The 60,948-nt window shown below is 56.5% G+C and overlaps 1 protein-coding gene and 1 long non-coding RNA gene across 6 annotated transcripts; one reads left to right on the top strand and one right to left on the bottom strand.

Moving 5' to 3' along the window:
* The first annotated feature begins 14,155 nt into the window (after positions 1 to 14,155).
* On the top strand, positions 14,156 to 50,265 carry CXXC5 (CXXC finger protein 5). 5 transcript variants are annotated; one of them, XM_082725473.1, is made up of 3 exons: positions 14,156 to 14,205; positions 46,543 to 47,617; positions 49,206 to 50,265. In XM_082725473.1, the coding sequence occupies exons 2-3, from the start codon at positions 46,712 to 46,714 to the stop codon at positions 49,248 to 49,250; spliced, it is 951 nt and encodes a 316-aa protein (XP_082581599.1). In that variant the 5' UTR covers positions 14,156 to 14,205; positions 46,543 to 46,711; the 3' UTR covers positions 49,251 to 50,265. The 5 variants fall into 5 exon arrangements, with proteins under 5 accessions (XP_082581599.1, XP_082581595.1, XP_082581597.1 ...); XM_082725469.1 differs by lacking the exon at positions 14,156 to 14,205 and adding an exon at positions 14,514 to 15,072; XM_082725471.1 differs by lacking the exon at positions 14,156 to 14,205 and adding an exon at positions 14,529 to 14,805.
* Positions 15,254 to 20,973, bottom strand: LOC309862082. Its single transcript, XR_014310304.1, has 2 exons — positions 15,559 to 20,973; positions 15,254 to 15,410 (listed from the first exon to the last, which is right to left on the bottom strand). It is a non-coding gene; the product is annotated as an uncharacterized lncRNA (long non-coding RNA).
* Positions 50,266 to 60,948: the final 10,683 nt, after the last annotated feature.

Here is a 60,948-nt window from a genome sequence, read left to right as displayed (position 1 = left end):
CAGAATTGCTGAACCTCCAAGTGGCTGTACCCCAGGCAGAGTTGGGAGAATTAACCACCACTATCCCCAGATGGGGAAACTGCCTAGGGGTTGTTGGTCCCTGGAACCCAGGTTTTCACCTACTGAGAGACCCATTGTAAGAGTGGGGGAAGAGAGAGGAGTCTTTATGGCTCCTCAGGTCCTGTTCTAGTTCCTAACTATGTAAGGAATTTTGCATTCAGAGGAGGAATTAGGAGACCCCCGAGGGCCCTTTCTGGAGAGAGAGGCTCTGGGCCTAAGAAAATCCCCAGAATAAGGACAGAAGCCTTGGGTCTATCCTGGCCAGGGGGGGGGCGGGGCGGGGGGGGGGTACCTGCACGGAAAGCTGATTTCCTGCCAGGCCAGACCTAGGCAATAGAGTTGGACTTAGGCAACCCAGAGTAGGGCCTGGCCCCCAGAATGCCTTGCTCTCCCCCCAGGCCTCCCCCTGGGGCTGGTTATCTGGCTGCAGCAGGAGGAATGTGTGCTCTGAGTGGGGAAGGCGGGGGCTCAGGGTCAGGGTGGAAACCTGGGAATGTGGACTCCCAGCCTGCCCCTGTCCCTGTTAGAAGGGAGGGAGTCATGGAGAATGTGGCTGACAGGCCCTAGGCGTGGGAGAGTGTAGGTCTGCTTGTGTGTGTGTGAATATGTGCAGGAGGAGGCTGCCCATGTGTGTATGAACTTGTGAGAGAATTGTGAGCATGGACATTCCTTAGTGTTTATGCATATGGGTGTGAGCCTAAGCTGTGTAGCCTTTGAGAAATGGGAGTCAAACCTGTGTTTGAACCATAGGCTGTGACTTTTCAGTTGTATCTTCTTGGGCAACTAATTTTTCTCTCCTTATCTTCATTTTCTCATCTAGAAAATGGGCAGTTGGCTTCCAGCCTGGCCCTTAGGCAATGCTTGGTGGAAAATGGCCTTATCAAGTTGAAGGGGTCCTTATGGGTTCTCAAGGAGGGGTATGGATGGACAATGGGACATCTTTCCTAGATTCCTGTACAAGCCAGAGGTTTTTCCCTCTATACCCAGGGACTTGGGGTGGACTGTATGGGCCCTTTTAGGGCCCACAACTCACACACCACATAGCAGGGCCTTCAAAAGTATACTAGTAAGCAGAATGGGTAAATGTTTGGATGGATATTCCTGGCCAGCCTGTGTGTCCCTACCCAGGATTTGTCTGTTTCTCTATTTCTCTTGGGGGTCAAAAAGGGAGTCCAGCTACCCCTTCTGGTGAATAAAAGCCTAGAGAGGTGGTGGGAGGTGTTCCCTCCAGCCACCTGGGAGTGGGAAGTCCTGTGGAAGGAGGCCAGATCTCTGCTAGCTGTTTCATAGCCCTACCTGAAGGATGAGGGTGAGGGGTGATTGTAGCATTGCACATATCCCAGGATCTGTGCTTTCCCACCTCCTAGGTCAGGCTACCTAGTAGTCCTAAACTGTCTTCCTAAAGAGTATGTGCACACAAACACACAAGAGCATATATGCATGTATATGTGCTTGTACACACATGGGATTTGGGGGTCACAGGGTTATTGAAGTCTGCAGACAGAACTTGGGATCCTAGCACAGAGAGGTTGGGGAATTAGCCAAGGTCACACAGCTAGGAAAAACTCCGGAGGGAATGTTGGGAGTCTTTCTGGGTAGAACCTTTAGGGGGAGCTCCCTGGCTGCAAGGGATTCTTGAAAGCCCCTGGGAGGGCCCAGGCTTTCACTGGAGGAAGTGAGGGCTACAGCCCAGCTGGCCCTGTACTGGAACCACAGGAGTGGCCTATAAGGGTGTGTTGAAGGAATGACAGATCTTGGCCCTGCTCCCACACACATGCACTGCTGGGAATGGGGGTTGAAATTGCTGAGATCAGTGGCCAGCCCTGTTTCCTGCTTTGGATTTGGAATAGAGAGGGCTTTTCTGAGGGCTCTGGAACTGATGTCTCAGTTTCTGTATGGGGAAATGGAGGAATGGAGAAAGGGATTGATTAAGGATGGTCCTTAAGGAGCTTATGTAAGAGGTCTGGGACCCTGTGTAACTGAGTGGATCACTGCTTGGTGGAGGGCAGGGGAGTTCTTTGTGTTCTAAAATTTGTGAGAGTGACAGGAAATGGGGCAAGTAGCTATATACTGGTTGAGTTGCACCTGGTAAGAGATTGGTGGTGGTTTCCCTGCCAAAGCCCCAGAGTATGTAGCAGGCATACCTCTATAGTAGGGAAATGATAATGTGTGGCCACTGTTGACTGAATGTAACAGTGGTAGTTGTGTTTGTGACACTTGAGTGGTGTTTCCCAGGTACGTGTAATGGCAGAAAAAGTTTGGTTATTGGAATGAATCACGTTCCTGGAGAGGAATGGAGCTATCCGGAGAGAGATACTATTAAGTAGTTACAGGCATTTTATGTTCCCTGGGTATAGGACAGACTAGTGGCTATTAATGATCCCAAGACCCTCTTTGTTTTGAGCACTCACAGGATGCCTGGCCCTGTGCTATGTGCTCACCTGGCAGTAGCTCCCTTAATTCTGTCAGAATCCTGTAAGTGAATGCTATTTTGCCTGCCACGCAGTATTTGCTTATTGTGATACATTATATTCACCTATGGGGATGTGCTGGACCTGCAGCTGTGTCTTACTTGCTGAGTTGCCACTTGTGGTGCTATGTGGCCTTGTTATATGCTTGGGCTCTTGATTCTGTTGTGTTGCCAGGATGGGTTGTTGCATAGTATGACACCCAGTTTGACAACGTTCTTTGAGGTGGTGGTGAAGACATACAATTTGGCTGTGACTTTTTTTGTTGTGTGACTTTGTTGTACAGCCAGAATATTTAACTCCCTCCTGTTGCCTGGTTTGAGACCAGCAAGTGGAATGTATGACTCATTTTGTGTCCTAGTGATACTGTGGGTGTCTAGTGTAGGGTTGTAGGTTGTGGTGGTGTGAGGGCCTGTTGTGGCAGGGTGAACTGGTGGTAAGATGGTGTGACTGACTCTGTGATTATGTGTATCTGTGACACTATTGTGTGTGTCCATACGAACCATTTGTTTGACCCCGTTGTGTCGAGACTTGTGGCACAAACTGTTGTGTGGTGTAACTCCCGTGTAGCGAGTGTGCCTCTGTGGTGGCAGTGGCCCTTAGCGATATTTCCCTGTACAAATTGTGTGTCTGTGTGACCCCCCTCTGTGCCGCTGTTCCCCTTAGAAGGTCTGTGTGTTGTTTGACCTCGGTGCAGATGCCCCCACCTCCGCCGGCCACGCCGCACCTCCCCCACACCGTCCGCCAGCGCCGCTTGGCGATCGATCGCCATTGATTGTCCCTGACGAGCTGCTCCACTTTCCAGCCAATGTCAGGAGGGGGGATCTCCGCCGCCCTGGCGGTGTCATTTCCACACACTCCCTGGGCTGCCGCCAGCACGGGCGCCACCAAGAGCCGGCCTGGATTGCCTGGAGCGCGGACTGGACCGCCCACACCTTGCCAGGATGCCCCCGACGGGGCGGTCCAAGCCCCCCAGCTGCCGAGCCTGTGGCCCAACACCCAGGCCCCCCACTTCCCGGGTGGGTGGATGTTGTCACCACCAGAATGAGCTGAGCCCGAGGGAAAGGAGGAGGGGGACCCAGTCGGTGCTCCCGGGTGGGGGCTCTGCCGTTTCCTGCGGGGCGGAGGCGCCAGTGGGCCAACTTTGCAGGGGCCCAAACAGATGCTAATGATTTTCCGGGAGGCGCCGGTTATCTCTGGCCCCAGCCAGCCCGCCAGCGTGCCTGGGCACAGACACCTCCCCACCCTCCCTTTCACCACCCCCCAGAGACCTGCTAAATGACCGCAGGCTCCGAGGGGACACTGGGGGGGTTGTAGACTCCTTAGTAGACCCCAGAACTCGGGCTGTGGGGTAATGGTTGCTCCCTGTCCATCCAGGACATTACTGTATCTTTTTATGAATCCTTTCCCAAAGCTGCTTTTCAAGCAGGAGAAAGTAAGGGTCAGAGAAACCCTGCCCAAGGTCACATGGACCTAGCAGTTGCTCGGCTGAGTGGGTTACCCTCTCTTAGAGCTACCCTGTTGGGGACTCAACAGTCCCTCATCGCCCAGGGGCTGAGCCAGTTTCCAGGCTCCCCGGTGGAAGTGCTGACGTGGCTCTGGGCAGCTGTCTGGGGCCGGGAAGCAGGGCAGATGTCACAGAGCCCAGGGGAGGAGGCAGCTCCGCAGGGAGGGCTGGGAGGGGGAGGGCAGGCAGGGCCTCTGGCCTGGCCAGACACGCCTCCTCCCCCTAGGCCTGGCTGTCTGTCTGGGGCTGGGGCACAGCCACAGGCCTGGCTGACCCGCCTCCAAGTCTAGCTCCAGGTCCTCTGTGTGGCTGTTGACAAGTGCTTCAACCTCTCTGGGCCTCGTCCTCTCCTGTCAGAGCATAACAGCACCTGCTTTGGACGGCTGTGAACCTGATATGAAAGCAAAGGTGTGCAGTGCCTCCAATCCAGTGCTGGCACACTGTTCCTGCTCAATAAAAGTCAGCTATTATTATTGTTGTTGTCTTTGCAAGTGGGAATTCAGTGTGTCCAAAGGCAAAACTGAGTTTTGAGGGTGCCAGCTGGCTTCAGAGGTCATTCCAGCCAGCCTCCTGCCTTGCTGCCCCTGGCCCTCTGCATTTCACATGCTTGTCTAGCTTTGTTCCTTCTTACTGAAGTGTCAGCCCCCCTCAGCTCTGCCTGCTGCCAAGCTGCCCCCACTCCCTCTTGTTGGTGTGGTTCCCTCCTATCTGGCCGCCACATTGGGTCCCTCAAACAGCGCAGCCCCCTGGGAACAGCAATCGATGGGGCGGAACAGCCTCCCTGACAGATGGACCCACGGAGGCTGGGCTGCTTCAGCAGAGCTCCCTAGGAAACCAGAGATAGGAGCTGAGCCACCATGGCTGCCTCCTAAATAGAAATGGGAGGGAGCAGGGAGATGAGGAGGAGGCCGGAGATTCCAACCAGCTCCAAACTGGGCCAGACCCCTGGGAACAGGCCTGGAGGGACAGGGCAGTCCCGAGCTTTGTCACAGTCGCAGAATCCTCTTGGGAAGAAGGTCCTATGGAGCTTACCTGGTAGGTGGGATATGTCTGAGTCCCCCTTCATGGGCAAGTGAAGAGTTTTTCCAGGCCCCCTATCATGGGCACTTTTTCTAACAAACCCAGAGCAAGGGTGGTGGGTACATAGGTGGACAGGCAGGAGGCTTACCACTGTTTCTTAGGCTGCAAGGGACATTTAAAGCCAGAATGGCAAAAGTACCTTCTCTCCCTGTGGGGGTGGGAGGTGATAAGCCTTGGCCTCAGAGAGAGAGAAAGAGGTCCTGTGTGTGTGTGTGTGTGTGTGTGTGTAAAATGACTCCTGCCTCCTACCAGATTCCCAGATTAGTTGGGGAAAGTCTTTCCGGGGCTTTCTCAACCTCAGCACTATGGACATTTTGGGCCATTTAATTCTTTGTCCTGTACATTTAGGATGTTTAGCAGCATCCCTGGTCTCTACCCCATTAATGCTAGTAGCAATGGTTGTGACAACCAACAATGTCTCCAGACACTGTCCATTGTCCCTTGGGAGGCAGAATCAGCCCTAGTTGAGAACCACTGGTCTGACCTCAGGACCAGCCCCCTAGATTGGGAGGGGTGGCCAAGACCCACAGGGATGCCAGAGATCCTCTGCAATAGTGGAAGGGGAGGCTTCCAAATGGCTTTGTCCCCAGCTGTCTCAGGCCCAGGAGGGTGGGACACAAACCCCCATCCCCACCCCCCACCATGGCCCTAACTGCCAGGTTGGAGGGAGCCATGCTTGCCTGAGATGGCAGGGCTGTTGGCGTCACTGCTCAGCTGCGCCAGGCTTCATGCCAATACCTCACTGCTGAGACTACACAGCATGGGGGCGGGGGAGCAAAGGCGGTCATGGGGGGTCCTCGGGCTGCCTGGGCAGCCTTCTGTCCAGCCAGTTTGAGATGGAGGGAGCCAGTATGGATGATCAGCCTCCTCCCTTCCCTTGGTATCCTGGCAATGTCTTTGCTGTCTCGTAGGCTGATGTTGGGCTGGGGGTGGGGCTGACAGACCTCAGAGCCAGTGGGGGCCACTGCCTGGAGTAGGAGGATTGTGTGCAGAAGTCCAGTGGGCCCAGCCAGCTGACAGCTGGTCCACCTGAATGCCGAGCTGGCCCCTCCAGGAAAGGGAGGGAGGAAGGCTCTGTGGGCTGGATAAATGGTGCTTGAGTCTCCCAACGCACAGGCCCTAGAGCCAGTTAACTGGGGAAGGGACTCCCTCTGGAGTCATCTTCCTACACAAGCAGGCAGGCAGGCGTTGAGGTGAGGGAAAGTTCTCTGGTGCACAGTCTCACTGCTGGGAAGTCCCTACTTATGTCTAACCTACTTCCTTTCCTCATATAGCTTCTGCCCTATCTTGGACTGTGTGCTCTGGGCCCAGCAGAATAAGAGCCCAGCATTTTGGGCTCTCTGGCCAGCATGTGCCTGTATTTTCTGGGAAGAGAACCCTTGTCTGTGAGGAAATTTTCATTCAGAATACAAGTCAGTGGGTTCTTGTGTGGGTAAAAAGAGGGTGCCTAAGTGGGCAGGGCAGAGGGGATGAAGAGAGGCATTGGTGCCAGTTGACAATCCAAAGCCCCCAGAGAGCAAGGTTCCCCAAGGTGCACTGAGCTCAACACCAGCCTAGGGGGGCTCCCAGAGTGGGGAGGAGGAAGTGACTGGGAGGAGGGCAGTGCCTTTGTAACCAGAGATGAGCCAGGCAGGCTGAGGTGGCAGCTTGGGGCTGGGGTTTAAAATAGCGCCTCGGCCTGGCCAGGATCGGATTCGGGTCACCCACGAGGCAGTGTGGCTACCACCATCCAGCTCGGGTTTCTTGCCTTTCTTGATGGTTTGATGGAGGACGGGCCTACACAGGTAGATGGGCCTAAGAAGGGTCCACTTGAACCCACTTATGTCCTGACCAGTCTGTTGCCTGTCTCCTTTCTTCCTCACACCCAACCCCTTGGGACAGATTGTCCCAGCTGAATTGTGATGCCCTCCCTCCTCTTCAAAAAACACTTATCACCAGCTAGGGACCAGGCCCTTGACAGAGCATGAAGATGAGTAAAGCCTAACCCTGTCTCAAGCCCCAGGAGTCCTGGCCCTTTAGGAATGCACAGAAGGGTAAGGGTGACCAGTGTTCAGCAGAGACCATTTTTCACTGATGTCCTAGCGTCACCCTGGAAGTCCCAGGACTAGGAAAGCAAGGGGCAAGGGGCACAAAGCTCCCCACAGGCTATAAGAGAGGAGGGTTAGACTTCAGATAAGCCTTCCACTGGAGAAATGGAGGTGGATACAATGGGGAAGGGAAAATGTCCTCTCAAAAGCTAATGATTATCCTTGAAAACTCCCAGGGCGGTTTACTCCCCCAGTGTTCCGTGGAGTGAGGGACCAAACAGAATGACTTGTCCCCTTCCTCAAGGCAGAGAGCCCTAGGACACAAGTCTGAGAGGGCATTCTGCTCTAAGCAGCGTGTCTGCTTCCTCAGGCTGACCCAGGGAATAGAAAAGCACTCAGGAGATAGAAAGGGGGAGTCCCCTTTTTAGTTTTTCAAAAGAAGTAGGTAGTTCTAGCCCTACCATACCCTATAATGCTAACAAAAAGTTCTAGCTAACCAGAATCCTTTCTGCTCTATTCTCCCTTGCTAGAGTTTCTGAGCCCCTGGGGGTACTGGTAACCTCTGGCAGTGGCCCCTGGGGCCTGGCAGGTGGGATTTCTCCCCACTTTCCCTTCCTTCCCCATCCATGGGTTCAAGTGGGAGGAAATGACACAGGAGGCCAAGTTAGCTCAGGGCCCAATACACTCTAACTGGAGCAATGGCCAGCCCTCCTAATGGAGCTCATATATGTCTTTAAAAAGTCTTGTATATCTTAATGATTTCTCAACAGCCCCTGATTGAAGCATGCCCAATTTAGCCGTGCCGTAAGTAACTTTTTATATTTCCTTGGGGAATCATTTCACTTATGAATCTTTTCTGAATCTGCAATCTCGATTAAAAGTTGATTTTTTTTTTTCTTTTTTTTTGGTCTCCATCTCCTAGGCTTCAGAGATGCCTCCCTAGCAAAAAGGGTGGTAGCCTCCCTCATTAGTCTGTCTGAGGCAGGAGAATTCTTGCAGGGGGTGGGCTATATAACAAACAGCTAAGTCTCCCCTGTGGAAGCACCTGGTGGCGGGGGCAGGGGGGGTATTGTGGCCTGAAGGACAGCTGCAGGAGGGGCTCACGGAAAGGTGATAGGGTGCATCGTGCACTCACACGCGTGTGCGTGCACACACACACACACACACACACACACACACACCATTGTTTCTCTGGGGAGGATTGTCCTGCCCATTCTGCCTTAAGGTTGTCTCTTCTCCTGTAGCTTAGGAATTTGAGGAGACAGAACCCTTCAAGGGTTCAGCCTGAGAGCACAAAGCTGGTTCAAACCTGGCCCTGTTTCTGTACAGTCGCCACAGTTTGGGTAAGTCCCCTCTCACAGCCTCAGTTTCCTTATTTGCAAAATGGCAATGTGAAGAGATGTCCAAGCACAACGCCTCCAGAAAGACAGCATTTATTTCCCTTGGGGGGCACCAGCACCAGGAAGCAGGATTGGAACAGTGCTAAGGGTCCTATCCCAGTTTTGAACAATATTTAGTTTTTTTCCTCAGCCTATTCATTATCTAGTCCTGGGGACACTCCTTGAGGTGGAATGGGTGGGACTAGCATAATTACCTCCCAGAGGAGAATAAGGGTCTGGTGAGGTTGGGATTTGCCCAGGGGCTGCCCCAGGAGGCCCACCCAGAGCTCCTGACTCTCTTCCCTAAGAGGCAAAGGTCAGGGCTGCCCAGGAAGGCTGGAGGGCAAACAATGTTGAGCAGCGCTGAACTTTGAGAGAAGGGCCTCCCCTTAGACACCCTCCTTGACACCCCCCACACCTCCCTCCTATAGCTGAGGGATAGTCTTGCCCAGGTGCTGGGACCTCTGGCTCTGACCTCTCACCTCTGACTTCTGGCCGTGCGTAGGTACTCTGAGAACCAGAGTCACGACTGAGGGGACCGGGCAGCAGTGGCTGTGGCTCTGGGAGTTAACGATTTACAAGGGGCCCCTTCCTGAGGCCTCCCTCCTCCTAGGCATGGCAGGCAACCCGTGACTGCCCAGGCGGCTAGACACAGAACCAGTCCCGCCAGTTCAAAGAGGAGTTCATCCCAGGCCCACCCCCAGGCACTACCTGAGCACCCCATTCTCTGGAGTCTGAAGGCAAGGCAGAGTAGAAGCTGATGGGTGGGGTCCTCTGGTTTTAGACTAGGTCCTGTTTTCAAAAGTCCCAGTGTAAGGGGCATTTCTGACCCTGCTTTGCTTTCAGGGCCAGGTCTGTGAACCCCACCCCTCCACCTCTGCTGGGCTTCCCCAGACCACCCCACCTTCGCCTGCAAGGGGTGGGTAGAGCATTTTCAGGGCAGGCTAGCTCTGGATGCTGAGGGTACCCCTTCATTGGGCTCCATGTAGGGCCTCCAAGTTTAGGACTCTCTGCCCTCCCCCTCCAACAAGGCCCCATTCAGTTACCCTCTGGTCCCTCCCTCTTCCTGATGGGGTGGGGAGGGTGCCTGGAGCCATAGCTTTGGCCTCCAGGAGCTCACAGTCACACTCCCATAGTACAGACAGTTGAACCACGAATGTGCCTAGAGAAGTCAAGGACTACTCTCAGAGGCCTGGTGTTCCCCCACACTGTCTCTACTCTTTTTCTTCCCTTCACACACAGGCTGACTTCCCTGTGGCTGGCAGAGAATGGGCCTATGTCTCGTTGTCTGGCATGTGCGTAGCATGTCTGCAAGTCTGTGGCAAGGGAAAGTACAGAGTGTGAGTATGTGTGTTGGCCTGGTCTCTGCTCCCTATCAACTTAACCCCAGAGTTATTTTGTTCTGTGACTGGAGTTCCTGCCACCCCCCACAATGCCCTCCTCCCTTCTTGCATTTTTACAGCTGAGATCCCAGCTGGGGTCACCAAACTGGCTTCTCAGAGATGAGTGGGCCTTGGCTTCCTTAAGAGATAGACTGGCTTTTCTCAAATTTCTTTTTAGTTGCACGCCTTTCTTGTTCCTTCAATGGTCATTGTGGCAGGACCTAAGGGCCAATAATCAGTACATGATGGCTGAGACCCCAAAACCCTGGGCCTATGTCTGAGCAGTTAAACCTCTTTCTTTCCCTGCCCATATCTGCACCCCCAGTCCTGCCTGGAATTTTGGTTGAGGTCACAATGCAGTGTGACCCCACTGAAGATCATCCTGTACCCTGCCCTGAGATAGGGCTCCAGATGCCCTTGCTCCCATCTTCTTTGATACAACTGAGGGAAGTAGAGCCCAAAGAGGGATAGACATTAGACCAGGCTCTGGATTGGCCATCTTTATTGGAGACCCTATCTCCTATACCCCCTCCCTGTGCACCCACTTCCCAGTCATTGGATGTTTAATCAATGGCCATCATTAGTTGATAAATGACAGTCCTGGAAAAGGCAGATCCCACAGACAGGCATGGTTTTAAATCCAACTTTTGCTACTTTGTAACCTTAAGTGGGTGTCTGAGCCTGAGGATTGAATAAGCATATGCCCAGAAAGCAATTAGTGCGGTGCCACACATCAGAGGTGCTTGGAAAGATGTGGGTGACCATGGTTACTACTGGTACCAACTTAGTGCCCAGGCTTTAGGTGCAGGGCAGATAGGAGATCCTCCCTTTCACTCAGAGTTTTCATGGGTGGTGGTAGTGAGGTGACAAGGAGACAAAGGAGCAAATAAAAACTACATCTGCCTTAACCTCACAAAACAAACTCAGGGTTGCTAGGGGTAGCGGCTAGGGAGAGGGTGGTTGGGTTATGGACATTGGCGAGGGTATGTGCTATGGTGAGTGCTGTGAAGTGTGTAAACCTGGTGATTCACAGACCTGTACGCCTGGGGCTAATGATACATTATATGTTAATAAAAAATTAAAAAAAAAAAAAAAACCTACATCTGTGCACTTGTGGCCACAAGAAGGGACAGATGAGGGCCCCCAAAACCAGGCCACAGAGTACAGTTGTTCTGCGCTTCCACTGCAAGAAGGCACCTGGTAAAGAGAGTAGGGGCACTGAGAGACAGTCTGTGATCTACTATCCAAAGGGTGTACCTCTATGGGACAGCTAGGGGCTCAGTGGAAAGAGCATGTGACTCTGGATTGCCCGGTTGCAAGTTCAAGCCCCAAGTTGGGTGTAGAGATTATAAAAAAATGAATTTTAAAAAGGGTGTATCTACCTTTATCCAAAGAGGTTACTTTTTTTTTTTTTTTTACTTTGTATAAAGGCCAGTGGTAGCCCTGTCAATATGGGCCAAACTGAAGTTGGAAATGGAAGTCAAAGAAGTGGGAGGTGACACATGCCCTTGGTCTTCCATGAGGAGTTCCTGAGACAAGCTATAAGACCCTCCTGGCCGGAGGGAACAGTATACACAGCCCCAGAAACTTGAACGGTAGTTTTAGGGAACCTAAGGGGAACCCCCAGTGTTTGGTGATGGTGGTCAGCAGGGCCCAGGGTTTGCAGAGGGGTATGGCTGATTAGAGAAGCCAGGCTGTGCTGAGGAAGGGGCTTGGGCAGAGCCTTATGGGTTCTGAGGATTCACTAGAGGAAGCTATGCCAGTGAATCCCAGGGTAGATTTGTATTTACGAAGCTTCTCTAGGAAGAACAACTTTGGTGCCCGTCTCATATAAGTTTCCTCATCTGACAAGTAGGGATGACACAACTGCTGACACTGAGGCCAGGATTAAATGAGCTAATGTACCTTAGCTGTTTAGCCTGATGCCCTGCTCAGGGTAGGGCTTCGTAAACATCGGGTAGACATATCCTAACCAGAATCCAGGGGAGCAGTATCCAGGGTCCCAGACTGATTGGTAAGGAGGGTGCAGGTCTTCTCTCTTCCCTCAAGGTGCTAGAGCCTTAAGAAATTTGATAGCTGAGGCAAAACTAATTGGTTGAGTAACACTGAGAAACCTAAATATTCTTCATTGGAGGCAACGAGAGAGGAGAGAGAAGAAAATAGTGAACCAGGGTGGTTTCAAATCTTGTGGAAAGGGTCTGGGTGGGGATGATCTTCCCCAGGGCCAGAGACCTCCCAGCAGTCCTCCCTGGATGCCCTCACTTGTCTTGTTTGTGAGGGGCAGAGTTCTGTGTGGATGGCTTGTGATGTTTCCTGTTCATTTTATATTCTCCAGATGGACAGTTCTGCCCCTCTCTTTTCTGGTTCCTACCTGGGTCGAACTGGTGAGAGTCTGAGTCTTCCTGTAGGTTTTTAATTTCCAGGAGAAGGAGAAGGTTCCAGATCCAACCTCTCAACTGGGCCTGGTGTATGCCAATACTGCTTGCCTGAGAAAGTCACCATTGGGATGATTTGGCCATCTTCATTGCAGCCTGCAGCCCCTTGGCCTTTGTCCTCCTCACTTGGGAGGTGGGAACAGGGTGGAGGGGGGGTGTTGTTGTAGAGGTCTTAAAAAACAAAAGCAGATAATTAATAGTAATTCCCTTACGTGGAATTATGACCCACTCTCTCCCATGAATCCCAACATGAAGCTTTTTTGGGGTGTGCAGAATCTGATTCTGCCCTGAGCCTAGATTGCAAGAGCCTGCAGGATTGAGTTTCGTTTCTTTGCTCTTACTTCTCTGAGACCTGCTGCCGACTCCTGGGGAATAGGTCTCCCCTCACAGTCAGAAACGTAGGTAGAGGTGGGCTAAGTACTTGGAGATCCCCAAGCATCTAGACCTGGGACCCTGCCTCCTTTTTCCTTATGTGGTGGGTGCCCAGTACAGTACCTGACACTCATGGTGGGGCCCAGAATATTTATCTTAAAGCAGTTTAGGGGTGATAATCTGGAGGTGTTCAGTTGTCTTAAAGCTGGGTTCCCATAGCAAGTACCTTGCTTTTACTCACATGGTATGTTAGTTTGGGATGGCTTTGAGGAGGGGTGCTGGAGAGAAGAGGGGAGAGAGGAGAGGAGGGGTTAAACACCTCCCTTTGGAGCCATTCTTGGCACTTAGTTAAGGGAGGACACTTTTTAGCATTTGTGGAGGGGAGGTAGTGTCCATGATGCCTGGAGAGGGGTCACTGCCTGTGGCTTGGGAGGCCAGGATGACTAGAGAAGCAACACATTTCAGATGAACTCTGCCCTTTGACACCTCCCTTACTCCCCTGTCCCTGCTGGGTCAAGGTCCCAAGGCCAAATTTAGAATGCTTGGAGAATGGGCACCAATGCCTCCCAACACACACACCCAAGACCCAGGCCCCAAGGCCCTCTCCAGCTTTGGAGACAGACTGGCCACATCAGGAGGAGAAGAAGAAGTGAGGTGGGAGCTGGTTTCAGTTCTCTCACCAAGGCTGTCTGTGCCTGTGGCTGGAGGCACCAGGTCGAGGCAGTTAACTCCCTGTTATCTGGGCTGCAATCTACTTGGGGCTGTACATTTAACCCTTGGCAGACTTCCCCAACTGCCCTCCTCCTCCCCCATTAGGGTCTCCTGTCTTTTTTTTCTTTCTGCCTGGAGGAAACACAAACCCATCCTTACGAATTCCACAGATTCAGAGAAACTTCCCACTTTGGGATTATCTGCACTTTGGGATTATATGAGCCTGGGGCTTGCTCTGTGGGTCCCTGAGGTGAAGAGAAGACATCTGCAGCTTGAGGATTAGCCCAGGCTGGGCAGATGGAGGGGGCATTGAGTGAGGGCAAGGATGTTTGGGCACAAATCTGTACCCACTGGGCTTTTGTTCTCTTTCAGCCAGTTTCTATTGAGTGCTGCTTTGTGCCAGGCACTGTTTCAGGCTCCGAGTTTGTAGGCCACGGTCTCAAGGAACCACAATGTAGTTGCCTTAGCCCCAAGAATCAGGGCTGGGGTTGATGCTGGCATAGGAGATAAACTGTCCTTTCTCCGATTGGTTTTCTCATCTGTAAAATGGGGACAGAAATCTCTGTCCCTTTTCTCCCGGGGAGCTAGAGCCCACTGAGTCCCGGAAAGCGCTGTGGGAAGGGTGGGGTTTTTGAACCCAGAGTCGCTCCAAGTGCCCTAGGCTAGGAGTTCCAGGCCCTTCGCGCACCTGAGCTGAGGGGCGCGGCCAAACCCTCCCTACTGGTCCCCGTCGCTTCCGGCCCGCCGAAGAGAGGGGCCAGAGGGACGGCGGTTTCCCCGTAAGGTAGGCTGCCAAGCCCATGCATCCCTCACAAAATAGGGAAGGTCCTCTTATTTTTTGTAAAGTTGCGGAGAAAAGAGATGAAGACGGGGCACGCTGGGGGAGCTGAGCCTGGGCCGACCTCGTCAGAGCGAGGGGAGCTCCAGGCGCAGTGGCTGCGGCTCCGGCCTCAGAGCCTGCGGCGTCCAAGTGGCCAGAGCAGCTCTGGGAGGGAGGCGGAGGGAGGAGGGAGGGGAGCTGAGGTGGAGTGAGGAGGGGGGGGGGGAGGGAGCGTCGAGTCCGGTCCGGGTTTTGCCGGCAGCCCCCGGGCAGCGTTCAGAGCTCCTGCCCGGGCGGGCGCGCGGCGGCGGCGGCGGCGGCGGCGGCAGAGGCGGCGGAGCCTGAGCGGGGATGTAGAGGCGGCGGCACTGGCGGCAGCAGAGGCGGCGGCGGCGGCGAGAGCAGGCGCCCGAGCCGAGCAAGTAGATCGCCCGAACCTTGTCTCCCGAAGCCTGGCCCCGCGTCCCAGCCCAGCCCAGCCCGCGCCCAGCCATGCGCGCCGCCTGCTAAGTCCGGACGCCTCACGCTGCGCCCTCCGCCCGCCGCGCCGCGCTTCGCTCGGGGGTGATTAGTTGCTTTTTGTTGTTTTTTAATTTGGGCCGCGGGGAGGGGGAGGAGGGGCAGGTGCTGCAGGCTCCCCCCCCCTCCCCGCCTCGGGCCAGCCGCGGCGGCGTGACTCCGGCTCCGGACCCGGGCGCGGCGGGCGGCGCGGCTGGAGCGGAGCGCACCGCGGCGGTGGTGCCCAGAGCGGAGCGCAGCTCCCCGCCCCACCCCTCCCCCTCAGCCTCGCGGCGGCGGCGGCCGTGGCGGCTTGGACGACTCTGAGAGCCGGTAGGTGTCGGGCCACGGCCCTCCCCCGACCCCCCCCCCCGAGGCCGGCCCCCTCCCCTTCCCCGCCTACCTCCCTCTCCTCCCCCGGGGCCCGGTGCGCGGCCGGGGCCGGAGTTCGCTGCAAGTCGGCGGAAAGTTTGGCGGCGCGGGCTCCCCCGAAGTTCAGGTGCGGAGAGCCAGGGACGGGGAAGGAGGGGTCCGTGTTTGGGAGGGGCTGGGGGCGCCGGCAGCTTGAGCCACGGAGCCCTGGAGCCTGGGAGCCCTAGCGCCGATGATCGCTCGGTGTCCGCTGCTATAACCAAGCCTCCCCAAGCCGCAGTCGGCTCCGTCGCAGATCACTGAGTACAGACAAAAAGAGGGGTTTTAGGGTCGGGGACTGCGGGTTGGGCGCCGTGCGTTGGGGTGAGGCTCTCCCTGCGGGGTACCGTCCCCTCCCCAAGTACTCGAGCTTGAGGGCGCTGGGGCGGCGGGAGCCCTGGTCCTCACCTCTCGATGTTGGGCGGGCGCTCCGCCTGCGGGGGCGGCTGATTGGAGATCTGCGGCGCACACTCCCCCCGTCAGACCCCTCGCAGCCCTGTGTTTTGGGGGCTACGGTAACTGCTGCCCTGGACCACGCGTGGCTGAGTCTCTCCCCTCTCCACTTGGAGGGGGCGGCGGCCACTTCTACATTTTCCCTCCGGTTCCTCGCCCCCGCTGCCCGCGGGGTGCCTGGCGGGCTGATCAAGTTTGACCTTTTTTTTTTTTTTTTTTCCGTCAAAGTATCACCCCCCACCACCACCTCCGCGCCCCGCGGCCTCTCTTTCCCGTCCTCCCCAGCCTTGGGGAGTCTTTCAGCCTGTCTCCCGAACCCCGCGTGGCCAAGCGGCGTGCAAAGCCAGGGAGGCAGAATGGGGGTGTTCCTCTGGCTGCGGAGTGTGGGAGGCGGGTGTCCCAGGCGCCAGCCTCGCTGCTCTGGCCCCAAATGTACCCATGAAGTTCGGCCCGCAAGCCCCCCTCCCCTTTGCTTCCCTAGAGCGAGGGGCTGAACCGCTGCGAGAAGAATGTGTTAATTTTCTTGCTGGGGGAAGTTGTCCTCTCCCGGAATGGGCTGCTTTCCGGCGGGGAGTGCGGGGTGCGCCTGGCTTTGTTTATTTGTAGGATCGACCGAAAGTGAGTGACCCCAGTTTTTAAATGGGGGGCTGCCTCCGGGACCTGTCAGAAGAGCTGAAGCTCCCAATGAGGGAGCAAGATAGCCTTTTTTTTTTTTTTTTCTTTCTTTCTTTTTTTTTTTTTTTTTCCCGCTCGGAAGGGGTGCGCGGAGTTGGGCCGGTGCCACGGGCTGCAAGGAGGCAGCAGCAGATTTGGGGGGTTCTGTAGGGACTCATCTGGAAAGACCAACACCTTCCTCCTTCAACTGAGACGGGGGTCTGAAGGGCTGGCAGCCGCGCCCTACTTTGCCCCCTGGATCCTGGGTGGTCTTTGAGTCGCATCTTCGTGTTGGGGGGTAGCCGAACCCGGATCCGGGGAGCCAGCCTCTTGACCTCCGCCTTTCCGTGAGCGGAGAAGGCTGTTCGGAGTCCTCGGTTTTGTGGTGGGCCCAGCCCTCCCCCCCCCCCCCACCGCCCTGCGTTTGTTCAGGAAGCGCTGGGGAGGGGGGCTTGTGTGATCGTTCGGCCCTCGCCCCCGCCGGAGCCGCCCCGGGCGGCTGGCAAACAGAGTCCCTTTCAAGTTTTCCGCTGGGGCCGCCTGGCGGGGGCTGCGTGCGCGGTCGCTGCGGACTTGTTTGGAGCGCTATTTGAACGCCCGGCGCCACCTCAGCTGCCCCGGCCCGCGGGGGCGGGGGTGTCCTTCCGTGCAACTGAGAGCATTTAAATTAGACGTTTTTACGGGTCGTACTGGTCTAAGCTTGGCGTGAGCCGCCCCCCCCCCCCAAAGACCCCGTCTCCTGGGTCCCAACTGCCGCCGGAAACCTAGGAACGGTACCCGAAGTCTTTTCCCAAAGCCCTTTTTGAGAACGATGAGGGGAGACTTGAGGTCGGTGCTACCTACTACTGCGTAGTGTTGATGTAGCAGTTTCCCTGGATGAGACTCAAGCAAGAGCTGGGGGGGTGGGGGGAGTGGCCCGCTCTGCAGCTGTCACCCCCCTCCCAGAACGGAAATCGTTCTCTCCTTGGGGAGGAGGGAGAGGGGGTGATTTTTGTCCTGGGAAGGAGTGGGAACAGCTGAGGAAAGGTTGGCCTCTGAGTTCCCAGTCAGCCCTGGGGAGCTTGGTAGAAGCACCCCAACCTCTTCTTGGCATGAGCTAGGATTCTCCCAGGGAAGCCCCTAGCCAGCCTTGTGGCTCCCTTTCCCAAGCCACCTCCCTTTCCAAGGTGGGGGCAGAGGTTCCTTGGCTGACTGGCTGTTGGCGCCTTATTTATGTGTGTATTTGGACCCGGCTGTTTTCCCGGCTCAGCAGGTGACCCTGGCCTGGGCCTCCTATCTCTCCCCCGACAGAGCCTGTTGACTTACCCGTGGGCCAGCGGCCTCGTCTTTATCACGTGAGGCCTGGAATGTCCACCCGGCTGGGCTGGGCTGGGTGGGGGAAGGGAGAAGGAGGGGAGGATTCTGCATCCAGGGCCCAGGCCAGCCCAGGCCTCTGTTCCATGGGCTCCCACTGTGAGTCCCCACTCTTGATGCCTCTCTCAGCTTTTTGACTGCCTTCTACCCATTTGGGGAATATGAAACTGAGGCATATAGGAGTGTGGCAAGCAGGGTTGTATCTGGATAAAGAACCAAGTCTCTGGGAATTAAATACCCCACCTTCTTTAGGGCCCCACCTAGTTATTTGGAGAGTGGAATGGAAATGGGGGTCTCTCTGGGGGGTAGGGGTGTGGGCTGGGCTGAGATCAGCTGACTTTTTAGGATGCGAATATGGTGGAGAAATGAGGGGATGTATGGATGAGCCAGACCCAGACCCGGGCCTGCTTTCCTAGAGCCCACTGTCTGGTGGGATGACCATTAAGGCAGAACTAACAACTCCCCAGCTAACTCCTGGAGCCTGGCCTTATTGGCTGAGAGTGGGGCAGGGCTTGGTTATTGTTATTACTGTTATAATTATTGTCTGTTCTTTATGTGTAAATAACTTAGTCATTCATTGCCCCAGTGTGTATTTTCTGAGTACCTACTGTGTGTCAAGCCCCACCTTTCTGGGACTGCTGAAATGAATCACTGACCCTGGCCCTGCTTTGGAGGCAGGCCCCTGATAGAAGCTCCTCCCACTTTCTCCACCCCCTGAGGCCTGAATTGGGGCTTTCCCCCCCTTTATTCTGGTGCTCTCCCTCCCTGATCCCCACCACCTGGTGCTGTCCTAGCCTGTGTATGTGTGCCTGTGTGTGTGAAGTGTCCTTGATTGAGTGTATTAATAGTTAAACTCTCACTCATAGCTGGAACTCACCAGACCACAAAAAGCCTCCCCAGTTACTCACGCGCTACTGCCCAACAAGAATATCCCACTCAAGTTTTTTTTTTTTTTTTCCCTTTCTCTTACTTTCCCCTTCATTCCCCCCAACTCTGAGCCCACCTCCCAGGCTACAGACAACAAGAAAGGGCTGGCCCCCTCAAATACCCAGGAATCCCCTAGCCAGTCCACCTGCCCCCTAAAGCCCAAGGCAGTGTCAGCTGCTCGATGAGGCTGTGTGGGTCTCGTCTGTGTGTCTGGGATGTGGGAAGCTAGGTGATATGTGTGCATATGACTCAGGGCATATCCTATCTGTGAATCTGTGTGTTGAATGTGTGTCTGTCTGTCTGTCTTGTGGGGTAGGAGTCTGTGGGTCTGGGAGTTGTGTGGGTCTGTATTGCATCTGTACTTGTGTGTTTGTGAATCTGAGTCTGTATCTGAAAGTTGGGTTTATCCTTGTGAATCTGGGAATATGTATATTCTGAGTTGTGTGTGCTTAGAATTTTGAAGTGTGTACTCGTGATTTGTGTCTGTGTGTTTTGTATATTCTTGTAAATCTGGGAGACCCTGATTCCCTGAGCAGTGTGTCTGAATTGGGAAAGAGGTGTGTGAATGAATCTGGGAGTGGGCATATCTGAGCTGTGCGGGCAGTAAGTGAGTGGTCTGTGTCTGTTTTTCGCCGCTGGTGCCTGTGTTCCTTTCTCTTTCTCTGTCTGCCCGGCTGTCTTTCTGAGTCTCTTCCTCTCCCGTTGAGGCCCTGAGTATGTGTGTGTGTGGAGCGTTGAACCTCTCCCACCCCGTCCTTCCCCTCCTCTGCCCTCCCTGGCAGTAACTGGGCAGCCTCCCCGTCTGCCTGCCTGCTGGGAGTTTTGGAAGCTGTGGAGGGAGACAGGCTGGGGCCGGGGTGACAGCGCGTATCCACGGCGATGGCAGCCTGTGATTATGGGAATAAAAGGATTTTAAGGTCATGGGTGGTTTTTTTTTTGTTCTTTTTTGTACCCCCCCCCCACTTTGTTGGAGCCGGTAGCAGCAAAGGGCCAGAGCTGTGTGTCTGCAGGTTGGAAGTCTGTCCCCATGCAAGTGAATGTGGATATGTGGTGCTTTTTCTAGGAGTGTGAACACGTGTGTGGACATGCATGAGCAGAGCCTGTGATAATGTATGTTCTACATGTGTTCTGTCTGCCTCCTCCCCATGTGAGAGTCCGCGGGGCTCTTCCCTGGGGAAGAATTCCCAGGAAAACTTCTTGCTTCTGGGTGTGACATGGAGCTGGAACGCTACAGTCCTCTATGTCCTGAAGAGCTGTCTGGCCCCAATCCTTGTCTTCCCGACCTTCACTTCATAGTAGGGTATCTTTTGCCAGAGACTGGCTAGGCCCAGTCACCTGGGCCAGGCCACATCTTGGGGTGTCAGTGCCCCTGGCCCAGCTCCAGCCCCTGTAATTGCATTCTGCCGCCTAATCCCCCGCCAGCTCAATTAGATCGCAAATTCTTCTTCATTTCCTGCCTCTGATGCTGGCCTCCCTCTGGGCTCACAGGGCCTGGGAGAGAGGGAGGGGATCCTGCCCCCCTTCCGCCAGCACTGGGGGCTTTTGCAGGGGTGTGATTAATTGCTGGCACACTGGCCCTGGGGTGCAGGTTGGAACCCTGGGGCCAACAGGATGGGCTTCCGGTGGCCGTCTTTGGAGACCCTCAGTATCCCCATGCTGGGGGAGGGGCTTGCATTACCTAGTACAAGGGGCTCTGGGTAGACCAGGCAGATAGCTCTATGCCAGGCCCCTAGGCAGTGCCCTCACCCCAGGTTCCCATGGGCTCTGCTCATGTCTTGTTTCCAGAGTAGTTGCTGGCCACTCCCTGGCACAGCAGTTGTAACCTTGTTTTTGACCTTTTAATGGTGTGTGTTCTGGAGGTCAGTAGGACCACTGAGTCCTGGGTTCTCTCCTGGGTCCTCTTACCTCCCTCCCTTGACCTCAACCAGATAAGTATGTTTGAGCACTAGTTCCATATCCTGGCCGTGCCACTGGCTGGCTGGCTGGCTGGCTGACCTTCTGATGCGTTGTCTCTCTGATCCTCAGTTTCCTTATCCCTGAAATGGGATCATAAGAGTACCTGCCTCACACAGCCATTTTCAGGGGGACAACAGGGATGGTTGCTTCGTGCCTAGCACCAGCGCTAACCCACAGCACGCGATAAAAGTTGGTTTCTGCGGTGGACGAGAACTTCATATCCCCCAGTGAAAATGAAGAAAAGATTATGTGACTCACCCTTAGCATTTCTATCTCCATTCTGCTCGTTACCGGCTGTGTGGTTGGGCACATCACTTTGCCTTTCCAGGTTTCCCTTCCCCATCTGTAGAATGGGACTGATATGAGGCCTGACCACATAGGACATGGGAGAGTTAGGCACGTGAAGGTGCTTAGCCCAGCTTTCCCCCCCAGCAGGTTTTCAGCCTATTGCTTGCCCTCTTTTTCCTTTGCTCACACCAAGTCTAGGGTGGTGTGGGCCTGGCAAAGACACAGGCTCAGGGACAAGGAGACTGGCCAAGGTCATGAGGCTGGTAACGGGACCAGAGTGGGGTGGGAGGGCTAGGGGATGACCTGCTGGCTTGCTCGCTCTGGACTCGCTGGCTCAGCTGAGCTGTGAGGCATGGACTTCCCTCCCCACTGGTCTCTGTGGAAAGTGGTGGCTTGGCTGATTTTTTTTCTGTAAAGGGGAAGCTGGATGTCTACCCCCTCCTTCCCCAGGAGGCACCCGTGGCAGCGGCTGTGCTGACAGGCCTCCTGGCCTTCTTGCTAGGGTAGCTGGCAGCTCTGGAAGGCCGACTGCACACAGCTCAGCCAGAGGGAAGAGGGAATCGCAGAGGTCCCCTGCCATGGCTAATCCCCACGGCCCCTCCCACCCTCAGCCTGTTCCTTTTGGATGGAAAGACAGAAAGGAGCCTCAGCAGGAGAGTTGGGGAGACTGGCTCTGCTGGAGGTGGTGGAGAGGGTGGGGGTGGGGAGTGAGGCGCCCTCTGCTTCAGGGTCCTGGTAGCTCCATGGCTAGTCTCCTTATTTCTATGACCTCTGTCACTCACTGGCCTAGGCTCTTTAATATTTCATGGCCCATGGAGCCAGCCCCTTGCCCCAGCCCCCTTTGTCTGTCTGCCACCCCCCCTTGGGGCGTCCCTGACACTGAATTGCTGAATTACTGACCCCAAGAGGCTGCCTATGTCTTCCCACAACTGGCCCTAACACCTCCTCTGTCCCTCCTGTCTGCCTCCCCCACGCCTCTCCTTGTCACACCTTCCATCTCTCCTCCACATCGTCTCCCCTTTTCTGACATCTCTGGCCATCTCCCTGCCCTTTTCCTCCATTTTCCTCTTTTGTTGGCCTCCTCCTCCTCAGCGGAACAGAAACCGTGGCAACTGCTCTGTCTGCCTGCTCCCTTGTCCACCCCTTCCTGCCCCCTCCCCCTGGCTGCGCTGGGCGTGAGAGCTGGTTTTATTTATTTTTCTGTTTGTTTGGGAAGAGGGTAGTGGCGGTTCTGGGCCCTGGCTGCTGCGCTCTGCCTAGAGCAGCGGGCAGGCGGGCCGTGCTGGCCTCCCAGGAATGTGGCCCGGACGCCCCGCGCTATATTTACTCCCCTCCAGCTGCCGGCCCCAGCAGGGCAGAGCCAGGCCTGCCCGGTGGCCCTGTGGGAGCTCTATACCCAACCTCCCCTGTCCAGTGGACCCCACGTAGCCCTGGAGCCCACCACTCCCCCTGCCCCTGTCCCTGTGACCTCTTCTGACCTCCTTGGACTCGCCTGGCCTACCAGCAGGATCACTCATGTGCCATGCCAGAACGGGTATAAAGTGCGATGCTGGTGCCTGATTCCTGTGGGGCAGCACCTGGCAGCCCCCCACCCCCGCCCAGAGCCTAGCCTAGGCCTGTAATCTGGTGGCCAGAACTACGCAAAGCATCTTTCTGGGGCTCTCCTTGCCAGGCATGGTCCCGGCTCTGGCCACAGTCCCCTCTGCTGTGTGCTCAGTGCTGCTGGGCGGGGTAGGGTAGGACAGGGGCTGGGAGCAGCCCTGGGCAGCTCTATTCCATGACCTCCTCTCCCCCTTTCACAGAACTTGCCGTCTGCTGGACCTCCCGGGTTCCTCCCTTGGGCACGTGTGTGCCCACCGAAGTGCTTGGACATACGTGTGCAGTACCCATGAGCACAAGCTGGAGTGGACCTCCCTTAGAGGCAGGGCCATGCCTCCTGTCATTGCTTCCCTCATTCATCAGATGCTTACAGGGTTTTGTGAGCTCGCTCCTTGCCAGCCTTGCAATGGGATGTGGCAGTGATTCCTTCCTGTCCCCTCAGTGTCTGGCACCAGCTGAGTGTTCGAAGAGCTTTAGCTGCTGCTCTAATCAATTGCTGTCCTCCAGTTATTACTATAATAATAATAATATGTTGTCGCAACGGTGATGGCGATGGCTAACCTCCTAAACCTGGACTGGGGCAGGCACTGTGTTAGCCGCTTTCGAGCCTTCAATTCCCTTTAAATCCCCACGGTAGCCCAGTGATGGGATGCTGTTAGCATCCCCTTATACAGATGAGGAAACTGAGAGTTTGTGACTTGCCCCAGGACTTGCCACGTGAGGTTGGGTCCTGGTAATGCCCTTGACTGGCTGTGAGCGCAATGAGAACAGCCAAGGCTGATCTGCTTCTTTGTGGCACCTTCCACACTGCCTGGCACACAGTGGGCACTGCCCTGTGTTTGCTGACATTCAGGCGCCTTGCTCTCTCCTCCTTGAGGCCCTTGTCTCCCTAACGGGGGCCTGGCTCATGGTGGTGGAGGTGGGCTGATTGGCCAAGTGGACGAGTGCAAGAATGAATGAACGAATAGCCAGATGATTCTGTAGGAATGAGTGCTCTCAGGACAGTTGGGTAGGAGGTATGCTTGCGCTGGTGACCTGACTGGTATGTGGAGATACGCTGTGCCGGCTGAGGATTCCTGTAAGTGAGGTGGGGCTGGGGCTGAGAGATGGCGGCCAGGGACCAGTAAGCTGCTGGGGCCTAGCCTTTGAGCAGGTCATGTCTTCTGCCAGGACCTCAGTTTTTCCATCTGTCAGATGGGCTTGAGAGCCTTTGTCCTGGCTGGCTGTCAGCTGGCCTGGCCTGGGGTTGACCTGGGAGCCTGAGAGGTGAGGGACTGTGGTGGGAAAGAGGAAGCAGTGGGTGGTGAAGACAGGAAGGTAAAGCGTGGAGCTTGGCTTGGAACCTGAGAAGCAGGGAGACCAGCCCTGACCTGACGCCCGTTCTCCCTCTGAGCTGCAGGGTGGAGGTGCAGGTTCACAAACCCCTAGCTGCCCGCCTGCATTCTGGCAAGGGCTGGGCTTCCTGACATCTGCAGCTTCAGTGGCTGTGTGTGCCACGAGGGGGTGGCCTGCGCTCCAGGACTAGACCAGCTCTATCACCAGACCCATCTCATTTCCAGTTCCTGTTGACCCTGATGGGAAAGACCCAGGCCCTCCCCTGCCTGACCCACCTTCTCCAAAGCTAGATGGGGAATTGGCTAGTGGGGCCTGTGGACCCAGGCGAGATTGGGCTTGGCCCCCTTTCTTCCTGGGAGTGTTAAGATCTTGGTGGCCTAGAATTTTTAGTCTCAGGAATTCAGAATCAGAATGCCTGGAGCAGAGGGATTCTCTTCAGGATTCTTGTCGTGTTGGGATTCTAGAATCACAGAACCATGAGTTTTACTGCAAAGGAAGCGTGAATGGTCATGTTTCAATCTCGTTTGACGCCAGGAGATATTGAGGATCTGAGAGGAGGGGCTTCCCAATGGTGCCCTCAAGTGACATGAGTCTGTACCTGAGACAAAAACTCAGTTCTGCCTCTGTTCTGCCCTGTTTTGGAAATCCGGCTGGCACAGGGAGTGGGTTGTGTGGGCCCAGTCAGGGAGCAGGGGGATGCGGCTGGCCTGTGGGCACAGGAGGGGTCCTCACGGCGGTGCCCACCCACTCGCTGCCCACCCGCCTGCTGCCCACGCTTCCCGAGGCACCAGTGTGAGGAGGAAATGCCGGCTGTTGCTTCCAGCGACAGCCGGCAGGGCCGGGCGGCTTCCCAGCTCCCCCTCTGATTCATGGCCGCCTGCAGCTCCCCCCTCCCTTGGGGGCCTCAGCAGCCCCATCTGTGCAATGGGGAGAGGAGGCTCTACCCCAAAGTCTAGCGTCACAAAGGCAGTACATTTGGGGTTCTTTTTCAGGACCACCGTGAGGCTTTGAGAATGTTGGGTGGATAGCCTGGGATAGCGAGCTGGGTGTTTGGACCCAAAGCACCAAGCAGTTCTGCTTGGAGTTACCCCAGTTCCTCCAGTAGTCTGGGGGTGCTGAATGGGTTCCTGGGACAGAAAAGTGAGGTAGTGGTAAGAGGAATAGCACTGGCGGAGGCCTAGGTCACCAGGCGCTCGCTCGCTCACTCGCTCTCTCTCTCTTTTTTTTTTTTTTTTTAAGATTTTATTTATTTATTTGACATAGAGGGAGATCACAGGTAGGCAGAGAGGCAGGCAGAGGGGAGAGGGTGGGAAGCAGGCTCCCCGCTGAGCAGAGACACTGACCCGGGTCTCCAAACCAGGACTCTGAGATCATGACCTGAGCCGAAATCAGATGCTTAACACACTGAGCCACCCAGGCGCCCCTCACCTGACTCTCCTGACCTCGATATACCCATCTGCAAAATGGAGGGCATTATTCCCTGAGGTCTCATTCAGTGTCTAGACCGCCTGGATATGTACTGGATGGTGGCAGTACTAGAGTTGCCTAGGCAAGTAGCAGAGCGGTGGGGCAGGGAGGAGGTCTCTCTGGCTACAGACAAGGGGTTAGGAGTGTGATATAGCTGCAGGGGTGGCTCTGGGAGAAGGAATGAGGTAGGGGGAGATAAGGCGCCTGCCAGCACGGCAGCGTCCGCGGAAAATCCCAGCCGTTCTCAGGAAGTGTTTCCTCCACTGGTCTCCTGGGAGGGAGGCAAGGCAAAGCAGGAAGGAGGGTAGTTGGGGGCAAACAAAGTCCCACAGCCAGTCCAAGTGGAGATGTCCCAGGCCCGGCAGCTGGGCCGGTGCGCCCCTCGCACTGCAGGAGGGCTGGAACGCATCCCCCACCATGCTCTAAGGCTGGGCCTGTGGTAGGAGGCCAGGGCTGCCAGGAGGGGCCGGGCCATAGTCCAGATTTCAAAGCCTTCCCCAGGGGCCTTGTGGTGCCCTCCGCCCTGTCCTGAGCTGCCGCCGCGGGGGTGGCAGATGCTGTTTCATCGGCTGAGGCGAGTGGGAGGCCTCCGGAAGGTCCTCCTGGGAGGTTCCGGGGGACAGTGGGGGTGTCAGCAGCTGCCGCCCAGCCAGAGCTGGCTCACAGTGGCTTCCCAGGTCCCCTCAGTACCCCAGGGTTGGGGGCCGAGGATGGTGCTTTGGAATTGAGACTGGTCCTCCCTGCCTTTGCTCCCTTCCTCCCCCAGCCCCCCCGCCACTGCCCACCAAGCTTCTTGGCTCTGGCCCCCTCCCATCCCTGGCTGCGTCTGCAGAGCCCCCCGGGGAAGGCAGGGGAGGAGGCGCAGCGGGCTCAGAACAGCGGGTGCCCGCGCAGCCAAGTATTTGCGCGAGCTGTCAGAGACAGACAGGCATGTGGGGAATTTGGTGCGTGTGGGGCTGGGGGAAGCAGCCGGGTGGGCAGGCAGGCAGGAGGAGGGAAGGTGGGGCTGTCTCCCCCGCCTGTTGAACCCTGCAGAGACCACCATTCTCCCCAGCCCAAACCAGAAGGTACCTCTGGCACTGTCTTCCTGCCTGTACCAGTACGGTGAGACAGGGACCCTGGCTGGGGTCTGATAGGGTGTAGACGCCGGGGAAGGGGGTGCCATGTTGAGGACTGGAGCCCGGGAGAGGCTGTCTGGTGGAGTGTGGAGCCAGGCAGGAATCCGGGTTGTGCCTGACTGTGGCCTCCAGGAAATAGCAGCTGTCATGCTCTTGTGTCCGCCCCCCACCCCAAACCTGGCACAACTTGTTTCCTGGCCAGGGTCCGGCTGGGGCAGATTGGAGGGGCCTGGTATTGCCCAGGCTGGGTGAGGAACAGGCTGGGTGGAAGGGCCCATGTTCATAAGCCTACAGGTACTTGGGGTGCTGGGCAGGCCCCCCAGCCATTCTTTCACTGAAGCAGGTTGGAGTCACTTGGAGGAGGGGATCTTGCCCCTTATTTCCCTGGATGGAGACCCCAGTTCAGTCACCTTTGTGGTCTGCTCTCCAGCAGTACCTGTTAGGTGTGTTAGGGCTTAGAGCTGAGTAACACTTGATGTTTCATATCTGAGAGCCCAGAGAGGGGGATACACTGGCCTAAGATCACACAGTGGGCTCCCCAGCCTCCTCCCTGCCCACATGTGGGTGGGGCCAGTAGGAAGAGGTGAACTTGGGGGGTTTGCTGGGGTGGGGGGACTATATTTAGTCAGCCCTGCAGAGCCAGGGGGCCCCTGGGAGCAGCTGTTAGTGGGGGGGCAGACAGAGGCCTGAAGCTGCATTTAGTCTGGACAGAAATATCCTCCCCCCACCCACCCACCCACTGGCTGGGCGGCCAGGCTGCGGGCTTGTCCCCTGAGGGGCAGCTTGCCTGGGCCTGGCGGCCGGCGGGACAGGCAAGATGACCCGATAGGCTTTTCCCAGCTCAGGTTTCGATGAAACAGGAACCGGAGCTGCAGCCTGGGCTGTGGGGGCCAGGGCAGCCGGAGCCGTGGGGGGCCGGGGCTGCCTCCCCCAGCTCCCCGCTTCTCTCTTGTTGCAGGCTCCTGTTCTCCAAGGCCTGGGGAAGCTGCAGGTTATTTATCAAGCCAGCCTCCCTGCCGTGTCTGCCTGAGCCTCCCCTTACCTTACACCCCCCACCCCCACCCTGTGCTGGCGGCCATGAGCCCAGCAGAGCAGGGTGAGCTGGGCGGGCAGGCGGCAGGATGAGCTCAGGAGACGTGAGTCACCCCATCCCCAGCAGCCCCACGAGGCCCTGCGGCCTGGCAGGCAGAGTGCGCTCACGCACTCCCCACACGGCACACCCCGGGGCACACGCTTGGGACAGACACGCTCACTTGGCGCACGTAGTTCCACATAGCCCAGTGCACACAGCTCACACACACGGTGCAGGCCAGGTCACATAAGCTGTGGCCACCCTGGAAGCGTGATCATGCTTACACTCACAGCCTCTGGCAAACATGCAGGCAGATGGACATACATAGTCACATGTGGGCGTGCTGGACTCCCCAGAGGACCCCATACCCCACTCCAGTGAAGCAGTTGTAGGTCTGCTCCATCCTCGGGCAGGAGCCCACAGCCACACAGTTCCCTAAGATTGGGCCCGGAGCACCAACACAGTGGAGCCTGGTCTGTGTGTGCACACACATGTGCACGCACACACACAGCACAGCTGGGGCTCCACGTATCCACATCCCCCCGTTAGGGTACACGAAAGAGGCCTGATCCTTTGGCCATGGAGAGTCAGCTGGATTCTAAGGTGTGTGCCAGAACAGGGGTGTTTTCTGCCATTCCCCAGGCTGGCTTGGCCTTCTCTGGGGGAGGAGGTCCGAGTCTTGGGCTTGAAAGTGTTAAACCCATCCTGCCCTCCAGGTTGGGGAACTCTGACCTGGGCAGAGCGGGTTGGGGGTAAGCGGGCGAGAGGTGCAGAGGAACCAGGAAGAGGAAAGGTCTGGAAAAGAAAAGCTGTGGAAAATCAATTTTCCACAGAGTGCCAAGTGGCCAGCTGCTGCCCCCACTGAGGGGGCCAGTTCCTTGGGAGATTGGGGGGTGCTGGAAATGGGGGAAGGGACCCCCTTGACCTAGTGGGCTGTGCCCCAGGACTCTGCCTGCTCACCCTGGCATGTGTCGTTCTCTGTTCCCTTGTCTCCCATGTCTCATTATTTCCCCCACCTTGCTTTCAGTACCCTGAGACTTAGAATTCAGACATATTTCCTGGTTCTTAGTCTACTGGCCTGCAAAATGGGTACAGCGCTGACCTGAGTACAAGGAGGGACTGGGCTGCTGGGTTGGTGGGATGCCCTCAGGGAGCCTGTAAGCTTCTGGGGCTTGCGTTCCCTGGTCTGGGCAGAACCAAGGGCATACTTCTTTTTCAGACATTGAAGAAAACACCAGTTTTCAGGTGGGAGAATTGAGTCTGATGGGACTGACTTCATGGTTGTGAAGGCCTTTAGACACAGCCACCCAACATCCAGACCACAGATCATTCTGGGTCTGCAGGATTGAGAGAGCCCAGGGAGGTTCAAGGGGCAGGTGACTGTTAAGGACTCAGGCCCGGGCTAGCTCCCGCCTCCTGGCCACACGTAAGTCCCTCACAAAGGCTTAGACAATGGTCAGGGAGGGGAGAGGAGCCCAGGCATCCTGAAGTAAACAAACAGCAGTGGTCAGTCAGGAGGACTGGATGTCCCCTGAGCCTTGGACTCTCAAGTTGGACAGGCTTAGGCTCCAGACTTGGCTTGGTCACTGCCTACTTTGCAATCATGGGCCACTCTGACCTCACTTTTGCCACCTATGAAATGGGTATGAGCCTTATCTGTGTCTCAAAGCTGTAGGACCTGAAGTAGGTGGTGGGGTGTGGTTCTCACTATGCCACACCTGGATCTCCAGGTGAGTCCGGACCTCCTCCCCACCTGACTGCTCCACCAAAGCTGGACTCCTTAATTAGCTGTCTTGGATTTAGCCTTCTTTTTTGTTGTTGTTGTTGTTGTTTTTTAAGATTTGTATTTATTTGACAGACAGATCACAAGTTGGCAGAGAGGCAGGCAGAGAGAGGAGGAGGAGGCAGGCTCCCTGCTGAGCAGAGAGCCTGATGTGAGCCTCGATCCCAGGACCCTAGGATCATGACCTGAGCCGAAGACAGAGGCTTTAAACACTGAGCCACCCAGGCACCCCCGGATTTAGCCTTCTTGAGGGCTCTTCTCAGCTGGGAGTGCTGAGGTGAGGAAGTAAAGAGGCTGACCCTAGGGCTGCAGGGAGGAGGAAGCATGGGAATGGGTTGGATCCAGGGAGAGGAATGTGGAGTCCTTGGTTGTCTGGACATTCCAGGAGGGCTTTACACTATGGAAGGAAACAGAGTCACCTGTAGTTCTTGGGCATTCTCAGTTCCCCAACCCCTCAGTACGCAAGGCCACAAGTTAGACTCACCAGGGACTTCCAGGTGCCAACTGAGTTCTTTGCAGTGTGGTGAGGGGCCTGGCACACACCCGTGTGAAAGGGTGGTTGGGACCATTGGAGATGGAAGGAGCGCTGACATAGAGCAGGTTGTGCTGGGGCCTGGGGCAGAGGGAGCTTGGCAGGATGTATAGGTGGGTTTTTCCCGTGGTCAGAAAAGGCATGCGAGCTGGGACAGCTGAGTGCTGCCCCTCCTTGCAGACCTCAGACCTCTACCATGCGCTGGTCTCCCCCTGTGTTCCTGCTGGGAAGAGGGTGGGGGAGGAGTGCTCTCCGCTGGGCTGGGGAAACTGAAGCCCAGGGATTGGCTCAGACTCAAAGGCAAACAGTGACAGAAGCGGGGCCACAACCCAGGTTACCTGGCACCCCTGGCTTGGACCATCCTTGCCATTCTTTTGCTGCCTGGTGATGGCAGTAAAAATAATAACAGCCATCATTTCTTGAACGCCTTCTGTATGCTGCGCTGCATTAAGAATTTAGGTCCTCTCTAGGACCTTGACAAGGGTGGGGCTGTCATTGGGTGCATTTCACAGACCATGGAATGGGCTTAGCAAGGTCAGGCAACTCCTCTGAAGTCACCTAGGCTGAGGGCTACAGAGGAACCCAGATTCCAAAGCCCACTTGGACTTTATGATCCGAATCTGTGCCTCAGGGTGGGCGTGGTGGGGTGGGGGTCCTGCCCATCCTCCATAATCACATGACGAGTAATACGCCTAGTTGCGCCAGCCTCCTGCCCACCTGTGCCCAGCCCCGGACTGTCCTGGGGACCTCTGCTCTCTCAGGGCACTTCCTAGGTGTGGGCCCAAGGTCCTTGGGACTGCTGACTCTTTAGGCCTTGGAAGGGTGAGCCTCCCACATGCATTGGGAGTGGGGTAGGGGCTCAGGGGATGCACCGGGGAGCAGACTGAGACCCCTTAGGGTTTGGGGGAGCTCCTTACAGATAAGTTCTGGGAAACTCAGTTGCTAGGGTTGTGGGAGCCGCTTAGGGGCTGGGTCAGGGTCCTATACCTCTCCCCTGCCCCAACCTCCCACCTTCTTAGGGGCTCCTTTCGCCTCTCGGGAGCCCTGCACAGAGTAGTTGAGAAAGTGCCCTTGAGCTGGGGATACCTTCTTCCACACACAGGGACAGCCATAGCAGTGACCCCAGTCAGTGTGCCTGTTAGCCAGAGATAGCACCAGGAACAGTGTGACCCTAGGTCAGGGCTCACTAGAGGTCACTGAGTCAGGTTTGTGTTCTGGAACTAAGTACTGGTCTCACATGGAGGGGCATACTCTCTGGGTTTAGGGTCCCAGACTGTGTGGCAAGTCACTTCCCCTTTCTGGTCTCAGTTTCTGCATCTGTGAAGTGACCGAGAGTCTGCCAGGCACCTTCTCTGGGGAGGGGATAAGTGAGTCAGACACACCCACATGCTGTCGCCTGGTGTTCCAAGGTCCCCCATGCACAGGGTTCCTGCAGCCCGCACACTGGCCATAGGGGTGGAGGGATCCAGAGTTGGGCCAGTCTGGATTTCAGTTTCACTTTCGCCATTCACACTCACTTCCCCCCTCGGCCCGGAGCCTCAGTGTCCTCATCTGTGAGATGGGCGGACCATGGTGCTTACATCTGTAGGCCGCTGTGGGAGTGAAACAAGGTAGTGTGGACAAAGCACCTGGCACAGATTCTGTTGATGGTGTTGACAGTGGAACCCCCGCATATACCCTGAGCTGTCCTCTTGGTTGCTGTCCACCCCCCCCCAACCTCGGTCCTCCGGGATTCTGGGAACGAGACAGCGCCAGTCTGCTGGCTCAGCCAGCTTGGCCACTGACCTTCAGAGCACCCAAGCTGTCAAGGCCGCCTGCCTGCCTGCCTGCCTGCCTGCTGGGCGGGCAAGGAGGGGCGCCAGCCAGTTCCTCGCCCAATGCTACCCGCCCCTGCTCCCACTCTCCTCTCCCTCTCTGCGCCTGTGTGTGAGCTAATTAATCTCAGCCCCTTTGGGAAATTAGAACGCTGCAGCCACGGCCTTCTCAGCCTCGCAGTGCCTGTGTTGCTACTGGGCCCTGCCAAGACCCACCGTGGTTTGGGGGCACGGGGTGGGGGGTGGGGGCAGCAGGATGAGCTGGGCAGACCTGAGGCTCCCTGAGCACCCCCACCTCCTGACTTGGGGTGGGGGTGGGCTCTGGCTTCTCTGCTCTCTCCCCTTCCAGACAGCATCCATAAGGACAGCAGGCAGTTGCTTTGCAGGGGTGAAACCCAACCCCCAGCCCCTCCATACCCTGGTCCTGTGGCTGATGTGGTCATCCCTCACCCCACATTCAATCTCATGGCGGGGTCCTCTGGCCTGCCCAATGCGGGCTGATGAAGATAGATGTAATTATGGAATTTTGCTTGGGAAATTAATTTGAAAAAGTTAATTAATTGGTAGTTCCGGAGGTGGAAGGCTCCACGCCCCACCAGTCCTAGTGACGTCAGTGCTGACCTGCCTGAGACGTGCTGCTTCCTGGGCAGGCTGGGGAGAGGGACCCCAGTGACCCGGTTGGGCAGTCCTGGTGGAGCAGGCAGACACATTGAGGAATAAGAGACAGACTAGTCTCCTTCCCCAGAGTGGGCCCCTGGGAAGTGTTGACTGGACCTGCTGGGTGAACTTGGGCATTAGAGAACTCAGCCACTTGTTAGCATGTTCGACAAGCCATTGTCAAGCTTCTGTGTACCAACTGCAGTGCCTCAAGTGCCCGCAGCCCGCACAGACAGCTGAATGTTGTGTCCACTGTTTACAAATCCCTTTTTTCAAAACCTCTAAACTTCTACACAAAGGGTTCAAGGGACAGTATAGGTCCCTTGTGCAGATACAGCAAATGAGGCCCAGAGAAGCTGTGACTTGCCCAGCTCTTCAGCTCTGTCCTCCAGCAGGGCTCGTGTAGGGCGTGTACAGAGCTTCAGCTTCTTCCCAGGGGAGGATTGCTCCCACAGGCAGCCCCTCCTCAAGTGTGGGTGGTAGGGCCCTTAAAGTTGACTTTGTTCCCAAAGAAGAGAAGGGGGCCACCAACCCTGGCGCCCCCGTACCATTGTGCCTCCTTCCCCCACCCTACCATCAGACATTTGTGTTGTCCTTTGTGTTCAAGTAGGGGCTTCCTCCACCATCCCCCCAATCCTTGCAGTGACCCAGTTGTGTGAGGCAGGAGGTCCTATGCCCCCAGGAATTCCTAGGGTACATAGGGACCCCATTCCTAGGACTTTGTGGCAGGGCCCCTGACCACAAGACTGACCAAGTTCTAGTGTCTGGAGAAGTGTGGGCTCTGTACAGGCTTTGTCCAGACTGAGGAAGGGTCAGGGCTGGGGCAAGAGGTGGCCATCTATAAAATAGGGAAAATGGAAGCCTTATGGGCCCCTAGGACAGGAGGCCAGCAAGGTGAGGAACATGAGCTTGCAAGAAGTTTGGACCTGGGTTCCTCCATGCTGTGTGGCCTTAGGCCTTCACTTTTCTGAGATATTTCCCTCATCTGCAAAATGGCGATGATCACATAAGCCCACTTAGAGGGCTGTGGTGAGGCCCAAGGAGGTGTAATCACTTGAAGTGAATGTCCTTGATACCAGGCTGGGTGGGAGAGCAGGGAGCCAGTGGGACTGGGCTGGCGCCAGGGCCTGAGAAAGCCAGCAGGGTTTTTTTTTGGTGGGGAAGCTGGTGCACGTAGTTGGGGCAGAGGAGCTCAAGGATTGGAGAGGAGGTGATACTTGGGGCAAGCCCCCAAGAGCCAACAGCCAGCAGCCCCGAGCCCTGGGGTCCTCTAGGGGGAGTCATTCCGAACCACATTAACTCCCTGATGGGTTAAGCACCTTACCTCAGGACGTCTCCGGGATCCAGGTGGGTCTGGAAGTCCATTGTGTAAGCCTCACCTCTCTTTGTTTTTCAGAATAAAAGTGGCCATCCCGGGCAGGATGAGCTGGGCATTTTTGCATCCCACATCACTCTGATGGTCGATAGTTCTGAATTTTCAAGGTCTGATTCTAGACGTGGGTTTAAGCAGGCCACGCCCATTCCCTGAGCCTCATGTGTAAGATGGGTATAGGTCAGAAGGGAGCAGCTTTTTCTGCCCACCTCACCTCCAAGAACTTCTGGCACTTCCGTCCAGCACGTTGGGCCCTCAGCATGGGCTGAGTGCTCAGGGTCCTCTGTGCAGACTGTTAAGCCCTTATTCGTGTCTGTCCATCTTTCCCCTAGACTGGGCGTTCCCTGAGGGTGGGGTCTGTGACATCTCTGCTTGCATGCCTAACTCGGAGTTAGTGCTAGATGGGGATTGTAGGGCTCCTGTTTTCCTATTTTACAGACAGAACAGTTAAAGCCCTGTGAGGACATTGCTCAGCCAAGGCCAACATTGCCTTTTGAGGAGCAGAGCTAACCTAGCCTGGGTGGGTTGTGTGATTGCTGGTGGTGCATCCTGGGGTCTTTTTGTAGGCCCTGGGTACCTTCCCTGACTTCTCTCGAGACCCACCTGGCAGGTAGCATTCCCACGCTCCAGCCTTGAGCCCTGTACTCTGGACAGCCGGGAGGGAGGAGTTCTGGCATGAGAGTGTCAGAGGGCAGACCTTAAGGTCTCCAAGCCTCAGTCTCTTCATCTGTAAAATAGGAGTCTTGGTACTTCTCCGTGGCGGTGCTTGGAGGTGGGAAAGTGGTTTAAAAAAAACACATTTGTTCTTCCCTTCATGCCTGGAACATAGTAAGAACTCCTTAAGTGTTCACTGTGGTTATTATTATTGTTGACACTGTTACTCTGTTATCATTACATTATTATTCATGCTCCCAGGGCCCCAGCAGCTGCAGTGGCTCTGGGCCTGGACACAGAGCTGGGTCTGCAGAGAAGGAGTTACAGTTTCTAATTAGTGCCCCAAGGAGAGGGCCTGGGTTTTTATTTTCGCTGGAGGATCCCACCTGCCCAAGGCTTCCCCAGCCCCTGTCATCCCCTCTCCAGCCTCAGGTAGGGGGCCTGGCTCCAGGCAAAAGCCTCCCCAAATTTCCCTTGCCACCCCTCCACCCCCCCACCCCCCCACCCCCGCGGCCTGGCAGACCTCCGGGGCCATGAATCATTTATGAGGCAAAAATGAAACCAATTAAGGACAAACTTTGAAAGCCTCTAATTGCTGCGCCTGGTGGCACCGAGGAATGAGGGGAGGCAGGCCTGCTCGGTGCGGAATCTCCTTGGCCCGGTCCTTCCCAGGCCGCCCGTCCCACCGCGTCTCAGGGCGCCGCGTCCTCCCGGCTCCCCGCCGCCTCCCGGCCGGCCGCGGACGTGCCTGCGCGGCTCTGGCTGCGGCGTCTGCCGCCCCGGCGCCCGCCCGGGTCCCAGGCCGACTAATTAGGCCCAGCTCCCCTCCCCGCACCGCCCGCTCCAGGCCCGAGGTGATGGCGGCTGTTCCTGCCGTTCTGGGGCCTGTGCCCCAGAGCTGGCCGCGTTTCTCCTGGCGGGAGCCAGCTCTGCTTGCCTGGCTTAACCCGGCTGAGCCCAGGACGCCCTGTCCCTGAACTGGGAGGCTGGGGAGCCCCCACGTCCCCACGGTGGGGTCTGGGCATGCGGAGGTTGCCGGAGGTGCTGGGGCACATGGTTGGACAGTCGCATTCAGTCTCAGGGAGAGAGAGAGACGCTCTCAGATGGGGGAGGGGGGTGGCAGAGAGGTGGCTGTTGAGAGAGGGAAGCTGGGAGGTGCAGGGGAAGGCGTTGGGGGTACTGAGCTCCTGAGGTGTTGCACCCTCCTGGGGGAATCCAGTTCCTCCTCAGCTTTGTCAGGAATGCAGTGACCTTATGCAGATTCCTTAGCCTTAGTTTCCCTATTTGTAAACTCTCAGGACAGACCAATTTTCTCCGGGATTTGGGATTTGCGGAACTGCGCTCTCAACACCCCTACTTCTCTATCTTTCTCTCTCTCTCTCTCCCTCTGTCTTTCTCTCTCATGAGCTGGGAGAGGGTGGAGGTCAGGGTCTGGAGTGTGGACCCAGCAGGGTCCATCTTACTGCCGTGAGCTATGGGCATGAGTGACCAGCCTGCTCACTGTGCTGAGGGCCAGGCAGGCCCTGGGCACTCAGGCACGTTGTTTGCTGAAACCAAATTTCTGTGCTTGTGTTTTTCCATAATTATATTAGCAGGTGGGATTTTTCCTCGGGGAGGCAGTGGGAGGGGGAGCGTCGTGGCAGTGTCCCCGCCTGCTCTGAGCGTGAGCTCACACTCGGCTCTGCCCGCCCGCCTGTAATGATTTTTTAATTATGCAGCCAGTGCTCGGAATTGTTAATCCGCCTCCAGCCCAGCATCCCCTCCTGTAGCTCACACCCAGCCCCACATGGGTGTCCCCAGAGTGGTGGTGCCCAGCCCGGTGTCCGTCGCTGAGGCCACAGACCTCCACCACAGTGGGAGAGAGAGGTAGGCCAGGAAGGGCCCGCAGGGGCGGCTCAGTTCCATATGCGTGTGACAGAACTTGGAGGTGGTGGGGCCTGTGGCTCTCTTTGTCCTCCTTCCCTCCTTTGGCCCCAGCGTGGCTTACATCCTCCAGGACAGCTGTGGCTCTGGAAGGGGGCAGGGGAGTGATCAGTGCCCACCCCTGAGTGGTGTGGCCACACCCATTTCAGGGACATCAGCCTGACTCTCCAGCCTTGTGTGACCCCAAGGACACACACAAGTATGATCTTTGTCTCTGTCACACACACACACAGTCACACTCTGCCTCCCTTCTGCACACACACTCAGCCTCACAGCGACACAAGCACAATGGCATGCTCTGTGTTTCTCACAAACGTAGCCACACCTGAGGACTGGGGTGCCCTCGGGAGACCACAGTGCTGCCTCCAGTGCCCTGCCCCCACTCCCTTGCCTCTGTACCCTCCCCCCACCAACTGGGACGCCCTCTGAGGCCGCCCTTCTCCCGCCTGGTGGGGTGGCTGCCTGTGGCTGGGGCCTGCCTGGACATCCATCGACCTGGCCTGGGGGAGGTGGCAGGGGGTGGAGGGTGTTCTCTAGCACCGTGGAGAGGCTCCTCTCCAGGCACCCAGCTGTGGCATCTGTCAAGGTCAGATAGCGACTCCGGAACCAGCCGGCTCGGCCCCATGGCCCCTCTCGCCTCATTATTTTTGTGTTCCGGGGCTGCGGCGACACCTCCCTCCTTCCTCCTCAACCTCCTGCCTCTTGCCTGCCTCCCCCACGCCTCTGCAGGGAGGGCCTGCAGTCTGGGGGCTTTTGTTTTCCAGTTTTTTCCATACTCAGGCCAGGCGGGCGGGTAGACGCTGATCAGAGCTGTTTGGTCTTGAATAGCAGAGAGGCAAGGAAGGTGACTCCCTCGTGGCTGGGACAGGCTTTCGGCTGACGGAACCCTAGGTTGGTTTCTCAGGGGGACAGACTGAACGTGGGTGGAGCCCAGCCCCCACCACAGCCCCGGCACACCTGTGGGCAGCTTCCTGTTTCCATAGGGGCCCCAGCACCTGGCATCAGTTCCTGTCTGCACCATCCCCATCCCAGTTGGGCCCCACACTTGCACCTCAGAACCCTCAGAAGCCCTGATACAACTCAACAGTGTGTGCACACGCATATGTGTGCGCACATGTGTGTGTGCATACACACACTGGTAAACACGTGGCAACAGTGTGTTGACGCTCACAGACCAGAAGAACCCACAACAATCCAGCCTTCATGTAAACCACTGTAGCATACACATATGCACACTCAGGCATGTACTTAATATCCACAAGTGTAGCTAGCACACGCTCCACGTGCACACACGAGGAGGTCACACAAAGACCTTCTCCTGTACTGGCATATAAGCCCTGTGAATACATCAGTGTTCCAACCCACAGGGGGCTGTCTGAGTCTGCACATACACCTGAGCACACCCACAGCCCCCACCGCAGACACACACACACACACACACACACACACACACACACACACTCATGCGTGTACCCTATCTGACGCACCTTTTAAGTGGACACAACACAGATCTCCTAGTTGGTGGTGGTGCTCCTCACCATATGCACTTTAGCCAGAGCTCCCTGAGGCCCAGTGTTCTGTGAGCACATTTATACCACCCAAGGGGCTTTTGTCCCTGACATGCTGAAGGGAGCCTGAGGCCTCCCCCTTGATGTGCTCTGTCCAGGGAGCCACGGGAGAGTGGGAAATGGCAGTTGACAGATGGACTGTCCTACCATCCTGGCCAGCCTCTTAATGTACATCAACCTGGGCCCAGGAACACCCAGATGGAGGGAGAGGTGCGGTTCCAGGCACTTTGGGGGGACTTGTGGATTCTGGCAGAGAGGCAGGCTCAGGGGGATGGCCTCTCAGGTTCTCTCTGGGTCCCTGCCCACCACTAGCCCCCAGTCAGGGTGTGTAAGTGTGGGGAGTGTGAGACGTGGGCAAACTCTGGGCTCCCCAGAGTCTCTGGGGTAGGCCTGGCCATCCACCCCCTTCCGCCGCCAGCTGTGGACCGCTGTGACCACCCTTGAGAGGGGGAGCTGGAGGGTTAGCAGTGACAGGGCCCCTCACACCCCCCCACCCCCAGGAAACTCAAAACCCCGGGCCAGCCGCGGGTGGCGGCTTGGGGCAGGCACAAAGACGGCCTCTGTGCGGCCCCGGCTGGGCTGCCCACAGGATTCTGGGGGAGGAGGCAGGAGCCGGTTTCCGTCCCATTCTGCTTCCTGCGGAGGCCGCCGGAATGCCCGGAGCTCTGGCCCAGCCTGGCCCGTCCGGCCCACCCGCAGCCCCTTCCCCTGTCTTTTCCTGGGCCTTAGGGTAGAGCTGCAGACTTCCCTGCAACAGTGCTGTCACATGTTTTGCCCAGAGCCCAAGAGCCGCCCACGCCCACCCCAGAACCCCTATGCTGGGCTGAACTGGACCTCAACCTCCCACCATGATTCCCCTTTCCCGGTCCCTCAGAGCCTTGGCCAGTGTTGGAGAGCCAGGCCTTGGAGTCACACAGACCTGGTTTCAAATCCTGCCTTTGCTGCCTATTGACCTTGTGACCTTTTGCAGGTGACTTGACTTCCCTGAGTCTCAGTGGCCTCATCTATACATGGGTGACAATACCAGTTAAAGAGTTACAGAAGAAATTCAATGGGAAGATGTGTGTAAATTAGCACAATACTGGTAGAGTGAGTGTGCAACACGAGGGTCTGTGATTATCATGTCCTCTGGGGAGATGATAGCACTGGGAAGGACCTAGATGCCCCTCTCCCCAACAGGCCTCATAGGGTCTCAGTCCCAGAACCTGTTCAAAACCTTCTCTCCAGACTTCAGTTTCCATGTCTGCAGATCACTTCATGGGCAGATTCAGGTCCTCTGGGATTTGTGGGGTTGGAGGGGGTCACCATCTGGAGTCTTTTTTCTTGTGTCTCTACTGTTTTCCTCGATCCCTCAGGGATCACAATGGGGTGTGGAGTAAGAACTGTGCTCCATTTTACAGATGGGAAACTGAGGCTCACTATGGGGAAGGAAGGGCACAGTCAAATCAACAGGAAGAGACAGGATGGAGCCACAAACCTAGACGTTAGAATTCTGGTCCCCTGAATTGTCCTGTTAACATCCTTGCTCCTCACACACAAGCCCTAAAGGACAGATCCCCCCTCTTCTAATTCCTTGGCCCAATTATCTCTGAGCTAGCTTTCCTCCCCTGTCCACCAGAAGGAAGATCCTAAGTTAGTGCATGGCCCTGACCCCAGGTTGATGTCAGCTCAGATATTACTTTGGGAAACATTAGCCTAGATCCAGAGGGTCCCCATTGGAGAGGGCAACACTTTTCCCTACCTCACAACTGCTTATTGAATTGCTTGCTCTAAATGGGCCAATCATCGTCCTCCTTCAGAAGGTGTGTAGGAAGATTCAGTGAGACAAGGCATACAGCGTCTGGCACTCAGGAAGTCCTCGTTCCTTAACATAGTAACTTATCCTCCTGGTTCCATGTTGCATCTAGAGAAACTGACTCAGAGGCCATATGCCAAGGTCACCCAGAGGAAAGGGCCTTCCTGATCCTTTGACTGTTGTAGAGAGGGAACCTGGGCTGACGGAGGTGCCTGGTGGGGAAGCTTTTGTCTTTATCAGAGGTGTCCCAGATCACTCCCTAGAGCCCCAGGTCGGGGCATACCTCCTGGCTGGGCCCTCAGTGTTCCTTTCCATAAAATGGGCTGACCCCCTCCAACTGTTTTTTGGGAGCTATGTAAGGGAGAATAGAGCCCCATGGACTCCTGGGGTTTTCTTTAGCATGTTTCCTTCTTCAGGCAATGGGGTTGTGTCTGCCTTAGGTGGAGGGTTCTAAGAGGGTCAGGGAAGTAGGATTCTAGCCTAGCCCCCTGTTCTGTCTTAGGGAGATTCTAATAGTGCTGAGGGCAGGCTTTGCCCCAGGCCATCTGCTGGGTATTAGTAGTGATCAGTGTGTGCTCCTGTGTGTTCATCTGTAGTTGGAGATGTGCCCCGTGCTCTTGGGTGAGAACTGTCTTTCTCCCATTTCCAAGGCCACTGTCTCCATGTGCATCGCCTTGGGCCTGAGTAGAGCTTCTTTCCCCTTCTGGAAAGTCCCTAGGCTGAATCATGGAAATCAGAGATGACGCCCCCACCCCCTGCCTCCCCAGCTTGCTCAGCCTCAGCTCAGTTCAGCCACCAGAGCCTATGGTCTGTTCTCTTCATCACCACTGGCTTGCCCACCATCCGTCTGTCCATCTCAACTCCCTTGGAAGCCAAGACCAGCCACCATTGTGGGTGGAGGGTCATGAAGAGGGTGTAACAGGAATGTCAGAAGTACACAGGGAGGGGCGCCTGGGCTCACTGGGTGAAGCCTCTGCTTAGGCTCAGGTCATGATCTCAGGATCCTAGGATCAAGACCCGCGTTGGTCTACCTGCTCTGCCAGGAGCCTGATTCCCCCTCTCTCCCTGCCTGCCTCTCTGCCTACTTGTGATCTCTCTCTGTCAAATAAGTAAGTAAAATCTTAAAAAAAAAAAAAAAAAAAAAAAAAGTGCACAGGGAAGTTAGGGAGGAGTGTAAAGAGCTAGACGGAGTGTGCAAGTTGGCAGTGCTGGCCTGCCCGGAAAATGGCAGAATGGTGTGCTGTGCTAGGCTGCTGGCTTGGGATCCTCAAGGACCCACTGGAATGCACCCTCCTCCAGGAAACCTTCCCTCAGCAGGAAGGACGGCTGGAAGTTTGTTCTAGCCAGCGAAGGAGCAAGGGAGGGATGGCACCTTGCTCAGACCCTGCCCTTGGCTATAGTGGTGATGTAGCACAACTCTGTAAACTTATTAAAAATCATTGAATTGGGGGCGCCTGGGTGGCTCAGTGGGTTAAGCCTCTGCCTTCGGCTCAGGTCATGATCCCAGAGTCCTGGGATCGAGTCCCGCATCAGCAGGGAGCCTGCTTCCTCCTCTCTCTCTCTCTGCCTGCCTTTCTGCCTACTTGTGATCTCAGTCAAATAAATAAATAAAAATCTTTAAAAAAAAATAAAATCATTGAATTGTACACTTCTAAATGGATGAATTTTATAGTGTGTAAACCATGCCTCAGTAAAGCTGTGTTTAAAAAATCCTACCCTTGGCCTCAGTGCCCTGCCCACTTGAGACCCTGCCAGCCTCACGACCATACCTCACACCCTCTTCCCCATTTTTTTTTTTTTTTTAAACTCTACCCTCAACATGGGGCTCAAACTCCCCACCCTGAGATCAAAAATTCCACGTTCCACTGCATGCTGTCCCGACAGAGCTGGCCGGGCTCCCCTCTTCCTCTTTTCTTAAGAACTATTTCAGGCTCATGTCCCCTTTGGTAACCTCCCCTCCTCTTTAAGTCACAGGCTAACAGTTCCTTCCTCCAGAAAGGCCCCCAGTGCTCCATTTGGTCGCCTTCCCGCGCTCATTTCATATTGGTTCATGTGACCATTGGCCCAGCCCTTGTGTGCTCCTTCCCGGGCAGTGCCCAGTCCGAATCCTCCACTGTCTCCCCAGTACTGCAGGGCGTGGGGCTGCTGTTGGTTAATCAGGAGGAGGGGACGTGTGCAACCTGAACATCTAGAAATCTCACTGTGGGCCACCTGTGTGCATGTCTGTGTGTGGACATCCCTCCCCCCGACCTCCAGGCCTCTTCCCCCACTGCTGTCTGGCCTGAAGGGCTCAGGCTCTGTCTGGGGGGTGTGTCCTGGTTCCCCTGGGGCTCAGGGTGGAGTGAGGGCATTACCATCACCTCTGGTGACCTCATTGACAGCTGGTATTATGACGTCGCTGGCCCGGCATTCCGGGTTCCTGCCTGGGCATCTCCAAGCCCCCCAGGTGAAGACACTCCCCTGGGGTCTGTGACAACTCGCCCCCCATCCACATAAAGGTGACAGGCATGGTAACAACCCTTTGGGGGACAGTCGGGACAGATGGGTCACCGTGTCCTGGGCTACTTTGTCAGTTGCATAGGTAGAGCAAAGGTGGTCACACAGCAGAGTGACTCATACTTGGGCTCTGGGTTCAAATTCTAACCAGTCATTTGACCTTGGCCTGACAGTTTGATCTTCTTTGAGCCTCAGTTTCCTCGCCTGTAAAACTGCATAATAGTTCTCTTTTTTCTTTCTTTTTTATTTATTTATTTATTTATTTGACAGAGTGAGAGAGCAGAAGTAGGCAGAGCAGCAGGCAGAGGGAGAGGGAGAAGTAGGCTCCCTGCTGAGCAGGGAGCCCAATGCGGGGCTCGATCCCAGGACCCTGGGATCATGACCTGAGCTGAAGGCAGAGGCTTAACCCACGGAGCCACCCAGGCACCCCTGCTTAATAGTTTCTATTTCCCAGGTTTCCATGTAAAGCTTAGGAGCACAGGGCAGGAGGATATAGTCAGTGCTCACTAAATGCTTTACTGATAGGTTTACTTAGTTAATTGGACTCTGAGGTCACTTGGTCCTGGGAGCTGGTTGGAGAGGGGTGGTTCTGTGTCTTCTGCGGCTGGCTGGCTTGAACCTGGAGTAGAGGCAGGGCGATGGTCCCAGTGTCAGGAGAGTGGCTCCAGCTTTGCCCACCTGTCTTCCCAGCTTAGCCAGGGAGCTAATGCCCATAGGAGGTTGGGGCCTGAGTCCAGGCCCTGAGGCCAAGAACCCATTGACCCTCAGCCTCCTCCCTATCAGTCTCTGCTTTGCAGCCTTGGGCCAGAGTGGGCTGGGGTTCACCCGGCCCCCACCTTCCTCTCAGAGCCACGGGCATGTCCAACCGCTTTCTCTTGGTCCCCAGGCCCCTGAGTCTAGGATTCTCCTCGGTGCTATTTCCATGTCTGTCAGACCCTCAAGTCTCCCAAGTTGGGCTAGGAGCCTTGGATCTCTGTGAGCCCAGTCCCTCTGTTTTCTGCTTCCGTGAGGCTCTGTTCTCTAACCTTGACCCTTTGCCCTGTCCTCTCCAAGTCCCTCTTTCTCTGACCCACCCCTCAAATTCTCTGTCTCATGATCCTCTATCTGTACCACCTGTCTCTGTTCTTTTGCTGTCGTGTCCCCCTCTGCCCCCCAGCTCTCAGGACTGGTTCCCCCTTCACCCCCCTCCCTCTGCTCTGTCCCCGCCCGTCAGCCCCTGGTCCCAGCTCCCGGCCGGCCCGGCTCCTGCATGGACAAAGGGGTCCTTTGTGGGCTGACCGCGGCTGGCAGGGCGGCGGGGCGCTGGCTCCGCATTGCTGATGAAACGGAGCCCTTTGTTGTCCCTCCTCAGGCGCAGTATTTCTTTTTGGGGGCTGGATGCGTTCCTGGCAGGGCCGATGATGGATGCGCCCGCCGCCGCCCGCCTGCCCGCCAGCTTTCCCTCCCGCTCATTCCCGCTCCGCTTCAACGCAACCCCAGCTCCTCCCCTGCTGCCTGGGCACTGCCAGGCCCTTCCTGGTCTGGGAGGGGGCTGCTGTGTGACGGCTGGGAGAAAGAAGGTCTTATGTCCTTCCCTACCTTGAGTAGGGCAAACAAACCCTGTGGTCAGTGGTCCACTGGGACCAGGTCATCAGCTTTTCCCAGGGTCTAAAGGAGAAAGATGAGCCAGATCTAGGGGCAAATTTGGAACAAGGTTAGAGACTTGGCCTTGGGACTAACTAGATGTTATATCTGCCCCACTCTGGGGTTTGAGGACAGTTCACCTGGGCGCCAGTACCCCTTGTTTGCTCCCCACCTTCTGCAGCTGGGAAACCAGCGTCTGCCTGCAACACCTGTTTGATGACATATCACGTCCTCTGCTCCATAGCTCAGTAGGTCCCAGGACCCTGAGGGGCTGGGAGAGGGAAGTCCCTGAGGAAGCACAGAAAAAGAAAAGAAAAGAAATGATCAGAGAGATTCAAAGAAGGGCCAAAGCTAAACAGAACATGAGGTTTGGTCCCTACCACAAGACTCAGGGTGGAGACAAAAGCAGATAGACTGAGCCAGAGCTCCGGCCCTGAACACAGTCCCCGTGTTGGAGGGAGCTGACTTCTAATTGACCTGCCCGCCCTGCACACCGAGCCAGATCCCGGAGCCGGGAGGGGGGAGGGAGGAGAGCAAGAGCAGCGTTAATGCAGCTATCGATTTCTGCCACCAGCCAGCAGGCCGCAGAGGCGGGGACACAGAGGGGGGCTAGGGCGCAGGCTGCTCCCCTCCCCGCCTCTCTCCCACCTCTCCAACCCAAGGGCTCCTGCCTTCTCCTGTCTTTGCTCACCAGGTCTGGGCCTGCGGGCACCCTGTGCTCCAGGACAGAGTATTTGAGCTCAGATGGGGTGATGGTTGTTGGCCCTAGTCTCCGACACCTAGCCAGGGTCACTGCTGTCTAGAAGGGTGCTGATTTCTGAAGAAGGGTCTCAAGAGCCACCCTGGGCTTAGGCCTTAGCAGGTGGGACGGAGCATAGCTATCTTACGTGAGCCTCTTCCTCTTAAGACAACACTGACCTCTGTGGTACCCCCAGCCAGGCCCTCCTGGGTTTGTCCTGGTGGAATATGCCAGCTGGCCCACCCTTCCTTACCGCCCATATACCTTTACTAGGAAGGGGTGTACATGGGGCCATTGCCCTCTAGGGAGAGGCAGGGAGCATCTGGCTCTCTGCTGAAGCCTGCCATCTTTGCCTCACTCAGATGGAGCTTTTCCTTCTACACTTGCTTCTCCTTGTGGCCACTCCTTAGCAATCCCAGAGCAGGGGGTCCTGCCGGCTCAGGGCCTCAGTTTCCTCCTCTGGAAGTGCAGAAGGTTGGACTACATGACCTCCCAGGGACCAGGACCCGGCTGAGTTCTGTGACTTGGGGGATGGTGGGGTTGCCTGGGGACAAAGATGTATGTGTGCCGCCCCCAAGGCTAGGGCGGGACAGACCCAGCCAGATGTGCGCCTCCCCCTTGAGCCACCAGTTGCTCAGGCTGGGCCCTCTTCTCCGGTCTTCTCCCTCTCCCCCCAGGGTTGCTGGGCCACAGCAGGCAGGCAGGCAGGGAAGGGACCTTAGAGAGTCAGGACTGATGAGGAATCTGCCACTCCACTCCTTCTGGACAGTTCCTTCTAGAGTTCCTGGCTAAGGAGCCTGGTCAAGGAGCCCTTAATCCTGGGGCTTGAGCAGAGCATGCTTGTCCTGGGAAGGGGCACCTCAGAAATGTGGTTGTGGCCAAAGAACAGACTCTGTTCCCTGGAGGGTAACACTCACTCTCATTCCCAGCCTGCAGCAGCCAGAGGCCCCTCCTGCCCACAGCCTGCCCCTGGGCTCTCACTGGGACCTCATCCCAGACCCATCTGGGAGCCAGGCTGAAGCACAGCAGGGAAGCCTGAGTAGAGACAAGAGTGGGGTCTGAGGTAGTGATGACTGTTTTTGAGAGTGAGGAGGAAGCGTGTGTCAATATGTACACAGCATGTCCCCCTACTCTTACAGGAGAGGGCTTATCCTGTGGCACAGTGCTGACTGCCCTCTAGCAGGAGGATACATGCTCCTTGAAATAGGGATTCTGTGCTCTATTTGGCAACCTCTTAAAGTCAGTTTCCTTTCCTTGCAGGATTTGTCAGAGCCTTGAGATAATCCATATGTATTTAGGAATTGACAAATGAGAGCCTTACAGCAGCTTCCCAGACTACTACTTTTTTTTTAAGATTTATTTATTTAGAGAGCAAGCACGCATAGTAGGAACACAAGCAGGTGGAGGGGCAGAGGGAAAGACTCTCAAGCAGCCTCCCTGCTGAGAGCAGAGCCCGGCAGGGCTGTATCCCAGGATCCTGAGAGCATGACCTAAGCTTAAATCAAGAGTCAGACCCCACCCCCACCCCCCAGTGAGCCACCCAGGCATTGATTTCTGGTCTACACCTTCAAACTTTGCAGAGGCTATTCCAAATCCTTTTGTAGATGGGTCAGAGAAGGAAGATTAGGAAACAGAAGGTGACTCTATAACCTTCTGAGGTTAACAGACATTTCCAGTTCTTTCCTACCCCCCAGCCCAGGAAGAACTGGCCAGAGATCTGAGCTGTACAGATCCGGGCTGAGCCTCTGCCATGACACTTGGTAACTGTATATTCATGGCCAGTTCTAACCCCCTGTGTAAAATAGCCACTAATACGAAATGTGCTTGTGAGTCTTAACTGAAATAGTACAGAAAGGGGCATCTGAGTGTCTCAGTCACTTAAGTGTTTGGAGTTTAGCTCAGGTCATGATCTCAGGGTTGTGGGATCAAGCCCCACATGGGGCTCCATGCTCAGCGTGTTCCTCTCCCTGTGTTCCTCTCCGCTCATGCTTGCTCACTTTCTCTCTGTCTCCTTCTGTCTCTCTAAATAAAATCTTGGGGAAAAAAAAACCAGTACATGTAAAAAATACCTAACCATGTTGGGTCCAGCGCGTGATAAATGCCCAGCAGGGCTTGCGTCTGTTAAAATGGCAATACCGTGGCTGGTGCTGGTGGGGATGTGGGGGAAGGAGATGCTTACCTCCGCCCTGACCCTGTGCCCTCTTGTCCTGACAGAGTGAAGACCCTTCCACGTGGACAGCAGACCATGTGCCTGCCCTGAGCAGCAGGGCCCACTAGGCATCGCGGTTGTGGGCAGTTGGGCCGGCGCTCGTCCGTGGACCCCCCCCCCCCACAGTTGGCAGCCCCCCGCCCCGAGCAGTGGGCTCTGGGCCTCGGCCCCACCATGTCGAGCCTTGGCAGTAGCCCCCAGGACAGTGGTGGCAGCAGCAGCAGCACCAACACCGGTGGCGGCAGTGGCCCCAAGGCAGGAGGGGCTGACAAGAGCGCAGCGGTGGCCGCAGCCGCGCCAGCCTCAGTGGAGGACACACCACCCCCCGAGCGTCGGAACAAGAGCGGCATCATCAGCGAACCCCTCAACAAGAGCCTGCGCCGCTCCCGCCCTCTCTCCCACTACTCCTCCTTTGGGGGCAGTGGTGGCAGCGGCGGCAGCATGATGGGCAGCGAGGCCGCCGAGAAGGCTGCCGCCGCTGCCGCGGCCGCCTCCCTGTTGGCCAACGGGCACGACCTGGCAGCAGCCATGGCCGTGGACAAAAGCAACCCTACCTCAAAGCACAAAAGTGGTGCTGTGGCCAGCCTGCTGAGCAAGGCAGAACGGGCCACGGAGCTGGCAGCTGAGGGACAGCTGACGCTGCAGCAGTTCGCGCAGTCCACGGAGATGCTGAAGCGCGTGGTGCAGGAGCACCTTCCGCTGATGAGCGAGGCAGGTGCAGGCCTGCCCGACATGGAGGCCGTGGCAGGTGCTGAGGCCCTCAACGGCCAGTCCGACTTCCCCTACCTGGGCGCCTTCCCCATCAACCCGGGCCTCTTCATCATGACCCCGGCCGGCGTGTTCCTGGCCGAGAGCGCGCTGCACATGGCCGGCCTGGCCGAGTACCCCATGCAGGGAGAGCTGGCCTCAGCCATCAGCTCGGGCAAGAAGAAGCGGAAACGCTGCGGCATGTGCGCGCCCTGCCGGCGACGCATCAACTGCGAGCAGTGCAGCAGTTGTAGGAACCGAAAGACTGGCCATCAGATTTGCAAATTCAGAAAATGTGAGGAACTCAAAAAGAAGCCTTCCGCTGCTCTGGAGGTAACGACGCCTTAGAGGGAGGTGTGTGGGCTCCTGTGTCTGGCCGGCAGTCTGAACCCAGCCCCGCCCCACCCCCAGCCCTACCTTTCCTGCCTGGGCCAGTGTCTGGGGGCCGCTCAGCCAGTCGACCCCTGGGCCTGGGGGTCCTGGAGCAGGCTCCCAGACACCAGTTCACCGCCCAGAAAATCAGAGCCACATCTTGAGATCTCAGTAGGTCGTAGTTCACAAGGCAGGCAACAGGTTCCAGGTGGGGGCCTGGCCTTTGCAGCCAGGCCCAGGGATTCTGAACCCCTTCCTGGAGTTTTGGGCCGGCCATTGAGATTTCCGTATAGGTCCTAAGTTTCTGACTTTCAGATGTGTCCTAAAGCTTTCAGTCTGTGCCCTGAGATTCTGGGGCTCTCCCTTGTCCCACGTGTGAAGGGTTCTGTCCTGTGGACCATGTGGCTTTTAAGGGTAAGCCCTTCACTCACCCCTTCAGAGCCCAGCCTTTCCCCTAAGGCCACCCTGGTGCTCATTGGCCTGAGGCCTGGAAGAACCCTGTGTCTAGGTATGTCATTGACAGAAATTGGGTTTTTGGGGGGCCATAAGGTCAGTCTGGCTGCGTAGGTAAAATGGCCAGGGGTCCTGTGGGCCTAGGGTGAAAGGGTGGCTGTGATCCTGGAGTATAGGCCAGGCCTGTCCACTTTGGAATGATTGGCTTTGTGGGGAAATCACCACATAGCCACACGGTCAAGGCCAAGGCAGCCCAAACAGGAAGGGGCTTAGAACAGGCAGAAGGGTTCCCATGCTGCTTTCTCTCCACCCTCATGGCAGAGCTTGTCCCTGTGCCCCCAGCCGTGGCAGTCTAGTGGTGGTGCCAGGCCTGGGTACAAAAGCATCTTTTCAGCCTGCTGTCCCAGCCCCGGCCCCGCCCCTCTATGAGTGGGCCGGACGCAAATGTTCAGAATGGTTGGAAAATAATAATGACATCCCAGCTGTGGCTGCTACCCACCCGCAGGCCCCAGACCTCATATATCTGCTCTTCTGCCCAGAGAACACACCTATATGCACCCACAGGCACCCGCTGACATCTCATGTGGACACACACCCACACAGACACACCCCTCCCCGCCCCGTCCAGTCTTAGCTATAGATGTAGCCTCTTAACACAGCCAATATCCTTCCTCCCCACCCCGGCTGCACACACTACTACCCACCGTAGCACAGCTCGAGGCGCACGTCCATACAGGCCTCCAGTGCGCATGCTCCCTGCTCATTCAACAGAACCACGCACACAGCCCCCCTGATGCACCACAGCCACCTGGCGCTCGTGGCCTTTGGACCAGGGGATTGGGTCTTCCTGTTTGGAAGCAGGGTTCCTGGACACTGGCTCAGGGGGCCTCAGGGTGCTCCGGGCCCTCCAGCGGCCCCACGGGCCAAGCCTTCTTCTCTGGCCCGGTCAGGATGGCAGGACCTCCATGGGGTGGCTGCCTTTTACTCCAGGTCCGTCCCTCCGCCATGAGGCCGTCCACGGGGGAGCGTCTTTGCACCAGGTCCCGCCGGACCCTGACTGAACTCTCTCCTTGTTTTTGTCTCCCGCCCCCGCCAGAAGGTGATGCTTCCGACGGGAGCTGCCTTCCGGTGGTTTCAGTGACGGCGGTGGGAACCCAAAGCTGCCCTCTCCGTGCAATGTCACTGCTCGTGTGGTCTCCGGCAAGGGATTCGGGCGAAGACAAACGGATGCACCCGTCTTTAGAACCAAAAATATTCTCTCACAGATTTCATTCCTGTTTTTATATATATATTTTTTGTTGTCGTTTTAACATCTCCACGTCCCTAGTATAAAAAGAAAAAGGAAAAAAAAATTTAACTGCTTTTTCGGAAGAACAACAACAACAACAACAAAAAAGAGGTAGAGACGAATCTATAAAGTACCGAGACTTCCTGGGCAAAGAATGGACAATCAGTTTCCTTCCTGTGTCGATGTCGATGTTGTCTGTGCAGGAGATGCGGTTTTTGTGTAGAGAATGTAAATTTTCTGTAACCTTTTGAAATCTAGTTACTAATAAGCACTACTGTAATTTAGCACAGTTTAACTCCACCCTCATTTAAACTTCCTTTGATTCTTTCCGACCATGAAATAGTGCATAGTTTGCCTGGAGAATCCACTCACGTTTATAAAGAGAATGTCGATGGCGCCGTACCGAAGTCCCTCTGTATCCATCCACGCGTGCAGAGCTGCAGCCAGGAGCTCGCGGGGGGGCGGGAGGGAGGTGGTGGGGAGAGCAGCCCACCCACTCCCGGGCCGCCTACGCTGTACTCCTGGTCCCCAGAACGGGATCCCCACCCCGACAATGATGATTTTGCGAAAATGAAAGTTCTGTTCCTTTCTCCATTGAGATCTGGGGAGCCCATGTCTCGATATTTCTGATCCTGGCTACTGCCCTTAGAGAAAATAAGTCCTTTTTTTCTGGCCTTGCTGATGGCCATAGAAGAAAGGGCTTCTTCGCGTGGCCCCCTGCCGGTGGGTATGGGTGCCCCGGGGGGGCCCCCTGCTGCCTGGGCCCCCTTGCCCACGGCCAGCTTCCTGCTGATGAACATGCTGTTTGTATTGTTTTAGGAAACCAGGCTGTTTTGTGAATAAAACGAATGCATGTTTGTGTCACGAAGCACCACTGCTGGCTTCTTGCTCTCCGGTTTGGGGGGCTGGCTTGGGGGCTGTTGCTGGGCAGGGGTGATGTGGAGCCACTTGGGAAAGCAAGAAGGATGGCCCCAGGATATGGAGAGTCTGGGATCTCTTGGGGAGTCGGGCCTGGCAGATCCTGAAAGGGGGTCAAGCAGGAACAGGCAGCCCAGCTGGCATGGTGGAAGTGCTGTTAATCTGGAAATGGCTGGTTCTGGAACATTCTCGCCTGCCTGATTGTACTCCCTACCTCAGAATCCGGACCTCCGGGGACCTTCACTTACCTGGGGCCACCTCCTCTATTTACCTAAGTCAGCAGGGCCTGGCCAGTACAGAGCAGCCAGCAGGACCGGAGCTGCCTGTTTGATTGCTTGCTTGCTTTCTTGCAGGGATCTGTTGCTCCCCCAACCACTGAGGTGATCCCCAGGGAACAGTTTTAACCCAGATTTGTGGGGACCTGACTGTGCCCAGAATGCACAGAGAAACACCCCTACCCTGCCATACCCCTCTTTGGGCCTGAGGGCGGCTGGACTGAAGCTGGGGCGGTGTGGGGGAGGTATCCTTGGCTCCAGTTCTTGAGCGACTTTCCCCACTCCCAGATAGTTTGTTGGTGCAAGGTCGTCTGCGACCTCAGAGGCCAGATGTCTGGGGAAATCACCACAGAGCCACATGGTCTAGGTCAAGGCAGCCTGAACAGGAAGGGGTGACAGCTGCGTGGCCCCCACCCCTTCACATCACAGAGGCCGGACCTGCAGGCTGAGACCCATCATCTACTTGATGGGCAGACATTCTTCCCACCCAGCTGCCCCGGAGCCTGGCTGAGATGGAAGCTAGACGGGAAGAAGGACTTCCTGACAATGGCAGGGGCCTTGCTTCAGGTAGGTGAGGGCTTTTTGGGTGAGGGAAGGGGCAACTTGCGAAGGGGAGTGGGCAGTGGTCTGGGGAAGATGGTCTGCCTCTGCTGTTGTTCCCTGGAGTAGAAAAAGCAGCCCATATGGGATAGGGGCTCCGACCCCCACCCCCTTCCCAGTGTCACAAGCTCCCTTGGAGCACCAGGAGCCCGGCAGCCTGGCCTGGCACAGCGGGGGCAGGCGGGGGTGGTGGGAGGCAGCTTTCAACTCCCGCTCTGCCTGGGAAAAATTCCCTTTCATGTGGCTGCCTGTGATCTCTCCAGGCGGTTCTGCCGAAGGGGGGCGTCCAGCAGGGAGTGGGGGGAGGCCTTGCTGCCAGGGGCACCCTCATCCTCCACCCCCCACCCCCGCACAAGGCAAACTGCAGCACCTCTAGGTCCTGCAATGGGCAGGGAGGGTCTTCCTGGGGGGCGGCTGGGTGGGAAGCCTGGCCAGCAGGGGGCACCCAGGCAGGAGGCCCCCGCCTGCCCCCGCCCTGCTTCTGGCAGCACACAGGCCGCAGATGGCCTCGGCCAGCCCTCATTGGCATGCCTACAGGTGTGGGGTGGACGGCTCCAGTGCCAGCCCGGAGGGGGTTGCTGTGACTCAGCCAGCCTGGACCTTTTTAGTGTGCCAGCCCACAGCCCGGCCATGGCTCCTGGGCCTACCTCTCAACACTCAAGCCCGAAGGTGGAAGCCCCTCACCCCTTGCAATTTGGCCTCTGCTTGTGGAAATGGGAGGCCATCCCCTCTGTGTGGAGGTGGGGATGGCTGTGGGCTGAACACATGATGAGACCTTAGTCCCCTCATCTGAGAAACAGGGACAGTAATGGTCTCTCTCCCATAAAGTTGCCTGAGGTTGAAATGAGATCACTCTAGGGAAGGGCCCGGCTCATCATAAGCAGTCGGTTAAATGGCAGCTGGTGTTGCTAATTTTAAAGCTATTCACCTGAATCTCACCAAGGTGTCCCCCACCCGCTACCCAGGGTGCGGGTCCTCTCTAAAGCCCTGGCACCTCACCTTCCACTCCCTGGGCTAGTGGCCGCCCCATCCCCCAGTGGGCTCCAGCCCTGGCCAGACGTGCTCCAGCACGTCTGTCTCTAACCACTTCTGGCTCACTGTCCCCGAATCTCTCTCCTGATGGTTTCTGTTGGTCTCTGACGTTCTTCTGTGTCTCTGTCTTGTCATCCTCCCACGTCTCTGAGTCCCTGTACGTCTCTCCTGTCTCCTTGAGTCTCTCCCTGTATCTAGTGCCTCTCGTGTCTTCTGTTGCCAGCTCACCCCTGCTGCTCTCCTGCTGACGGAGAAGTACTTAGAGGCAGGCTCCCTGTGGAGCTGTATGCCCAATTCCCCTCCCTAGGGGTGCCCCCTCCGCTCCCCTCTGCTGCCCTGCTGCTGGGAGCCTGACCTCCTGGTGACCTGAGAGCCTTCAGCCTGTGCTCTCCTTTCCTCCGCCTGGATGGCAGGGGTGCTTGCAGGTACACACGGGGCTGGAGACAAACCCAGCATCCATCCAGCCGTGTGTGTGTGTGTGTGTGTGTGTGTGTGTGTGTGTGTGAGAGAGAGAGCGAGAGAAAGAGAGAGATACTTCGAGACAACCATGTGAGGCCTTGTGCAGCAGTGTGGCTGTGTGTGACACGAAAACAGGCCTGTGACTGTGTGGCAGGCTCTGGGAGACCTTACATGGCTATGGGTTAGGGTGTGATGTCAGTAGCGCCACACACTGGGATACTCGGTGACGTAGCATGTTTAACACTATGATACTGTGTAGTCTCATAGCAGAGCCAGTGTAGTGTGTATGACACTGGTCAACTCTGTGTGTGTGACATTGGATCTGTGACACTGATGTGCGGCATGCACGAGCCTGTGACAGACACTGGCTGAGTCTCTGTGGTTTGTGACATTGTGTCTGTGTAACCCTCATGGGTGTGGCCCTGAGACTGACACCAGGGATTCCATGGGAGGGTGTGATACTGGCCGTTGACCAAGTTGGGACCCTGTGACACCACTTGTGTAACCTGGGTGTGTGCTCATGACATGGCGTGTCACTGTGCACCTGTGATCCTCGCAGGGGGCTGACACTGTGTGCCATGTGGGGCTTGGTGTCCCCCAAGCATTGCTTGGGTCTCTCCCCCGACAGTGTGCAACTCTGAGGACTGTGGTGTCCCTAGCAGCCCCTCTTAGCTGCAGCCGGGCCCTGAGGCCCAGTCCGGGTGGGGGAGCTGGCTTGGGGGCAGCAGGCGCGGTTCCCACGACTGCCACGGCCCCTCTCCCAGCCCTACCACCAGCTCCAGCTCCACAGAATATCCTGGCAACCCCAGCCTCTTTGTTCTCTGTGGCCGCCAAGGCCTCTCCCCACCCCAGCCTGCCCAGCGCCTGCCAGGCGCCCCCTCCCCTCCAAAACAGTGGGGCTTGGCCTGACCTAGTCTCTCGGTGCCCTTACATCCCCACTGGCACTGGGGCCCCCGTCTCAGGCCCTGACCCAACCGGCATCCAGCTGGGCCTTGGACCCTTTGCTGGGAGCTCGCTGCTGTCCTGCTGTCCAGTAGGGAGGTGGCAGCCCGGCCCTGCAGTGGACTAGGTTCAGGCCTGAAGCTGTGTTCTCTGCACGGATACTTCCCTCTGGTCCAAGGCTAGTTGGAAACTGTCTTTAGTCTGGAATGGTTTCAGGTTGTCGAGTAAGTTCACTTATTTGGCTTCAGAAAAATCAGGATAGGGATTATTACTACCTATTTTATAGATGTCCAACTGAAGCCCAGAGAGAGTATGTGACATGCCCAAGTCACAGAGCAAGATGGTAGCATGGTCTGATTAGCACTCATGCTTCTGGCCTTCACTCCTTGCAGCAGGCTGCTTTGGGAGGACCATGTGCTTTCATGGAAGGGACAGAGGACCTGGGAGTCTGAACACATGGGTCCTCTTCCCTTGGTCACCATGTGTCAGTCTGTACGTGCGTCCATGCACGTATCTGTGTGCACTCTTGATGGGTGACCTTGGCCAACCACCCTTGCCTGTTTCTAGGAAAGAAGGGCAACGTGACCAGGGATATGGGGGTGGGGCGGAGCACTTGGCAAGGTGCTTTCCAGAGCAACAAGTTCACGTCACAGTGCTGAGACCCACAGCATCTCCCAACAGCGACGTGGGGCTATTGGCTTGGGGGCAGATTCCGCCTCGGGGCCTTAACCTTGATTCCCAGGCTCGAGTTAGCTCTCCACAGTCAAAAAGGAAGTGGTGATGGCTACTTGGCATGGCTGCCGTCAAGGCTGCTTAGGCCTGACCTGATTGCAGCAGCAGCTTCCACTCCCTCCCAGGTGCCAGAGTGGATGGATGGAGGTCATTGTGTAGCCCGCCCGGGGCCCCCCCACTGCCCACCCGGGGCTCTATGCTGACAGGCAATGCCGACAACAGCCAATGTGAGGGAGGGACAGGCAGCCACCAGCATGTTAATAACATAGACCTTGGCCCAGGCACCCTGCAGGCAAGTAGTGGGCACAGAGAGGCCCAGCTGCCCCCAAGGTCACACAGCCCTGCAGGTCATCCTGTCCCCAGAAGTCCACATCTTCCCTGAGGATTGGAGAATGGCTTGGGGGGGGTGGTGGAGGGGCTGCAAGAGGGTCCCCCTGAGGCCCTGACCCGGCTGCCAGAGCGGACACTTTCATCTCTCTTCTCCTGTCGACCTGCCATCCCTCGGCGGCATTAAATTCCCCTCCTGCCAGAGAACAAGGGCTGCCTCAGATTCCAGGCAGCAGGGCGTGAAGATGGGGCGGCCCGGGGGAGGAGAGCAGAGGTCCTCCAGGGCTCCAGGCCTGGGTGCAGAGTATGCGGGGCAGGGGGAAGGGGGCTCTGGATCTGGTGCCTCCAGTGCCGCAGGCCAACTACCCCAGCCTCCTTACACCCGGTGATGGGTCAGAAGCTGGTCCGTTTCCTGCTGCCTTCTCCCTCCTGACTGATGCCTTCCTCTTCAGGAGCTCCCTCCTCCCGGGCCCTTTTAACCCCAGCAGGCCACACTGCGTCCCTGGGCCATCCCAGTCACTGTACTGATCACTCTGGGTGGCCTCACCTGGCTTCAGGGCTTTGGCCTGCAGCTGAATGCGGATGGCATTTGGTACCAGGATGCCTCTGTAGGCTGAATAAACACATTATCTCCTCTTTCTGGGCCTTTTCTCCCTCTCGTGCATTTTTGACCCCAATTAGAGTGCTGTTTGCAGATGGGGGACTTACTAAAAAGAAACCCCTTTCCCTATCCTGCTGGAACCCCCAATCTCTGCATCTCTACCCCTGGTTAGAGGTGCTTATGAAGTCTCGGGGCTCACATGGCATAGAGCTTATGGCCCCAGGTGCCAGGCCTTGGGCCGGTCTATGGCACTTCCTTGCCCATCTAGTCCTCCCAGTAACCGGAGGGGAGGGCATTGATTAGTTATCCCATTGTACAAATGAGAAAGTTGAGGTTCAGAGAGGTAGAAGTGGAATGACACACAAGGTCACCCAGCTGGATTCTTCTGGTTTCAGAGGCCAGCCCTTAAACACCTGGTTATGCTTCAGGCTCGGGCTAGAAGGAACTGCCCACCCCCACCCCACACGCTGCCTGTGATCATGCCCAGATGTGGGATTAGGGTCAAGCATTACTTCCTTAAACTTTTCTTTATTCTCTGACTCTTTGTTTTTTTCACCCTTTTCTGTTGTTGTTGTTGTTGTTGCAGTAGATTAATATTGCTTTTCAAATCAGAAAACCCAACAAAGTTCTTTAACCCAGAAAGGTTTGGAAACAAAGAGCACTGTGTGGAGTGAGGGTGGGGGAGCCCAGGATCAGGATCGTGGCCCCCTCCACTGGAATGACCAGATTTGGGTATTGGCGGGGGCCCAGAGTGGGTGCAGCTTGAATCTCTGAGGGCCTCTGCCTCCGTGGCAAATTCCCACCATGCTGCCAGCCCCTCACCCAGCTCTGAGGCCTGCCCAGGACAGGACCCTGGCAGGGGCTGAATTTTGGCTCTGCAGCAGCAGGATCTGCAGGCGGCTGCTGAGGTCTGGAGGAAGGGACTGCGAGGGTGAGGGCCAGGGCAGTGCCCGCTGTTGATAAGGCGACAGAGCCCTCGGGAGCCAGGACGCAGTGAAGCCATGGAAACGTGGCTGAGGTGTGAGGCTGGCTCAGCGCTTCCCTCAGGTGGCCGCCTCCCAGGTCTGGCAGGGCCCCAGCAAGACAGGCCCATCCTCTCCCTGACCTCCTGAGGACCTGGCTTGGGCAAGGCAGCTGGGCGGGATCGATGTTGCCCCTGTCGCCCCCGCCTGCCGTTCCCAGGGCCAGGCTGGGATCAGGCCTCGGGTCTGAGTGGGAAGGGCTGAGGACAGAGGTGAGGGTGCTCTCAGTCCTCTGCACCAAAGTCCCCTGACCCCATTCAGTCCTTCCCACCTTCCACAGCCCGCTTCCTTTCCTATAAGTATGTGTGCATTATTTACCTTAAGCATTTTGATAAATCATAATAGCAGAGACATCTGCTGTCAAAACTGCAAACTGCATTTGGGGCTCAGCTGGTGGCCGAGGGCTAGAGGCTGGGGTGCAAGGGTTCTGATGGTCTAAGGAGAATAATACGGATGCCCCCCGCTGTCCTCATCCAGGGCAGGGCCTTGAAGGGCGCCCGAGGCCCCATCCTTTGGGACCCCTCCTCAACAGCCGCTGACCATGAAACCTTCCCAATGAGGCTCTCCATCGCGCCCCCCCCATCTGTGTTCCCTCTTTCCTGCCTCCCTCTGCCTCAGAATTAATGCAGCCGTGACAGCGGCTGAGAAGTCCCCGGAGCGGAGATTAACTCCAGGGGCAGCACAGGCAGGGTTGGCCATGGGAGGCTGTGGAGTGTGGGGCTGATGCACAGTCCTCGTGAGATTAATCGCCCTGCAGCCGGCTTCATCACGAGGGGGCCCCGTGCCCTGACCCCCTCAGCCCTGGCGAGGGCACTGGACTCTGGGTCAAGAGTGTGCTCTGCCTCCTGCAGCCCCCAGAGCCTCCAGTCCAACTGGGGAGGCTTTGAGGAGGAGGCTTTGACCCTTGCCCAGCTCCTGCTTGTTCTGCCGGCCCTACTGTTCTCCAGAGAGCAGAGCTGGGGGGTGGGGGTGGGGTCAGAGGAGGGCAGTGGATCTGCCAGCTCTAGCCTAAAGGGCCTGCTGTTCAGCCAGCCTCTCTACTCATCCCAGGGTTCTGTGGAGGTGGTGAAGAGAGGGTATTGATCCCAGGCAGGTAAAGAGTAAGGTCGCTGGTGGGGCAGGGATCCGTTCTTGGCCTTTCTCAGCCAGTCACCCACTTCAGTATCTTCTAGGGGCTGCAGCTAGTGGGACTGAGGTTAGACATGGCAGTAAAATTCCAGGGGCTGTGGTTGGGGTCTGCGTACCCACTGCCCCAGGTGCCCCCATCTTGGCACTCGTTCACTCGTTGGTCTTCCCATCTAGAAGGTGAGATCCAAGGGCAAGGGGCTTGTGCCTTTGGCACCTGTTAGGTGCTCAGTAATGGGGAATAACTGGATGGGTTGGAGGCGAGGACATGGCTTAGCCCTCTGTCTAAGGAGCTGGAGGAAGAGGCTGCTGGGGCCGAGTCCCACCGACTGGGAACTGCCAAGAGGGGACGCCAAGAGAAAAAACGGCCTGCAGCCAGGTCTCAGATTGATGCTCACAGGCTGTATGACCTCTAAGAAGCTTCTTCTCCAAGCCTCAGTTTACTCATCAGCTAGTAACATCCCTTTTCAGGGATACCAGGAGGCTGGAATGAGAAACCCTGTGTGCGAGGACCTTATGAACTCTCAAGCCTTGTACCCGTTGGTGAGCAAGAGATCTGTGTGGATGGGAAGAGCCAAGAAGGTTTCCTGGAGGATTGTAAGCAGAGGCTTGAAGGACCATGCTGCTTACCCAGGAGATGTGGAGACTGGTCCTTCTGGAGCAGTGAGGGGACCATACCGCAGGGAGCCCCAGGGACTGCAGAGTCAATCCCAAACTCCAGGATGAGTGTGTATGTTTTGTCTTGGGGACAGTGGAAGCCAATGATGGTTCTGAAACCTGGGCAGTCTTTGAAGGGACTTTGGTCTGGAGTGAAATCTTCAATCAACCTGGGTATGTGCAGCAAATGCCGGACCATTCCCCCATCCCGGCACCTGGGGTGGGGAGTCAGCAGGGGTGCGGTGATCCCTGTCAGGCCCCCATTCAAGGAAACTAAAACATACCCTGTGCTAGCAAATGGGGGGACTAGGCTTGGCAAGAAGTGATCTGTCAGTTTTGGGGCCCTGACGATTTGTTAGAGGATGAGGAATCCAAGCCAGGCTGGTTGGAGGACCTGTAGAACCTATTCACTTCCCGGAGATGGGGATATAGGGGCATGTGGACCCCACCTCTTACCCCCAAGACCCTAGAGGCAGCAGCAGGGTGCTGGGCTGGGAAGCACAGGGCTAGGATTTCCATCCGAGCCATACCCCCTAGCTGGCTTCATGATCACATGACCAAATGCATAGCCAACCCTTCCTTTGCCTGGCTTCCCAAGTCAGTGCAATGGAGTCCCTCCCGGTATCAATCAGGCAAAGTTCTAAGCCTTTCCTGGGGTGTTAGGCCTCAGGAGGGAGCTGTAATTTTGGGGTCCTTTGCTCCAGTCCCATCCCCCACCTTTGTGCTAGGCCCCCTCCCTTCTTCTGCTCTGCCACCCACACCCCCCTCACCCCTGACCCTGTGGCCAGCAGCCTCTGCTGCTGTCATCCGTTGTCATGGGAACCTTGCAGCTCTGACCTGGCAGCGCAGGAGAAAGCTGGCCCGGAGCTCCTAGCAGGGGAAGCCGAGGGTAGCAGGGAGTGAGAGGGGGGTGCCTGTCCGCGTCAGGTTGGCTGGCTTCTGATACACCCCAGGGGAAGGAACCTTTGGAAAAACAACACAGATGGGGGGGGTGTAGGGTCTCAGGGTCTCACTGCTCCCACTCCCTGGGGTCTCTGCCCCTTTCCAGGCTAGCCACCTCCCCCCCCCAACTACCCAAACCTGGCTCCAGGCTGGCGGTGGGAGGGAGGGGTGGCGGGGACCTTCCCATTTCCCTCACTGCCGATGGTTGTTCAGAGCCCTGAGCTCAGCTCATTCTCGAGGCTAAAAATACCAGGGAGGCGGCAGCGGCAGCTCCCCTGACACCCTGTCCGCTGCACCCCCACCCCCCTGCCAGCAACACACACACACACACACACACACACACACAGTATGCATGTGGCCTGGACCAGGGGCCAAGGTGCAGCTTTATCTGCACTGTACAACAGTCCATGGGCTTAAGGGCAGTTCTGCCCCAGGGTGAGCCCCAGGCCTGGGTTCCACTTCCACCTCCGATCTCAATTTGCTATGTGATCTTGGGGGAGTCTTTTGGTTTCTCCAGACCTTGGTGTCTCTTTCTGTGTAATAAAGGAGCTACCAGGAAGAGGGGATGCTCAGCAATGGAGGAGAGACTGCCGCATCTCATTTAATGACCATAGTAGTCCCTGCAACTCCCTGAAGTGGGCTGTGGGTCCTAATCTCCCTTTTCTGCCAAGCACATGGAGGCTGGAGAGGTAGGGGAGGCTCAAGGGGCACTAACTGGGCCTTTGTGTTCCAGGTGGCCCTCTCTTGTCCTGCAGTGGTGGGCTGAGCTTTTGGGACTCACAGGCAGGCATTTGGTGAAATAGCAGTCTGTGCCCCCACAGTAGGGTGGGGGTTAGTTCCCTCAAATCTCACAGGAGTTCTCAGTTCTGTGAGCATGATTTGGACTAGGGAAGTGTTCACACTGCCCTCCGCCCAGGGTCTGGCTGAGGCTTGAGTTGAGGACCCACACTGCCCACCCAGGGTGTGGGTGAAGTTCAGGTGAGTGTCTGCATTGTCCATTTGCTCAAAGCCAGGCTGAGGCATGGAGTCACTGTCTGTAGTGCTCAACCACTTGGGCTTGACCAAGGCTGGGGTGAGTGTCCATGCCACCTCACAGCCCAGTCTTGGCTAAGGCTGAGCTGAGGGTCCACAGTACCCACAAGAAGCTGGGTTCAAGATAAGTATCAACACTGCCCACTTGCCTTGGGCCTAGGTCTTCTTTCTACCAGCCTGGGGCTAAGACTTCATTTTGGATTTCATATTCTCTTCTCTCCTGGAAACCAGAATTTTGGCTCATCTCCTCTGCTTTAGAGGAGGCCCGGTGTCATCGGTGGACCAATGGTGGAAAGAAACATGGGTGACCCTGCTATTTCCAGGACCTTCCTGGAACCTATGGAATCCACCATGGAAGTCCACAGGCTTTGAGCACTGAGGGGCCTGGAAAACCAAACCCAGCTCTCAGGGAACCCTGGGGGGTCTGTTGCTGTGAAAAGTGAATCACTGAGTCCTGTTCCTTCCCTCTTGCCCTGTCACCCACTTCCACTGACATCTTGAGGCACAATTCCCCACAGATCCAAGGTCTCAAAGTCGGGGGCTGATGTCTGCAGGACCAGGTATGGATTTTCAGGGTCACCCAGTCCTGCAGTGCCGACTAGGCTTTTGAGTCATGCAGTCTACGTTTGCAATGCCAGCTCTTCCCTTCAATGACCATGTGACTTTGGGCAGGACACTTCATCTTTCTGGGCCTCTGTCCATCTGTAGAACAGGTGTTTGTCTTTCTTTTCTTTTTCGCCCCCCCCCCTTTTAAAATAAGGACATTTATTTATTTATTTATTAAGATTCTATTTATTTATTTGGCAGAGAGAGATAGAGAGATCACAAGTACGCAGAGAGGCAGGCAGAGAGAGGTGGGGAAGCCAGCTCCCCGCTGAGCAGAGAGC

Source organism: Mustela nivalis (genome assembly GCF_964662115.1).
Source record: "Mustela nivalis genome assembly, chromosome: 3".
Classification (NCBI taxonomy): domain Eukaryota; kingdom Metazoa; phylum Chordata; class Mammalia; order Carnivora; family Mustelidae; genus Mustela; species Mustela nivalis.
This window is presented reverse-complemented; position numbering and strand designations above follow the sequence as displayed.

Coding starts and splice junctions, on each gene's coding strand:
- CXXC5 (XM_082725473.1), top strand. CDS start 46,712: ATGTCGAGCCTTGGCAGTAGCCCCCAGGACAGTGGTGGCAGCAGCAGC. Junction 47,618..49,205: donor AGCCTTCCGCTGCTCTGGAG/GTAACGACGCCT, acceptor CGCCCCCGCCAG/AAGGTGATGCTTCCGACGGG.